This window comes from Eptatretus burgeri, chromosome 5 (assembly GCF_056783735.1).
Source record: "Eptatretus burgeri isolate ZD-2024b chromosome 5, Ebu_testis_v1, whole genome shotgun sequence".
NCBI classification, from domain to species: Eukaryota; Metazoa; Chordata; class Myxini; order Myxiniformes; family Myxinidae; genus Eptatretus; species Eptatretus burgeri.
Window position 1 is genome coordinate 3,241,280 of NC_140965.1, and position 72,089 is coordinate 3,313,368.

At 43.1% G+C, this 72,089-nt stretch overlaps 1 protein-coding gene and 1 pseudogene across 3 annotated transcripts in view; both read left to right on the forward strand.

Annotated features, from left to right (window-relative positions):
- Positions 1–7,678: 7,678 nt before the first annotated feature.
- LOC147025714 (zinc finger and BTB domain-containing protein 21-like) lies at positions 7,679–50,027 on the forward strand. Of its 2 annotated transcripts, none has more exons than XM_085880405.1 (3): positions 7,679–7,928; positions 45,048–45,544; positions 45,839–50,027. In XM_085880405.1, the coding sequence occupies exons 2-3, from the start codon at positions 45,053–45,055 to the stop codon at positions 48,554–48,556; spliced, it is 3,210 nt and encodes a 1,069-aa protein (XP_085736531.1). In that variant the 5' UTR covers positions 7,679–7,928; positions 45,048–45,052; the 3' UTR covers positions 48,557–50,027. The 2 variants fall into 2 exon arrangements, with proteins under 2 accessions (XP_085736531.1, XP_085736530.1); XM_085880404.1 differs by having other exon boundaries at positions 7,704–7,928; positions 45,028–45,544.
- A 19,151-nt stretch (positions 50,028–69,178) lies between these two features.
- LOC147025715 (uncharacterized) overlaps positions 69,179–72,089 on the forward strand; it is a 107,708-nt pseudogene continuing 104,797 nt past the window's right edge. The window contains exons 1-2 of the transcript XR_015057970.1: positions 69,179–69,386; positions 69,573–69,689. The product of XR_015057970.1 is annotated as an uncharacterized LOC147025715 (transcript). The remainder of the gene's footprint in view (positions 69,387–69,572; positions 69,690–72,089) is intronic.

A 72,089-nucleotide genomic window follows, 5' to 3' on the forward strand; every position in this document is an offset into this window, starting at 1 on the left:
TATTCACACCTCTCGACATTTGTCACATTTTGTTGTTACAACCTGAATTTATAATGGATTATTTTTTTTATTGTCACTGATCTAAACAAAATACCCTATAATGACAAAATAAAAATGTTTTTAGAAAGGTTTATGAATTTATTGAAAATTAGGAGGGCACTCGGTAGAGCGCATACCTCAGCCACGTAATGCCTGATCCACGAGAACATATCGGGCCCAATACATGTTTGAAATATCATGCTATACAGCACTATCGTTTTGGCCCTATCTCTCAATGGTGAAGAATCACTTTAAAGTTAAATAATTCTCGTATCCGGATTCGGATCTTCACCAAAATGGAATTAATTTGTCCTTGCCACACCCAAGTGTCCGAGTTTTATCCAAATCCGTCTACAACTTTTTGAGATATCGTGCTATCAGTTTAGCCCAATCTCTCAATGATGAAGAGGACGAGGAGGAGATTGGGACCATACTCTGTGCAGAGCGTTGGTGCTACTTAAGCAGTCTCCTTGGCTATTGGGCACAATCCTGGATGGGTCGCCACTCCGACACAGAATACCAGCATGCTAGAACTCATTTTGCCGACCTCGGAAGGATGACAGGCCGAGTAAACCCCACCTGGTGTTAATTCAACAGCTGAGCGGAATTTGAACTCAGGACCCTAGGATCCAAAGCCAGCCACCCTAATCATTAAGCCAACACCAGGCATATGGTCAATAATCGCTTTAAAAATTAAATAATCATCATATCTGGATTGGGATCTTCAGCAAAATTAAATCAATTCTTCCTTATCACACACCCAACATCTCCACCAAGTTTCATCTGAATCCGTTCACAACTTTTTGAGATATCCTGCACACAAACAAACAAACAAACCGAAAGGGGTGAAAACATAACCTCCTTCACTTTCAGTGGTGGAGGTAATGAAACACAGAAATCGATGCGAATACAAGGGTGTGTGTGTGTGTGTGTGTGTGTGTGTGTGTATGTGTGTGTGTGTGTGTGTGTGTGTGTGTGTGTGTGTGTGTGTGTGTGTGTGTGTGTGTGTGTGTATGTGTGTGTGTGTTCATGAAGCATAACATTATTTTGGTTAACTCCCCAACCTCCATCTCCCTCTCCCTCTCTCATCAAAATGATTCTTCATCGAATAACAGTGAAGATGGAAACAAAATAATGTATGAAATACATTTTCTACCGATCATCCTATAAATACCACCCAGAGCCAAACTCCAGTCCGGAGACAAACTCCCATCCAGACATAAATACCGCCCAGACACGTCTGGAGGCAAGTTGTCAGGAGACACCGCCGGACACATCTACACATCTACCTCTCTCTCTCTCCTTCTCTCCTTCTCTCCTTCTCTCTGTCTCTCTGTCTCTCTGTCTCTCTGTCTCTCTGTCTCTCTGTCTCTCTGTCTCTCTGTCTCTCTGTCTCTCTCTCTCTCTCTCTCTCTCTCTCTCTCTCTCTCTCTCTCTCTCTCTCTGTCTCTGTCTCTGTCTCTGTCTCTGTCTCTGTCTCTGTCTCTGTCTCTGTCTCTCTCTGTCTCTCTCTGTCCTTCCTGTCCCATCCTTGATCTAACCCCTCCCCATACAGTGCAGTACCTTCCTCCCACATCTCCTCTCTCACTCTCCCTCCCCTCTCTGTCTGTGGACATATCAGGATGGTGGTTATGTCTAGACGGTGTTTATCTCTGGGCATGGTTTGTCTCTGGACGTGTCCGAGCGGTATTTGTGTCCGGCCAGCTTGGCTCTGGACGCGTCTGGGCGGTGATCGTCTCTGGACGCATCTGGGCAATGTTTGTCTCCGAAAACGTCGGGGTGGAGTTTGTGTCCAGACATGTTGGGGCGGTGTTTGTGTCCAGGCAGTGTTTGCGTCCGGGCGGTGTTTGTCTCCGGACGCATCTGGGTGGTGTTTGTCTCCGGACGTGTCCGGGCGGTGTCTCTTGACAGCTTGCCTCCAGACGTGTCCAGGCACTATTTACGTCTTGATGGGAGTTTGTCTCCGGACTGGAGTTTGGCTCTGGGTGGTACTTATACTATGATCGGTAGAAAATGTATTTCATACATTATTTTGTTTCCATCTTCACTGTTATTCGATGCAGAATCATTTTGATGAGACTATGAATCGTAATTAACACTCCACCGCACGTCTGCCTTCCCTTGCTCTCACCTCTCACTGTCTTCCCTTCCCCCACCCTCCTCTCTCCCCCACCCTCCTCTCTCCTTTCCCCTCTACCTCTTCACTTTCCCCACTTTCTCCCCCCCCACCCTCTCTCTCCTTCTCACCCCCCCTCTTTTTCTTCCTCCCCCATTTAGTATTACCATCAGCGAAGCAACGGCTGGTATTTGCTGGTGTCTAATATAAGAAGTACTCAGCCACTGAGTCAATACTTTGTGGAAGCACCTTTGGCAGCAATTACAGGTTTCAGTCTTCTTGTGTATGTCTGTATCAGCTTTGTGCATGTGCATTTGGGGATTTTCACCCATTTCAGATTTCCTCAAGTTGAATGGGGAGTGTTGGTAAACAGCAATCTTCAAGTCTTTCCACACATTCTCAATGGGATTCAAGTCTGGGCTTTGGCTGGGCCACTCAAGGACTTTCACATTCTTGTTATGAAGCCATTCCAGTGTTGCTATGGCTGTATTATTGGGGTCATTGTCCTGTTGGAATGTAAATCTTCATCGTAGTCTCAGGTTTTTTTCACTCTCAAGCAAGTTTTCCTCAAGGATTTGCCTGTATTTGGTTCCATTCATTGTTCTCTCTAACTTTACAAGTCTCCCATTCCCTCCCACTGAAAATCATGCCCTTAGCATGATGTTGCTACGACCATGCTTACCGGTAGGGATGATGTTTGATGGGTGATGAACCGTGCTCGTTTTTCGCCAAACATAACGTTTTGCATTCAGGCCAAAGAGTTCAGTTTTCATCTCATCAGACCACAGAATCTTTTATCTCATGCTCAGTCTTTCACGTGCCTTGTTACAAATTCCAAGCGTGCTGTCATGTGCCTTTTTCTCAGGAGTGGCTTCTGTCTGGCCACTCTCCCATAAAGCCAAGACTTGTGAAGTGCTGCAGAGATTGTTGTCCTTCCAGCAGGTGCCCCCCATCTCAGTCAAGAAACTCTGTAGTTCTGCCAGAGTGGTCATGAGGTTCTTGGTCACCTCGCTGACCAAGGTTCTTCTTGCCGGGTTGCTCTAGGAAGAGTCAGACGGCCAAGAGTCTGTATCCATGCACCCCACCCCCCCCCTCCCAGGACTCTACCAAACCAACTTTTTTTTGCTTCCTTTTCTGGTCCGATTACACATTTGAGATGTTAACAAAAAAAATTCCCGGCACTCTTGTGATATTCAAGATGGCATCCAAAATGGCCACCAAAATGGGTAAAATCATAGAATATCGTATATAACATCTAAAAAATGTGGCAAATTGGAAAAATAATCTTTGGGACTTGGTTCCTGATTATTAGTTACTAGTTTCTGATTATTGGCTGTGTACTGATTTTTGCATTTTGGGTGGTATTGGGCCTCTGCTGCAAACAAATCAAATCCTCGGATTCGCCTTAAGAGCCACTCGTGATTGTTCTCTTCTGCTATTTGCAGTACTTTCTGCCATCCATCACGCTCAAATGAAGAGGTGCCTTCCTTTGTGTCGATGCCTGCCTTTTTCACATGGATTCGGCCTTCAGTATTGCAGAAAATACAATCAGGTTCAAAAATGATCTTTTCTGATGCTTTCTTGCGCTTTACCCTTCCTTCCTGGCTGGTAGATGGTCCAGGAACTTCAGGATCGTTAGATGGTTTACTAGCTGTTAACCTATGTATGTTCATGGTAAATCTTTGGTAACATCCTCGGTGATAGCCCTCGTTCTCCTGGATCTCATCAGGAATGCCCTGACAGATATCTGTCATTCGATATGAAGAACCTGGTGGTTCAGCTTAGCGACGATCCCGTATATTTTTGAGAAGTGCCAATCTATCATTTGGATTCATCAAGTCTGAAAAATATGTGAACGATCCATGATTTATTCCAGACATATGAATGACACAATGTTCCCGTTTGCGTTTTCTTTCCATTTCAATAATTTTCTTTTGACAATTACATTAAACTATTTCTTGCTTGTCTGACATCTTGAATTGTGATCTTGATCTTGACTAGCTCCGGTCTTGCTAAGCTAACTAATCTAACCTGGATAGAGAAAAAAATACACCTAAAAAGATTAGTACACAATTTATTGAGTGTATTTAAATATTCAAAGTGCATCGGGGTGTGTAGAGGAGTGTGTTTGTGTGGGTGTGTGTGTGGGGGTGTGTGTTTTCTGGCTTTCAAATTGTCCGCCATCTTCAATTCCAAGTACGATAACAATAACAAACATCCTTGATAAGAATTACAAGATGAATATTCGATGGTTCTGTCTCTCCATTATTATTACATTAATGATTATTTGAAGCTGACATTTGATATTTACAATGATTTTACCATTTTTAAAACTATTTTGAACTCCATCTTGGATTTTATGGATAGCAACAAAACATAAATCACCACATCGGCCTATTAGTTTATAACAATCAGGAATGTATATTACACTGAATCCAAACATTAATTTACTGTATATTATTCTGAGTTTCAGGCTGTTATATACAATATTCTATGATTTTGCCTATTGTGGCAGCCATTTTGGATGACATCTTGGAATCTAAACATTGCAACAAAATCCAATCACGAGGTATTAGTTACAAAAGATGAGAAACACATTATTCCAATGAATAATTTACAATTTTGTCATTGTTTTTGGCTGTTATTGTGCTGCATCACGTGGTTGGGTTTCATACAGTATATGATGACTCGCCCGCTAGGGGTGGTAGTAGTGTACATCCGGGCATGCAATAAAGTGGAGTTACTGCCACGCTCTCACTCTCCGTGTTTCGCTGCACCTCGGACATTACAGTTATATATAATTTTCTATGATTTTGCATATTTTAGCAGCCATTTTGGACGCCATCTTGGATTTTTTAAAGTGGCAACAAAACCCATTCATCAGAAACTAGTAACTAATGATCAGGAACCAAGTCCCAATGATTGTTTTTCCAATTTGCCACATTTTTGAGATGTTATATACCGTATTGTATGATTTTACCCATTTTGGACGCTATGTTGAATATCGCCAGAGTGCCTGGAAATTTTTTTGTTGACATCTCAAATGTGTCATAGCACCATAAAAGGAAGTTTAGTAAAAAGTTGGTTTTTGTAGAGTCCTGGGGGAGGGAGGGGGGGTGCACAGATACCCTCCGTAGATACTTGACCACATGGGGTATTTTGTGGAGATCAGTGACTAAAAATTAAAATTTAATCCATTTTAAATTCAGGCTGTAACACAACAAAATGTGAGAAAGTTGCGAGGTCTGCATACTTCCTGAAGACCCTGATTTGTTGTGGCGCCAGAGAAACAAACAAGCAATATATAAGATACAGCCTTCACAGATCCCACTCCTCACCCCCAACGTGATTAATAGTAAATATAATATATCTATAATTCCAGCAGTGTGTGTGTGTGTGTGTGTGTGTGTGTGTGTGTGTGTGTGTGTGTGTGTGTGTGTGTGTGTGTGTGTGTGTGTGTGTGTGTGTGTGTGTGTGTGTGTGTGTGTGTGTGTGTGTGTATGTGACCACTGTTTCTGGACAACCACTGGTCCGATCTAATTGAAACTTGCCAGGTGTATTGCTGGGGACCTGAGTATGTGCCTTTTAAAGGTTTGATATTAATCGGACAAGTGGTTCCCAAGTTATGGCCATTTATTTACCAAACCAATGACAGGACACAGTGCTATGACATCACAAATGACGTCACAATCTTTTTTTCACGTACGGGCCCGCACAAGTCATATCAAAGTTGATTATAAACTTACCCTGTGTATTCACAAACCAAGTCTGAGTTTTTAGTCGCTGTCAACAAGCACCCGAACCACGGACGGTGGGTGTCTCCTCCCCGGGAAGTCTGCCTGGTATGCCTCACTCCCAGGTGAAGAACAGTGAGCACAAGCTTTGCGTATCTCCACGTCGCCAACACAAGCTTTGTCGAAGACTTGGCAGCCATCACATTGTTAGTAATGACACACAGCATCGTGATCCCAATTGGAGAAGTCCATTAACAAAGAAATCAAAGTTGGAATTCAACGTGAAATCAAATTGGTCTTCTTCTTATTCTTCTTGCCAGGTAGCTATAATTTTGTTGGGTCACGACAATGCCACTGATGCTGTGCCCCAATTACCAGCACACTGGTACTCATTTCGCCAGCCTCGGAAAGATGACAAGCTGAGTCAACCCCACCTGGTGTTAATTCAACATTAAAACGGGGCTCGAACTCAGGGCCCTCGGATCCCATGCCAGCCACCCGAACCACGAAGACAATTCCAGGCTGATTGACATAATTAAAAGGGTTTAAATGGAACGACTTTAACAAAGAGGGGGGAAACCCTCTTTCAGGACAAGCAATGGAGTCGGGGTTAATGGGGGTTTACAGTACCCATCATGCATTGCGGCTCTTAAGATATTGCGTATTTCACCAGGTTTGAGAAAATAGGACCGCCTGTCCTGAAGCTCACCTGGATCGGGAGCAACAGTCACTCAAACCACCACAGACCCCCTTAGACCCTGAATTCTTTAATGTCGTGAACAAACTTTGGTACGTCACGGGTGATGAAGGTTGTGGTCAAGTTTCATTGAAATTCTGTGTGTAATTCGGAGAAGAGGAAATACGTATGTTGGGGGTTAACCACCAAAATCACGAGGTATTAGTGATGGTGTTTGTATGTGTATTTTGTACACCAGGTATTTGTAACCCCCCCACCGACGACCCCCGTAAGCCCCCTTAATGAGCGCAGATTTTGATGCGGTCGATACACTTTCGTGAGGCACCAGATGTGAAGGTTGTAGCCAAGGCTCATCCAAATCGTGTGTTTGGTTCAACTTTCAAACGGTAATGACTGAAATGTTTACGGACTCACTGACTGACTCACCCACGGACACTGCTCGATCGCATAAGCTCACCTGACTAAAGTCCAGGTGAGCTAAAAAAAAAATGACTTCTTGTTGCCTCCAAGCCGTCTATCCTGGGTCCGAATCCCTCCCCGGCTACGAACTGTCTTCCTGGTGTTTCACCGGGTCATCCATCCATCAATGTGTGTGCGTCGTCCTTCGGACGGACGTTCAACGGTCGTTACCTGGACGACCTTGAACCTCCACTTGGCCGAATTCCAAATTCCTGCCTTGACTACCACGGGGAAGGCAAAGGCAAACCACCAAGTGCAATCCTTGCTTCTGACAACGATTCCAAAGGAAACTGCACGCACGGTCACGTGTTTGTTCTCTCCATCCGTGCCTTTTCAAACGACGCACGCACGGTCACGTGTTTGTCACGTGCTTGTTTTCTCTCCATCCGTGCCTTTTCAAACGACGCACGCACGTTTCGTTGAGCGACCGCGCGGGGCGCAGGCTCGCCGTGAGTTCGGACGATCCCCCCTTTACGTCACACGTCGCCGAAGTGAGCCGTCCGCTGATGACGTAATCACGCCTCCCAATCTGCTTGGCTGATGACGTAATCACGCCTCCCAATCTGCTTGGCTGATGACGTAATCACGCCTCCCAATCTGCTTGGGTGATGACGTAATCACGCCTCCCAATCTGCTTGGGTGATGACGTAATCACGCCTCCCAATCTGCTTGGGTGATGACGTCCGCCCAATGCGCGTACGTCATCACCCCGGCAGTGAACCAATCGGCACGCGGTGATTTCATACACCCAAACGATGACGTCAGGTACATGGATGACGTCAAAAACAACATGGTCGTGTTCGATCGCCAACGGCCGCGTGCACCCCGGTAGAAGAGCGACCGAGGAGCCGTTGGAATCTGCGACCGAGGAATCCGCTCGAACGTGAGTTTGAGAGACCGAAGTTTTAGGCGCCGGTTGCTATGCGGCAGGAGGCGCGTTGGGAACTGAGAGACTTATTTAATTAACCTCCTTGATTTGCGTCGGTCGCTGTGTGAGCGCTTCTCGTCTTGCGACGTCGAACGTTTCTCTCAGATTATGAGGAAACGTGTCAAGTTCGGTTTGTGCTGAGGCGCCTTTTACATTTCCACGAACTTGTACGGGACGCGACGCGGCATCGACGTCACGTAGTTCCGTTTGAGTGTCGCTTGCAAATGACGTCACGTCCATTCGATGTGGGGTGGTGGTGGTGGAGGTGGTGGTGGTGGAGGTGGTGGAGGTGGAGGACGATCGTTTTACGGGCACACGTCCTGAAGTAGTTTGTTCAAACACACCAACAAATGTCACGCTTCGTGTTCGTCCGCGATTGAATGGCTGCACATGGACCGCGTTGTTCGTGACCGCGGACGATGACGGCGACACGACGACCGTAATGGTTAAATGATAAAAACTACAACGAAGCGGACGATTGGTAACTGGTACCCGTGAGGAGAACGGGAAGCGAGCACCCTGGGCCGCGTTACCATGGAGACACCTCATGGGCCGATATTCCACCCGGTCCAGTCGCCGCGCGACGAGGCGCCTCCTCATGGGCCGGTCGCACGTGCCTCGTGACCCGTCGTGACCCGTCGGACGTCGGTTTGAAATTTCCACCTCGTCGTTTTCTCGATCCAGCGACACGGACCCGTCCATTGTCTCATGACTTATGGTATAAAACAGTTGTGGTGTTTGTTTCACTCGTGGGTTTTTATTTTCTTCTCAAACAAAAACCAATCTCGTCGAAATGGGTTTTCCCAACCTGAGGGGGACGTGGACACCATTATGTCGAAGGCCGAGCACGTGGACACCATTGTGTCGAAGGCCGAGCACCTGGACACCATTGTGTCGAAGGCCGAGCACGTGGTTCACTGTGTGAGTGAACGTGATACGGCATTCGTGACTCGCAGTGACATCGGGAAGAGTTCAAACACGTCACAAACACCACGACACGAGCGCAATGAGTGAACTTTCACACCGTGACGGCACGCGGGTTGGTGGACGACAATAAAGTTAAAAAATTACTTCATGATCAGTCACCACCCTCCGTGGTCAACCTGCAACTGTAATTACTGTACAAGGAGAAAATGACTTCATTTTCTTCGTCCCCGACTGGTATCACCAGAGGGGACTGAAGGTTTGCTTCCGTCAGTCCTTCCGTCCGTCCGTCCGTCCAACCTGTGGGTTTTCAGCCTTTGTCCCAAACCGTTTAACATCTTCAACTGAAAGTTGGTACAAGACTTGATAATGATAACTCACACAAGTTCGAGTTTTCTCGACGTTTTGTCAATTTTTCACAGAGTTTTGCACGAAGGAATCATCACATGTACACACACAAACACCATCACATATACACATACAAAACCATCACAAAAACACATACAAACACCATTACATAAACACATACAAACACCATCACATATACACATACAAACACCATCACATAAACACATACAAACACCATCACATATACACACACAAACACCATCACATAAACACATACAAACACCATCACATATACACAAACAAACACCATCACATATACACATACAAACACCATCACATGAACACATGCAAACACCATCACATAAACACATACAAACAACATCACAAATGCACATACAAACACCATCACATATTCACATAAAACACCTTCACATTTCTACTTGCAAACACCATCACATATACATAAAAAACACCATCACAAATACACATACAAACACCATCACAGAAACCCATACAAACACCATCACATAAACACATACAAACACCATCACAGAAACCCATACAAACACCATCACAGAAACCCATACAAACACCATCACATAAACACATACAAACACCATCACATAAACACACACAAACACCATCACATAAACACATACAAACACCATCACATAAACACATACAAACACCATCACATATACACATCCAAACACCATCACATGAACACATGCAAACACCATCACATGAACACATACAAACACCATCACATAAACACATACAAACACCATCACATAAACACATTCAAACACCATCACATAAACACATCCAAACACCATCACATAAACACATACAAACACCATCACATATACACATACAAACACCATCACATATACACATACAAACACCATCACATAAACACATACAAACACCATCACATGACACATACAAACACCATCACATATGCACACACAAACACCTTCACATATACACACCATCACATATACACATACAAACACCATCACATATAAACATACAAACACCATCACATATACACAAACAAACACCATCACATATACACATACAAACACCATCACATATACACATACAAAACCATCACAAAAACACATACAAACACCATTACATAAACACATACAATCACCATCACATATACACATACAAACACCATCACATAAACACATACAAACACCATCACATATACACACACAAACACCATCACATAAACACATACAAACACCATCACATATACACAAACAAACACCATCACATATACACATACAAACACCATCACATGAACACATGCAAACACCATCACATAAACACATACAAACAACATCACAAATGCACATACAAACACCATCACATATTCACATAAAACACCTTCACATTTCTACTTGCAAACACCATCACATATACATAAAAAACACCATCACAAATACACATACAAACACCATCACAGAAACCCATACAAACACCATCACATAAACACATACAAACACCATCACAGAAACCCATACAAACACCATCACAGAAACCCATACAAACACCATCACATAAACACATACAAACACCATCACATAAACACATACAAACACCATCACATAAACACATACAAACACCATCACATAAACACATACAAACACCATCACATATACACATACAAACACCATCACATGAACACATGCAAACACCATCACATGAACACATACAAACACCATCACATAAACACATACAAACACCATCACATAAACACATTCAAACACCATCACATAAACACATCCAAACACCATCACATAAACACATACAAACACCATCACATATACACATACAAACACCATCACATATACACATACAAACACCATCACATAAACACATACAAACACCATCACATGACACATACAAACACCATCACATATGCACACACAAACACCTTCACATATACACACCATCACATATACACATACAAACACCATCACATATAAACATACAAACACCATCACATATACACAAACAAACACCATCACATATACACATACAAACACCATCACATATACACATACAAACACCATCACATGACGCATACAAACACCATCACATATGCACACACAAACACCTTCACATATGCACATACAAACACCATCACATATACACACCATCACATATACACATACAAACACCATCACATATACACATACAAACACCATCACATATTCACATAAAACACCTTCACATTTCTACTTGCAAACACCATCACATATACACATACAAACACCATCACATACACACATCCAAACACCATCACATAAACACATACAAACAACATCACAAATACACATACAAACACCATCACATATTCACATAAAACACCTTCACATTTCTACTTGCAAACACCATCACATATACATAAAAAACACCATCACAAATACACACACAAACACCATCACAGAAACCCATACAAACACCATCACATAAACACATACAAACACCATCACATAAACACATACAAACACCATCACATAAACACATACAAACACTATCACATAAACACATACAAACACCATCACATATACACATACAAACACCATCACATATACACATACAAACACCATCACATGAACACATGCAAACACCATCACATGAACACATACAAACACCATCACACAAACACATTCAAACACCATCACATAAACACATTCAAACACCATCACATAAACACATCCAAACACCATCACATAAACACATACAAACACCATCACATATACACATACAAACACCATCACATATACACATACAAACACCATCACATATACACATACAAACACCATCACATATACACATACAAACACCATCACATATACACATACAAACACCATCACATAAACACATACAAACACCATCACATGACACATACAAACACCATCACATATGCACACACAAACACCTTCACATATACACACCATCACATATACACATACAAACACCATCACATATAAACATACAAACACCATCACATATACACAAACAAACACCATCACATATACACATACAAACACCATCACATATACACATACAAACACCATCACATAAACACATACAAACAGCATCACATATACACATACAAACACCATCACATATACACATACAAACACCATCACATATACACATACAAACACCATCACATATACACATACAAACACCATCACATATACACATACAAACACCATTACATATACACATACAAACACCATCACATATACACATACAAACACCATCACATATACACATACAAACACCATCACATATACACATACAAACACCATCACATATACACAAACAAACACCATCACATAAACATATACAAACAGCATCACATAGACACATACAAACACCATCACATATACACATACAAACACCATCACATATACACATCCAAACACCATCACAGAAACACGTACAAACACCTTCACATCTGCACATACAAACACCATCACATTCACACAAACAAACACCATTACATATACACATACAAACACCATCACATATACACGTACAAACACCATCACATAAACACATACAAACACCATCACATATGCATACACAAACACCTTCACATATGCACATACAAACACCATCACATATACACACCATCACATATACACATACAAACACCATCACATATACACACACAAACACCATCACATATAAACATACAAACACCATCACATATACACAAACAAACACCATCACATATTCACATAAAACACCTTCACATTTCTACTTGCAAACACCATCACATATACACAAAAAACACCATCACATATACACATACAAACATCATCACAAATACACGTACAAACACCATCACATAAACACGTACAAACACCATCACATATACACATCCAAACACCATCACAGAAACACTTACATACACCTTGACATCTGCACATACAAACACCATCACATTCACACAAACAAACACCATTACATATACACAAACAAACACCATCACATATACACATACAAACCACCATCACATATTCACATAAAACACCTTCACATTTCTACTTGCAAACACCATCACATATACACACAAAAACACCATCACATATACACATACAAACATCATCACATAAACACATACAAACACCAGCACATAAACACATACAAACACCATCACATATACACAAACAAACACCATCACATATACACAAAAAACACCATCACATTTGCACATACAAACACGATCACATATACACATACAAACACCATCACATATACACATACAAACACCATCACATATACACAAACAAACACCATCACATATACACATACAAACACCATCACAGAAAGACATACAAACACCATCACATATACACATACAAACACCATCACATATACACATACAAACACCATCACATTTGCACATACAAACACGATCACATATACACATACAAACACCATCACAAATACACATACAAACACCATCACATAAACACATACAAAACCATCACATATACACATACAAACACCATCACATATACACATACAAACACCATCACAAATACACATACAAACACCATCACATAAACACACACAAAACAATCACACATACACATACAAACACCATCACATATACACATACAAACACCATCACATATACACAAACAAACACCATCACATATACACATACAAACACCATCACATATACACATACAAACACCATCACATATACACTTACAAACACCATCACATATACACATACAAACACCATCACTGATACACATAAAAACACCATCACATACACACATACAAACACCATCACATGACTCATACAAACACCATCACATATGCACACACAAACACCTTCACATATGCACATACAAACACCATCACATCTACACATACAAACTCATACAAACACCATCACATATGCAGACACAAACACCATCACATTTACACATACAAACACCATCATCATAAACACCATCACATAAACATCACATCTACACATACAAACTCATACAAACACCATCACATATGCACACACAAACACCATCACATCTACACATACAAACACCATCACATATACACATACAAACATCATCACAAATACACGTACAAACACCATCACATAAACACGTACAAACACCATCACATATACACATCCAAACACCATCACAGAAACACGTACAAACACCTTCACATCTGCACATACAAACATCATCACATTCACACAAACAAACACCATTACATATACACAAACAAACACCATCACATATACACATACAAACCACCATCACATATTCACATAAAACACCTTCACATTTCTACTTGCAAACACCATCACATATACACAAAAAACACCATCACATATACACATACAAACATCATCACATATACACAAAAAACACCATCACATATACACATACAAACACCATCACATATACACAAAAAACACCATCACATATACACATACAAACATCATCACATAAACACATACAAACACCAGCACATAAACACATACAAACACCATCACATTTGCACATACAAACACGATCACATATACACATACAAACACCATCACATATACACATACAAACACCATCACATATACACAAACAAACACCATCACATATACACATACAAACACCATCACAGAAAGACATACAAACACCATCACACATACACATACAAACACCATCACATATACACATACAAACACCATCACATTTGCACATACAAACACGATCACATATACACATACAATCACCATCACAAATACACATACGATCGCCATCACATAAACACTTGCAATACCGTCACATATACGCATACAAACAGCATCACATATACACATACAAACAGCATCACAATTACACTTACAAACACCATCACATAAACACACACAAAACAATCACACATACACATACAAACACCATCACATATACACATACAAACACCATCACATATACACAAACAAACACCATCACATATACACATACAAACACCATCACATATACACATACAAACACCATCACATATACACTTACAAACACCATCACATATACACATACAAACACCATCACAGATACACATAAAAACACCATCACATACACACATACAAACACCATCACATGACTCATACAAACACCATCACATATGCACACACAAACACCTTCACATATGCACATACAAACACCATCACATCTACACATACAAACTCATACAAACACCATCACATATGCACACACAAACACCATCACATATACACATACAAACACCATCATCATAAACACCATCACATAAACATCACATCTACACATACAAACTCATACAAACACCATCACATATGCACACACAAACACCATCACATCTACACATACAAACACCATCACATCTACACATACAAACACCATCACATATACACATACAAACACCATCACATAAACACACACAAACACCATCACATGACACACACAAACACCATCACATGACACACACAAGCGCCATCGCATATGCACACACAAACACCTTCACATATGCACATACAAACACCATCACATATAAACATACAAACACCATCACATATACACAAACAAACACCATCACATATACACATACAAACACCATCACATATAAACATACAAACACCATCACATATAAACATACAAACACCATCTTGTATACACAAACAAACACCATCACATATACACATGCAAACACCATCACATATACACATACAAACACCATCACATATTCACGTAAAAACACCTTCACATTTCAACTTGCAAACACCATCACATATACACATACAAACACCATCACATAAACACATACAAACACCATCACATCCACACAAAAAACACCACATATCCACATAAAAACACCTTCACATATACACATGCAAACACCATCACATGGCACATACAACCACCATCACATGGACACATACAAACACCATCACATATACACATATAAACACCACCACACATACACATACAAACACCATCACATAAACACATCCAAACACCATCACATAAACACATACAAACACCATCACATAAACACATCCAAACACCATCACATGACACATACAAACACCATCACATATGCACACACAAACACCTTCACATATGCACATACAAACACCATCACATTTCCACAAACAAACACCATCACAAAAACACATACAAACACCATCACAAATAAACATACATACAACATCACAAATACAAATACAAACACCATCACATATACACATACAAACACCATCACATAAACACAAACAAACACCATCACATATACACATACAAACACCATCACATATACACATACAAACACCATCACATATACACATACAAACACCATCACATATACACATACAAACACCATCACATATACACATACAAACACCATCACATATACACGTCCAAACACCATCACATATACACGTGCAAACACCATCACATATACACGTGCAAACACCATCACAAACACATACAAACACCATCACATAAACACATACAAACACCATCACATTTGAACATACAAACACCATCACATATACACATACAAACACCATCACATATACACTTACAAACACCATCACATATACACATACAAACACCATCACATATACACATACAAACACCATCACATATACACTTACAAACACCATCACATAAACACATACAAACACCATCACAAATACACATACAAACACCATGACATAAACACATACAAACATCATCACATAAACACATACAAACACCATCACATAAACACATACAAACACTATCACATAAACACATACAAACACCATCACATAAACACATACAAACACCATCACATAAACACATACAAACACCATCACATAAACACTTACAAACACCATCACATATACACATACAAACACCATCACATATACACATGCAAACACCATCACATAGACACATACAAACACTATCACATAAACACATACAAACACCATCACATAGACACATACAAACACCATCACATAAACACATACAAACACCATCACATAAACACATACAAACACCATGATATAAACACATACAAACACCATCACATAAACACACAAACACCATCACATAAACACATACAAACACCATCACATATACACTTACAAACACCATCACATATACACTTCAAAACACCATCACATATGCACAAACAAACACCATCACATAAACACATACAAACACCATCACATAAACACATAGAAACACCATCACATAAACACATACAAACACCATCACATAAACGCATACATACACCATCACATAAACGCATACAAACACCATCACATAAACACATACAAACACCATCACATAAACGCATACAAACACCATCACATAAGCGCAGACAAACACCAACACATAAACCCATTCAAACACCATCACATTTCCACAACCAAACACCATCACAAAAACACATACAAACACCATCACAAATACACATACTAACGACATCACAAATACACATACAAACACCATCACATATACACATACAAACACCATCACATAAACACAAACAAACACCATCACATATACACATACAAACACCATCACATATACACATACAAACACCATCACATATACACATACAAACACCATCACATATACACATACAAACACCATCACATATACACATACAAACACCATCACATATACGCATCCAAGCACCATGACATATACACGCGCAAACACCATCACATATACACATCCAAACACCATCACATATACACTTACAAACACCATCACATATACACAAACAAACACCATCACATATACACATACAAACACCATCACATATACACTTACAAACACCATCACATAAACACATACAAACACCATCACAAATACACATACAAACACCATGACATAAACACATACAAACACCATCACATATACACTTACAAACACCATCACATAAACACATACAAACACCATCACATAAACACATACAAACACCATCACATAAACACACAAACACCATCACATAAACACATACAAACACCATCACATAAACACATACAAACACCATCACATATACACTTACAAACACCATCACATATACACTTCAAAACACCATCACAGATGCACAAACAAACACCATCACATAAACACATACAAACACCATCACATAAACACATACAAACACCATCACATAAACACATACAAACACCATCACATAAACGCATACAAACACCATCACATAAACGCATACAAACACCATCACATAAACACATACAAACACCATCACATAAACGCATACAAACACCATCACATAAACACATACAAACACCATCACATTTCCACAAACAAACACCATCGCAAAAACACATACAACCACCATGACAAATACACATACAAACACTATCAGATATACAGAACCAAACACCATCACATATCCACATCCAAACACCATCACAGAAACACATACAAACACCATCACATAAACGCATACAAACAGCATCACATAGAGACATACAAACACCACCACATATACACATACAAACACCATCACATATACACATACAAACACCATCACATATACACATACAAACACCATCACATAAACACATCCAAACACCATCACAAATACACATACAAACACCATCACATATACACATACAAACACCATCACATATACACATACAAACACCATCACAAATACACATACAAACACCATCACATAAACACATACAAACACCATCACATAAACACATACAAACAGCATCACATAGAGACATACAAACACCATCACATATACACATACAAACACCATCACATATACACATACAAACACCATCACATATACACATACAAACACCATCACATCTGCACATACAAACACCATCACATTCACACAAACAAACACCATTACATATACACATACAAACACCATCACATATACACATACAAACACCATCACATGACACATACAAACACCATCACATATGCATACACAAACACCTTCACATATGCACAAACAAACACCATCACATATACACACCATCACACATACACATACAAACACCATCACATATACACATACAAACACCATCACATATAAACATACAAACACCATCACATATACACAAACAAACACCATCACATATACACTTACAAACAGTGTCACATTTCTACTTGCAAACACCATCACATATACACAAAAAACACCATCACATATACACATACAAACATCAACAAAAATACACGTTCAAACAACATCTCATAAACACGTACAAACACCATCACATAAACACGTACAAACACCATCACATATACACATACAAACACCATCACATATACACATCCAAACACCATCACAGAAACACGTACAAACACCTTCACATCTGCACATACAAACACCATCACATTCACACAAACAAACACCATTACAAATACACAAACAAACACCATCACATATACACATACAAACACCATCACATATTCACATAAAACACATTCACATTTCTACTTGCAAACACCATCACATATACACAAAAAACACCATCACATATACACATACAAACATCATCACATATACACATACAAACACCATCACAGATACACATAAAAACACCATCACATACACACATACAAACACCATCACATGACTCATACAAACACCATCACATATGCACATACAAACACCATCACATCTTCACATACAAACTCATACAAACACCATCACATATGCACACACAAACACCATCACATATACACATACAAACACCATCATCATAAACACCATCACATAAGCATCACATCTACACATACAAACTCATACAAACACCATCACATGACACACACAAACACCATCACATATGCACACACAAACAGCTTCACATCTGCACATACAAACACCATCACATATAAACATACAAACACCATCACATATAGACAAACAAACAGCATGACATATACACATACAAACACCATCACATATAAACATACAAACACCATCACATATAAACATACAAACACCATCACATAAACACATGCAAACACCATCACATATACACATGCAAACACCATCACATATACACATACAAACACCATCACATATTCACGTAAAAACACCTTCACATTTCTACTTGCAAACACCATCACATATACACATACAAACACCATCACATATACACATACAAACACCAGCACATCTACACAAAAAACACCACATATCCACATAAAAACACCTTCACATATACACATGCAAACACCATCACATGACACATACAAACACCATCACATATACACATACAAACACCACCACACATACACATACAAACACCATCACATAAACACATCCAAGCACCATCACATAAACACATCCAAACACCATCACATAAACACATCCAAACACCATCACATAAACACATCCAAACACCATCACGTAAACACATACAAACACCATCACATAAACACATACAAACACCATCACATATGCACACACAAACACCTTCACATATGCACATACAAACACCATCACATGACACATACAAACACCATCACATATGCACATACAAACACCATCACATATACACATACAAACACCATCACAGATACACATACAAACTGCATCACATAATCACATACAAACACCATCACATAAACACATACAAACAGCATCATATTTTCACAAACAAACACCATCACAAAAACACATACAAACACCATCACAAATACACATACAAACACCATCACAAATACACATACAAACACCATCACATATACACATACAAACACCATCACATAAACACAAACAAACACCATCACATATACACATACAAACACCATCACATATACACATACAAACACCATCACATATACACATACAAACACCATCACATATACACATACAAACACCATCACATATACACATCCAAACACCATCACATATACACATACAAACACCATCACATATACACTTACAAACACCATCACATATACACATACAAACACCATCACATATACACATACAAACACCATCACATATACACTTACAATCACCATCACATAAACACATACAAACTACATCACAAATGCACATACATACACCATGACATAAACACATACAAACATCATCACATAAACACATACAAACACCATCACATAAACACATACAAACACTATCACATAAACACATACAAACACCATCACATAAACACATACAAACACCATCACATAAACACATACAAACACCATCACATAAACACTTACAAACACCATCACATATACACATACAAACACCATCACATATACACATACAAACACCATCACATAGACACATACAAACACCATCACATAGACACATACAAACACCATCACATAGACACATACAAACACCATCACATAAACACATACAAACACCATCACATAAACACATACAAACACCATGATATAAACACATACAAACACCATCACATAAACACACAAACACCATCACATAAACACATACAAACACCATCACATATACACTTACAAACACCATCACATATACACTTCAAAACACCATCACATATGCACAAACAAACACCATCACATAAACACATACAAACACCATCACATAAACACATACAAACACCATCACATAAACGCATACAAACACCATCACATAAACGCATACAAACACCATCACATAAACACATACAAACACCATCACATAAACGCATACAAACACCATCACATAAACACATACAAACACCATCACATAAACACATACAAACATCATCACATTTCCACAAACAAACACCATGACAAAAACACATACAAACACCATCACAAATACACATACAAACACCATCACAAATACACATACAAACACCATCACATATACACATACAAACACCATCACATAAACACAAACAAACACCATCACATATACACATACAAACACCATCACATATACACATACAAACACCATCACATATACACATACAAACACCATCACATATACACATACAAACACCATCACATATACACATCCAAACACCATCACATATACACGTGCAAACACCATCACATATACACATCCAAACACCATCACATATACACTTACAAACACCATCACATATACACAAACAAACACCATCACATATACACATACAAACACCATCACATATACACTTACAAACACCATCAGATAAACAGATACAAACACCATCACAAATACACATACAAACACCATGACATAAACACATACAAACACCATCACATATACACTTACAAACACCATCACATAAACACATACAAACACCATCACATAAACACATACAAACACCATCACATAAACACACAAACACCATCACATAAACACATACAAACACCATCACATATACACTTACAAACACCATCACATATACACTTCAAAACACCATCACATATGCACAAACAAACACCATCACATAAACACATACAAACACCATCACATAAACACATACAAACACCATCACATAAACGCATACAAACACCATCACATAAACGCATACAAACACCATCACATAAACGCATACAAACACCATCACATAAACACATACAAACACCATCACATAAACGCAAACAAACACCATCACATAAACACATACAAACACCATCACATTTCCACAAACAAACACCATCACAAAAACACATACAAACACCATCACAAATACACATACAAACACCATCACATATACACATCCAAACACCATCACATATACACATCCAAACACCATCACAGAAACACATACAAACACCATCACAGAAACACATACAAACACCATCACATAAACACATACAAACAGCATCACATAGAGACATACAAACACCACCACATATACACATACAAACACCATCACATATACACATACAAACACCATCACATATACACATACAAACACCATCACATAAACACATCCAAACACCATCACAAATACACATACAAACACCATCACATATACACATACAAACACCATCACATATACACATACAAACACCATCACAAATACACATACAAACACCATCACATAAACACATACAAACACCATCACATAAACACATACAAACAGCATCACATAGAGACATACAAACACCATCACATATACACATACAAACACCATCACATATACACATACAAACACCATCACATATACACATACAAACACCATCACATCTGCACATACAAACACCATCACATTCACACAAACAAACACCATTACATATACACATACAAACACCATCACATATACACATACAAACACCATCACATGACACATACAAACACCATCACATATGCATACACAAACACCTTCACATATGCACAAACAAACACCATCACATATACACACCATCACACATACACATACAAACACCATCACATATACACATACAAACACCATCACATATAAACATACAAACACCATCACATATACACAAACAAACACCATCACATATACACATACAAACACCTTCACATTTCTACTTGCAAACACCATCACATATACACAAAAAACACCATCACATATTCACATACAAACATCATCACAAATACACGTACAAACAACATCACATAAACACGTACAAACACCATCACATAAACACGTACAAACACCATCACATATACACATACAAACACCATCACATATACACATCCAAACACCATCACAGAAACACGTACAAACACCTTCACATCTGCACATACAAACACCATCACATTCACACAAACAAACACCATTACAAATACACAAACAAACACCGTCACAGATGCGCATACAGACCCCACCACATAATCACATAAAACACATTCACATTTCTACTTGCAAACACCATCACATATACACAAAAAACACCATCACATATACACATACAAACATCATCACATATACACATACAAACACCATCACAGATACACATAAAAACACCATCACATACACACATACAAACACCATCACATGACTCATACAAACACCATCACATATGCACATACAAACACCATCACATCTTCACATACAAACTCATACAAACACCATCACATATGCACACACAAACACCATCACATATACACATACAAACACCATCATCATAAACACCATCACATAAGCATCACATCTACACATACAAACTCATACAAACACCATCACATGACACACACAAACACCATCACATATGCACACACAAACACCTTCACATCTGCACATACAAACACCATCACATATAAACATACAAACACCATCACATATACACAAACAAACACCATCACATATACACATACAAACACGATCACATATAAACATACAAACACCATCACATAAACACATGCAAACACCATCACATATACACATGCAAACACCATCACATATACACATACAAACACCATCACATATTCACGTAAAAACACCTTCACATTTCTACTTGCAAACACCATCACATATACACATACAAACACCATCACATATACACATACAAACACCATCACATCTACACAAAAAACACCACATATCCACATAAAAACACCTTCACATAAACACATGCAAACACCATCACATGACACATACAAACACCATCACATATACACATACAAACACCACCACACATACACATACAAACACCATCACATAAACACATCCAAGCACCATCACATAAACACATCCAAACACCATCACATAAACACATCCAAACACCATCACATAAACACATCCAAACACCATCACGTAAACACATACAAACACCATCACATAAACACATACAAACACCATCACATATGCACACACAAACACCTTCACATATGCACATACAAACACCATCACATGACACATACAAACACCATCACATATGCACATACAAACACCATCACATATACACATACAAACACCATCACATATACACATACAAACACCATCACATATTCACATACAAACACCATCACATAAACACATACAAACACCATCATATTTCCACAAACAAACACCATCACAAAAACACATACAAACACCATCACAAATACACATACAAACACCATCACAAATACACATACAAACACCATCACATATACACATACAAACACCATCACATAAACACAAACAAACACCATCACATATACACATACAAACACCATCACATATACACATACAAACACCATCACATATACACATACAAACACCATCACATATACACATACCAACACCATCACATATACACATCCAAACACCATCACATATACACATACAAACACCATCACATATACACTTACAAACACCATCACATATACACATACAAACACCATCACATATACACATACAAACACCATCACATATACACTTACAAACACCATCACATAAACACATACAAACACCATCACAAATACACATACAAACACCATGACATAACCACATACAAACATCATCACATAAACACATACAAACACCATCACATAAACACATACAAACACTATCACATAAACACATACAAACACCATCACATAAACACATACAAACACCATCACATAAACACATACAAACACCATCACATAAACACTTACAAACACCATCACATATACACATACAAACACCATCACATATACACATACAAACACCATCACATAGACACATACAAACACCATCACATAGACACATACAAACACCATCACATAGACACATACAAACACCATCACATAAACACATACAAACACCATCACATAAACACATACAAACACCATGATATAAACACATACAAACACCATCACATAAACACACAAACACCATCACATAAACACATACAAACACCATCACATATACACTTACAAACACCATCACATATACACTTCAAAACACCATCACATATGCACAAACAAACACCATCACATAAACACATACAAACACCATCACATAAACACATACAAACACCATCACATAAACACATACAAACACCATCACATAAACACATACAAACACCATCACATAAACGCATACAAACACCATCACATAAACGCATACAAACACCATCACATAAACACATACAAACACCATCACATAACCGCACACAAACACCATCACATAAACACATACAAACACCATCACATAAACACATACAAACACCATCACATTTCCACAAACAAACACCATCACAAAAACACATACAAACACCATCACAAATACACATACAAACACCATCACAAATACACATACAAACACCATCACATATACACATACAAACACCATCACATATACACATACAAACACCATCACATATACACATCCAAACACCATCACATATACACGTGCAAACACCATCACATATACACATCCAAACACCATCACATATACACTTACAAACACCATCACATATACACAAACAAACACCATCACATATACACATACAAACACCATCACATATACACTTACAAACACCATCACATAAACACATTCAAACACCATCACAAATACACATACAAACACCATGACATAAACACATACAAACACCATCACATATACACTTACAAACACCATCACATAAACACATACAAACACCATCACATAAACACACAAACACCATCACATAAACACATACAAACACCATCACATATACACTTACAAACACCATCACATATACACTTCAAAACACCATCACATATGCACAAACAAACACCATCACATAAACACATACAAACACCATCACATAAACACATACAAACACCATCACATAAACGCATACAAACACCATCACATAAACGCATACAAACACCATCACATAAACACATACAAACACCATCACATAAACGCATACAAACACCATCACATAAACACATACAAACACCATCACATAAACACATACAAACACCATCACATTTCCACAAACAAACACCATCACAAAAACACATACAAACACCATCACAAATACACATACAAACACCATCACATATACACATCCAAACACCATCACATATACACATCCAAACACCATCACAGAAACACATACAAACACCATCACATAAACACATACAAACAGCATCACATAGAGACATACAAACACCACCACATATACACATACAAACACCATCACATATACACATACAAACACCATCACATATACACATACAAACACCATCACATAAACACATCCAAACACCATCACAAAAACACATACAAACACCATCACAAATACACTTACAAACACCATCACATATACACATACAAACACCATCACATAAACACATACAAACACCATCACATAAACGCATACAAACACCATCACATAAACATACAAACACCATCACATAAACACATACAAACACCATCACATTTCCACAAACAAACACCATCACAAAAACACATACAAACACCATCACAAATACACATACAAACACCATCACAAATACACATACAAACACCATCACATATACACATACAAACACCATCACATAAACACAAACAAACACCATCACATATACACATACAAACACCATCCCATATACACATACATACATCATCACATATACACATACAAACACCATCACATATACACATACAAACACCATCACATATACACATACAAACACCATCACATATACACATCCAAACACCATCACATATACACGTGCAAACACCATCACATATACACATACAAACACCATCACATATACACTTACAAACACCATCACATATACACATACAAACACCATCACATATACACATACAAACACCATCACATATACACTTACAAACACCATCACATAAACACATACAAACACCATCACAAATACACATACAAACACCATGACATAAACACATACAAACATCATCACATAAACACATACAAGCACCATCACATAAACACATACAAACACTATCACATAAACACATACAAACACCATCACATAAACACATACAAACACCATCACATAAACACATACAAACACCATCACATAAACACATACAAACACCATCACAAATACACATACAAACACCATGACATAAACACATACAAACATCATCACATAAACACATACAAGCACCATCACATAAACACGTACAAACACTATCACATAAACACATACAAACACCATCACATAAACACATACAAACACCATCACATAAACACATACAAACACCATCACATAAACACTTACAAACACCATCACATATACACATACAAACAGCATCACATATACACATACAAACACCATCACATAGACACATACAAACACTATCACATAAACACATACAAACACCATCACATAGACACATACAAACACCATCACATAAACACATACAAACACCATCACATAAACACATACAAACACCATGATATAAACACATACAAACACCATCACATAAACACATACAAACACCATCACATATACACATACAAACACCATCACATATACACATACAAACACCATCACATATACACAGACAAACACCATCACATATACACATCCAAACACCATCACATATACACGTGCAAACACCATCACATATACACATGCAAACACCATCACATATACACATACAAACACCATCACATATACACTTACAAATACACATACAAACACCATGACATAAACACATACAAACACCATCACATATACACTTACAAACACCATCACATAAACACATACAAACACCATCACATAAACACATACAAACACCATCACATAAACACATACAAACACCATCACATAAAGACACAAACACCATCACATAAACACATACAAACACCATCACAAATACACATACAAACACCATGACATAAACACATACAAACATCATCACATAAACACATACAAACACCATCACATAAACACATACAAACATCATCACATAAACACATACAAACACCATCACATAAACACATACAAACACCATCACATAAACACATACAAACACCATCACATAAACACATACAAACACCATCACATAAACACATACAAACACCATCACATAAACACATACAAACACCATCACATATACACATACAAACACCATCACATATACACTTACAAACACCATCACATAAACACATACAAACACCATCACAAATACACATACAAACACCATGACATAAACACATACAAACATCATCACATAAACACATACAAACACCATCACATAAACACATACAAACACTATCACATAAACACATACAAACACCATCACATAAACACATACAAACACCATCACATAAACACATACAAACACCATCACATAAACACTTACAAACACCGTCACATATACACATACAAACACCATCACATATACACATACAAACACCAACACATAGACACATACAAACACGATCACATAAACACATACAAACACCATCACATAGACACATACAAACACCATCACATAAACACATACAAACACCATCACATAAACACATACAAACACCATCACATAAACACATACAAACACCATCACATATACACATACAAACACCATCACATATACACATACAAACACCATCACATATACACATCCAAACACCATCACATATACACGTGCAAACACCATCACATTCACACAAACAAACACCATTACATATACACATACAAACACCATCACATATACACATACAAACACCATCACATGACACATACAAACACCATCACATATGCATACACAAACACCTTCACATATGCACAAACAAACACCATCACATATACACACCATCACACATACACATACAAACACCATCACATATACACATACAAACACCATCACATATAAACATACAAACACCATCACATATACACAAACAAACACCATCACATATACACATACAAACACCTTCACATTTCTACTTGCAAACACCATCACATATACACAAAAAACACCATCACATATACACATACAAACATCATCACAAATACACGTACAAACAACATCACATAAACACGTACAAACACCATCACATAAACACGTACAAACACCATCACATATACACATACAAACACCATCACATATACACATCCAAACACCATCACAGAAACACGTACAAACACCTTCACATCTGCACATACAAACACCATCACATTCACACAAACAAACACCATTACATATACACAAACAAACACCATCACATATACACATACAAACACCATCACATATTCACATAAAACACATTCACATTTCTACTTGCAAACACCATCACATATACACAAAAAACACCATCACATATACACATACAAACATCATCACATATACACATACAAACACCATCACAGATACACATAAAAACACCATCACATACACACATACAAACACCATCACATGACTCATACAAACACCATCACATATGCACATACAAACACCATCACATCTTCACATACAAACTCATACAAACACCATCACATATGCACACACAAACACCATCACATATACACATACAAACACCATCATCATAAACACCATCACATAAGCATCACATCTACACATACAAACTCATACAAACACCATCACATATGCACACACAAACACCATCACATATACACATACAAACACCATCACATAAACACACACAAACACCATCACATGACACACACAAACACCATCACATATGCACACACAAACACCTTCACATATGCACATACAAACACCATCATATATAAACATACAAACACCATCACATATACACAAACAAACACCATCACATATACACATACAAACACCATCACATATAAACATACAAACACCATCACATATAAACATACAAACACCATCACATAAACACATGCAAACACCATCACATATACACATGCAAACACCATCACATATACACATACAAACACCATCACATATTCACGTAAAAACACCTTCACATTTCTACTTGCAAACACCATCACATATACACATACAAACACCATCACATATACACATACAAACACCATCACATAAACACATACAAACACCATCACATCTGCACAAAAACACCACATATCCACATAAAAACACCTTCACATATACACATGCAAACACCATCACATGACACATACAAACACCATCACATATACACATACAAACACCACCACACATACACATACAACCACCATCACATAAACACATCCAAGCACCATCACATAAACACATCCAAACACCATCACATAAACACATCCAAACACCATCACATAAACACATCCAAACACCATCACGTAAACACATACAAACACCATCACATAAACACATCCAAACACCATCACATGACACATACAAACACCATCACATATGCACACACAAACACCTTCACATATGCACATACAAACACCATCACATGACACATACAAACACCATCACATATGCACATACAAACACCATCACATATACACATACAAACACCATCACATATACACATACAAACACCATCACATATTCACATACAAACACCATCACATAAACACATACAAACACCATCACATTTCCACAAACAAACACCATCACATTTCCACATACAAACACCATCACAAATACACATACAAACACCATCACAAATACACATACAAACACCATCACATATACACATACAAACACCATCACATAAACACAAACAAACACCATCACATATACACATACAAACACCATCACATATATACATACAAACACCATCACATATACACATACAAACACCATCACATATACACATACAAACACCATCACATATACACATACAAACACCATCACATATACACATACAAACACCATCACATATACACATACAAACACCATCAAATATAAACTTACAAACAGCATCACATATACACATACAAACACCATCACATATAGACATACAAACACCAGCACATATACTCTTACAAACACCATCACATAAACACATACAAACACCATCACAATTACACATTCAATCCCCCTGACATAAACACATTCAGAGATCATCCCCTACACACATACAAACACCATCCCATAAACACATACAAACTCTATCACATAAACACATACAAACACCATCACATAAACACATACAAACACCATCACATAAACACATACAAACACCATCACATAAACACTTACAAACACCATCACATATACACATACAAACACCATCACATATACACATACAAACACCATCACATAGACACATACAAACACTATCACATAAACACATACAAACACCATCACATAGACACATACAAACACCATCACATAAACACATACAAACACCATCACATAAACACATACAAACACCATGATATAAACACATACAAACACCATCACATAAACACACAAACACCATCACATAAACACATACAAACACCATCACATATACACTTACAAACACCATCACATATACACTTCAAAACACCATCACATATGCACAAACAAACACCATCACATAAACACATACAAACACCATCACATAAACGCATACAAACACCATCACATAAGCGCATACAAGCACCATCACATAAACGCATACAAACACCATCACATAAACACATACAAACACCATCACATAAACGCATACAAACACCATCACATAAACACATACAAACACCATCACATAAACACATACAAACACCATCACATTTCCACAAACAAACACCATCACAAAAACACATACAAACACCATCACAAATACACATACAAACACCATCACAAATACACATTCAAACACCATCACATATACACGTACAAACGCCATCACATAGACTCAATCAAACGCCATCACATATACACATACAAACACCATCACATATACACATACAAACACCATCACATATACACATACAAACACCATCACATATACACATACAAACACCATCACATATACACATCCAAACACCATCACATATACACGTGCAAACACCATCACATATACACATCCAAACACCATCACATATACACTTACAAACACCATCACATATACACATACAAACACCATCACATATACACATACAAACACCATCACATATACACTTACAAACACCATCACATAAACACATACAAACACCATCACAAATACACATACAAACACCATGACATAAACACATACAAACACCATCACATATACACTTACAAACACCATCACATAAACACATACAAACACCATCACATAAACACATACAAACACCATCACATAAACACACAAACACCATCACATAAACGCATACAAACAGCATCGCATATACACTTACAAACACCATCACATATACACTTCAAAACACCATGACATATGCACAAACAAACACCATCACATAAACACATACAAACACCATCACATAAACACATACAAACACCATCACATAAACACATACAAACACCATCACATAAACGCATACAAACACCATCACATAAACACATACAAACACCATCACATAAACGCATACAAACACCATCACATAAACACATACAAACACCATCACATAAACACATACAAACACCATCACATTTCCACAAACAAACACCATCACAAAAACACATACAAACACCATCACAAAAACACATACAAACACCATCACAAATACACATACAAACACCATCACAAATACACATACAAACACCATCACATAAACACAAACAAACACCATCACATATACACATACAAACACCATCACATATACACATACAAACACCATCACATATACACATACAAACACCATCACATATACACATACAAACACCATCACATATACACATCCAAACACCATCACATATACACGTGCAAACACCATCACATATACACATACAAACACCATCACATATACACTTACAAACACCATCACATATACACATACAAACACCATCACATATACACATACAAACACCATCACATATACACTTACAAACACCATCACATAAACACATACAAACACCATCACAAATACACATACAAACACCATGACATAAACACATACAAACATGATCACATAAACACATACAAGCACCATCACATAAACACATACAAACACTATCACATCAACACATACAAACACCATCACATAAACACATACAAACACCATCACATAAACACATACAAACACCATCACATAAACACATACAAACACCATCACAAATACAAATACAAACACCATGACATAAACACATACAAACATCATCACATAAACACATACAAGCACCATCACATAAACACATACAAACACTATCACATAAACACATACAAACACCATCACATAAACACATACAAACACCATGATATAAACACATACAAACACCATCACATAAACACATACCCACACCATCACATATACACATACAACCACCATCACATATACACATACAAACACCATCACATATACACATACAAACACCATCACATATACACATCCAAACACCATCACATATACACGTGCAAACACCATCACATATACACATGCAAACACCATCACATATACACATACAAACACCATCACATATACACTTACAAACACCATCACATAAACACATACAAACACCATCACAAATACACATACAAACACCATGACATAAACACATACAAACACCATCACATATACACTTACAAACACCATCACATAAACACATACAAACACCATCACATAAACACATACAAACACCATCACATAAACACATACAAACACCATCACATAAACACACAAACACCATCACATAAACACATACAAACACCATCACATAAACACATACAAACACCATCACATATACACATACAAACACCATCACATAAACGCATACAAACACCATCACATCTACACTTACAAACACCATCACATATACACATACAAACACCATCACATGCACATGTACATTGTTTTTGAGGGTCTACACCCCCTTTTTCTCATTGTGTGCCTTATTTTCTGTCGTCTTGCATTCTCCACAAGCCACGGTATCTCCCTTCTTTTCTCTTGTTTGTAATTTTCGTCAATATCTGTAATTATCTCTTGTTTTCTGAAGTTTTCCACATGGTCCACATCATATAAAGGGTTTTTTTCTATGCCGCTGGCATTTTTCCCAAGAATCTTCTTCAAATTACTCTTCAAATCCTCTTCAAATTACTCCATCTTCAACTCACTATCGAAAACATGGACCAACTTCTATCGACTCATCCAAACTCTCTCTTCCTCATATGTGGTGACGTCAATTGTCATCACGACAGTTGGCTAGGTGTGGGTCCCTCTCTCACCTGTCATGGCACCTCAGCAAAATCTTTCTGCGGCTCATTGGGACTGACTCAATCGGTCAACTTCCCGACCCGGATCTCAACCAATGCTACTCCATTTCTTCTGGATCTGATTTTGACAAATTTCCCTAAAAATATCTGCTGTTCTTCCTCTGCTCCAATCGGTTCTTCTGACCACGTCCTTGTCAAAGTGGACATCTCTCTGGCTGTTATTAGAGAACCACCCCAGCTCCGTCGAGTCTGGCATTTCACTCAGGCCGACTGGCAGGGTCTCCAAGCAGCCATCAACATCTAGACTGGTCTCCCATCACTACTTTCTCCAACATCAACTTGTCCTGGGAATTCTTTCAAAGAAACTTGCTCTCCCTCATGCACAGATTTATCCTCTCGTCTTCAGTTGTCCTCCCCTTCCTCCCGCCCTTGGTTCACTGAAGATTGTGACGAGGCAATTGTCCTGAAACAACTTGCCTTTGCCTCATGGAAAGCAAACCCAACTGAAGGGAATCTCAGTTCCTTCCACAATGCTCACAAAAAGTGTGTGCTGGGTGTGCGCTGCCGCTCGCTTCGTCGCCACAGGGTGAATCCCCCTTTCCTGTGGCTAATATTTTAAACCACCCATTAGGCACTGTGGCTAATCCAGGTTTCGAATGATTAGCCACAGGAAAAAGGAAATAGCCACATATTTTCTTCAAAAGTTTTTTTTTTAGCAATATGAAATCATAAGTTACTTTTAAGGTGGATGTGTGAATTTGATGGGTGAGGTTGGTTGGATGAGTGAGTTGGATTGTTCAGATTGGTTGGATGAGTGAGTTTGACGTGTGAGATTGGTTGAATGAACGACCATCAGGGGAGGTGGTGATTGTGAGGGATGGTGGTGGTGGTGGTGGTGATGGTGTGTGTGTGTGTGTGTGTGTGTGTGTGTGTGTGTGTGTGTGTGTGTGTGTGTGTGGGGGGGGAGGGGGGGTATGGTCATTGTGCCTTTAGTAGGTGGTAGTGGGGGAATGGGGGTGGTTGTGAACCAGGATTGCACCAACCTCATGCCAGTCAAACTCACTCATCCAACCAATCTCACCCAACAACTTCACTCATCCAACCAATCTCACACATCAAACTCACTCATCCAACCAATCTCACACATCAAACTCACACTTCCAACCAATGTCACACACCAAACTCACTCATACAACCAATCTCACCCATCAACTTCACTCATCCAACCAGCTAAAGTCACCCATCAAACTCACTCATCCAAACAAATTCTCCCATCGTATGCAAATTACGTCAGACTGTCATGTGACCAGCTAAGTTGTCCAAGATGGCAGCTTCCTGCAGGGAGGAAATCACCAGCAGCTGATCGATTTATCGGTAATTTTTGATGAATATGCCCATTGAGGATGCTCCCCAGTGTATTATTCACCAGGACAATGCAGCGAACGAAGAAGTCAAACGTTTTACGTCTGTAAGATGGGATAAATGGAGAGAAAGTGTCAAGAAATGGCTCGTCTTAGACGGTCACGAACGTCGTTTAGCTGAGAGTGCACGAGTGTATATTGAGTATGAAGAAATCCCTAGTCATCTGGGCTATCACGACACTTGCTACCGTCGCTTCATCGATGCAAAAAGAATACGTGGGGCTGAGAAACGTTGTTCACAAACCATGCATGATGACTCTGCGATTTTTGATGATTGCATGTATGAACCATCGCCAAAAAAACTGCGCATGCATGTCCTACGAGCAAATTACCAGGCGGCAATCCATCAACGATCTATTTGCCAGTGGATAAACGCCCCTTCTCCTGTTGGACATGGCTGGCAAATGGTTGATGGTAAACTCGGCATCACATGGATGCGACTGAATCCAGGTCCAGATATTCTCTTACAAGTAAGCCATTGTTCTTGTAATGTTTCGAAGTGTGCAGGGTTGAGGTGCTCTTGTCGAAAAAACAATGTACCAGGTACAGATATGTGTAAATGTACCAACTGTGAAAATGCCAACACCGAAAACACTGATGATACTGATGTTTCTGATGATGACGAAGAAGAGGTTTCTTGGATAAACCCTGATGCAAATTGACCTTTGTCATCCAAGTGATGCCGAGATAGGAAAATAGATACTATCATGTCTGGTCAGCTCAGAGAATTCCTAGCCTCCCACCTTGTGATGACGGATAATTATTGATGACGGATAATTATGTATATATCTGGTTTGATCTTGCAAATAAAGTTCTATTTACTTCCGATTAACAATGCAACGGAACTGCAGTGCACACCCTTTGGCTGGCAACTTACCTGCAACTCCCACGAAAAAGCCAAAATTAAGTTACCCCGCTTTCCCTATTGTAGTAGTCATGGCCGTCTAGGGGCTGATGCGATGACGGGTAAGGAGGCTGGGTCCCCACCCCGTGAGGAACACTAGAGCCAAACTACATGGGTGTAAAATATATAAATATAATTGAATCAACTCTCCGCGACACACGATACTGCCCCGTTACATCGACTCAACCCTGCGGGGCTGGCCCAAGGCCACCCTGACGATGGCGAGGTGAGGGTTGCTCTTCCCAGACGAAGACGCCACATGACGAGCGATGCGGCAAAGTCAATCCTCGCGCTGACTGGGTGCGCCTCAAGTATCGATCAGCACCGGTTCGACTGCCCAGTTGTCTGCTCCACCGCCCGTATGTATGTAATGTCCTGCCATGGCTGACCGGCTATATATAAAGCTGTCCGAGGCAGGGTTAATGGCGCTCATTCGATGGGTCGATGCGCTGGCGTTGCACAATGGTTAGTCCTCCCACGCCGGCACTTCGGGTACAATAGGCCCATGATCGAAGTTAGTCCTCCCGCGCCGGCACTCTCGGCTAAACGACGTTCGTGACCGTCCAAGACGAGCCATTTGTTGACACTTTCTCTCCATTTATCCCATCTTACAGACGTAAAACGTTTGACTTCTTCGTTCGCTACATTGTCTTGGTGAATAATACAGTGGGGAGCGTCCTCACTGGCCATATTCATCAAAAATTACCCATAAATCGCCGATCAGCTGCTGGTGATTTCCTCCCTGCAGGAAGCTGCCATCTTGGACAACTTATCTGGTCACATGACAGTCTGACGAAGTTTGCATACGATGCCAGCCGATCTATTGGCTGTCGAGGCGTCACATGGCCTACACATGATCAGAGTGGAGAGACTTTCAAATGAGAGAGCGCGGGGAATGCATCGACTTTCATGATGAAAAGACACAGTAACTGCAGCTATTTGAGTGGAGAACTTTTGCATACGTATGTATTTGGATATATACTATCATATTATCAAGGTTTTGTCTACCCCCCCCCCCCCCGATGAATGGAACAAAACTTGATTTTCAGGCACTTCCTGAGCCATGGCTGATGACCTATGAATAAAAAGGTGTAAACACAGAAATCTGCAACTGCAGACCAATCAGCCTTCTCCCAATCATCAGCAAGGTAATGGAATTCATCATCGCTTCAGACATTAAATCCATCCTCTTCTCCAATGGCTTGATTTCCGATCATCAATTTGGTTTCAGACCAGGTCACTCTACCCTGGATATGCTACTTCTGCTCTCCCAACAATGGATGGAGGTCTTCGATGCCGGACATGAAATCAGAGCCATATCGCGTGCTTTTGACACGGTCTGGCACCCGGCCCCGGCCCTGCTCACCGAACTCTCTTCCTATGGTATCCAAGGCCATCTCCACTCATGGCTCACAGACTTCCTCTCCTGTCGCAGTCAACGTGTGGCCCTAAATGGAGTTCTTTCATCCCCTCTTCCTGTCCAGGCTGGAGTTCCTCAAGGTAGCGTTCTGGGCCCTGTTCTTTTTCTGGTTTTCATCAAAGATCTCTCCGACTCTCTGGAAAATCCTCTATATCTCTTTGCTGATGACTTTACCCTCTGCCGTACCATCTGTCATCCCTCAGACCGGCATGCAGCAGCTTCTTCGCTCTCTGCAGATCTTCGTAAAATCACAAACTGGTCCAATACGTGGAACATGTCTTTCAATCCTGACAAATCTAACACTCTCACTATATTTCTCCGAAAGGACCGTTTGGAACCCCCACCCCCCAATCAACTTTCTCAACAATCCTCTGGAAGAAGTCCTTTCTTTCAAGCTTCAGGGTCTCACTATCTGCCATGATCTTTCCTGGGAAATCCACATTTCCAACATGGCCTCCAAAGCCAGTCGCCGACTGGGAATCCTCCGTCATGCAAAGTCCTTCCTCGGCCATCCTGAGCTCCTGACCACATACAAAGCTTTCATCCACAGCCTGATGGAGTACTGCTCTCCCCTGTGGGCTGGTGCTCTTGCCTCCCACCTTTCTCGACTTCACGCTGTGGAAACCAAGTCATTTCGGATCATTGGCATCTCCCGTGATGAGGCTGAGTCTTGGGGTCTCTCACTCTCTCTCCGCAGGCTGGTCGGTGGTCTTTCTGACTTCTACCGTCTCCTCTCGGGTCTCGCCCCGCTGCTGTGTCTGTGATTTGTCCCCACCATATTTCCGCAAGGCGCTCAAGGTCCGCCAACAACTCCCTTCTGGTAAAACTACCAAAATCACGAATCACTGCTCACCTTCACTCTTTCATTCCTCTTTTCCCCCGCCTTTGGAATAAACTCCTTCACTCTGTTCAATCCCATTTTTCCCTCCAGGTCTTCAAAACAGCTGTTCACCACCACCTCTTATCGTCCCCCATCCAAATCCTCGATCTTTTCTACCCCCATTAATCCACCCCAACCCACCTCCTTCAAATTACCTGCTTTCCTTCCTGAAAGTCCCTGTAATGTCCATCTTGTTTCCCCCGTGTTCCCCGTCCCATCCCTCTCCCTTCCACAGATCTCCTAATGTCTCTGTTCCCCACTGTTTTGTCCTTCCCACTCCCTCCCCACTTCTCATGCCCCCCTTGCTGTGCATTGTGTGTTAGCTCTCATACGAGCCTTGACATGTAATACAAAAATTAATTCAGGTTGATGAGATGAAAATTGACAATTTTGTATATTCGTCCGATGTTGACCTTTTTGGCCTATGTTGACCTCAAAAATACTTGTTCGTTGACATCAGTGAGCTGACATGGAAATCCTGTTCAAATTTCAAATCAATCGGATGAAATTTGACAATTTTAGAAATGCAGGCCAATGTTGACCAGTGACCTATGCTGACCTCAAAAGTCGTTGGTTGTTGAATTCAGTGACTTGATTTGCAAATCCTCTTCAGATTTCTCGTCAATCAGATGAAAATTTTAAAATGTTGGCATATGTTGACCTTTGACCTATGTTGACCTCAAAAGAGTGATTGCTGTATCACATAGTCGTGTAAAATGTGGTAAAGTTTCAATCTCTGCTGAACGGTGGTTGATGTATGCTCTTGACAAAATGCAGACACATCCATCGTATGATGTACAATATACGTATGTACGCTACCCTTAACCCTGCACTTTGCTTCACGAGTGCAGGGTAATGAGTACGTACAATTGTAGACGACGTATTTGATGCACCAATAAATTGATCGACTAATGCATATCCATAAATGGTCGATAGTGCTGCCCTCCGGTGGAAACCAAGCAGAATTGCATGATGTTTATAACATTTGTGGATGATGTGTGGATAGTTGAATTTGAGCAAAAACCAGCAAAAAAGTAAAAACACGACGACACTGATGTGGAATTTGTTTTAAAAGCCAAATGAGATGTACTGGCCGATGTACAGGGTGTTTCAACAAGCTAAAATGAGCTAAGATCCTTGTCCTCTTAATGATGACGTCATAAAAACGAATATGACGTCATTGTGATGTATCAGGTTTGCGATAAATTATCTGTGCTAATGCCCGGCTTGATTCCCGCAAACAAAATTCAAACAGCTTGCCTAGTTTCGGAGATAATGGTATGGGCGATTTCCATTAGCGGCGATATTATGACGTCAACTTTTTTTCTAGGAAGAATTTCCAAAATCGGAGATGGTTACTGCCCGCGCGTGGGCTTTCTGCATATACATGGCAAGTTTCACGAAGATCCGATGAAAACTCTGGGTTGTGAAACAAAAAATGTCAAAAAATAGGAATCACGTCATAGTGATGTATCATATGTGCGGTAATTCATCTCTGCTAATGCCCTGTTCGATTCCCGCAAACAGAATTCAAAAAGCTTGCCTAGTTTCGGAGATAATTTTTTAGGCAATTTCCATTAGCAGAGATATTTTGACGTCATAACTTTTTTTCTCGGAGGAATTTTCAAAATTGGAGATGGTTACTGTCTGCGCAGGGTATTTTTACATACATACGCCAAATTTCAGGAAGTTTCGATGAAAACTGTAGGCTGTGAAACAAAAAAGTCCACAAGAAGAAGATGAAGAACAACAACATGAGTAAGACTTAGAGATCTTCCACGAGGATCTAAAAAGAGTGATGCAACTTTAAATGTTGGTTTACAAAGAAACAGAAACCTCAGGAACATGAACCAAACATTTGTTGAAAGCTTATGACGTGGTGTCTTCTCTCACTGATTGACATTGCAGTAAGTCACTACTAGAGTTCATGAGAGCCCAAGGTCTGAAATTGGCATTTACGCAAAATCCTAACAATTGATGTTCTCGATATGTGCCCCTTGGGTGGTCTACCTCAGTTCACCCGAATGGTACTCCCTAACCAATGGCAGCCCTCCAGAACCCATGGTCCAGAGGGTTCAAGTCTGGGCTATGGGGTGCCCAGTCATGAGCGGTTCCCACGGCAACGAGGCGGTTTCTGAAGAGCTGCCGCAGGAAAGTGATGGTATCACCAGCTGTATGTGGGGGTGCACCATCCTGCATAAACCAGGTCATGCTCAGCTGGTTTGGGGTGACCTTTTGGGCTAGGTCATTGTGCAACTTCTGGAGCGCGGCAGGGTAGCACACACTGTTGTTCATCACTGTCCTGTTGTCATTCTCAAACCAGTAAGGCCCTAGCGTTCTCCATCTGGCATTGAAGGCACAGAAGCGTGTGACCTTAGGTCCTCTCAGATACCTCTCAGTGCTCTCCTCAGGTGGTTCTGTCCCCCAGAAAATGTTGTTGTGGTTGTTGATGGACCGTTCAAGTGGAAATGGGCTTCATCACTGAACCAGATCAGGTTGATCCAGTTTGGGTGCTGCTCCATCCTGTCACTGAGCCAATTGCACAAATCAAGTCTCCTTCTCATATCATCTTGACTCGGTTTATGCCAAATCGAGATGATGTTTGGGAAAAGCTTCAGTTCCTGAGTGAGGATACACCAGACTAATGTTGGTTTGATGCCAAGATTCCGGGAGCACCAGCGGTGGGACTTCTTGGGACTATCCACTGCAGAATCCCACACAGCGTCAATGTTGGCTTGGCTCCTGGTTACTGATGCTGGCCTGCCGCTGTTATCCTTGCTCTGGTTGTGCACTGTACCCTTGTACTCAAAATGTTTCACAATACGTTGAATGGCACAATTTGTGGATCCATCACGTGTTCTGAGATCGTATTCCCAGCAGCACCTCCGGCGGGTGGCTTCATATGATTTAGCCTCACATCACAGAACCACCACTTTTGTCTTCTGCTTCACTGTCAATAGCATAGTTGAGCTACAGAGCTAGAAATCCCAGGGAACAAACACCACGATACCACCACCAAACCCTGAAAAGGGAAACTGGAGAGGTCAAAAAACAAATAAATGGCAGGAAGTCAAAAATTTTTTTGTTTGTTTTTTTTAAATACCTTGTCGAGGCTCATATGAGAGCTAACACACAACACACAGCAGGGGGGGCATGAGACAAGAGGGGTGGGAGTGGGAAGGACATAAACAGTGGGGAACAGAGACATGAGGAGATCTGTGGAAGGGAGAGGGATGGGGTGGAAACACGGGGAATACAAGATGGACATTACAGGGACTTTCAGGAAGGAAAGCAGGGAATTTGAAGGAGGTGGGCTTGGGGTGGATTAACGGGGGTAGAAAAGATTGAAGTTTTAGATGGGGGAAAATAAGAGGTGGTGGTGAACAGCTGTTTTGAAGGCCTGGAGGGAAGAATGGAATTGAAGAGAGTGTGGAAGTTTATTTCAAAGGTGGGGAAAAAAGAGGAATGAAAGAGTAAAGGTGAGCAGTGATTCGTGATTTTGGTAGTTTTACCAGAAGGGAGTTGTTGGCGGACCTTGAGTGCCCTGGGGAAATATGGAGGGGACAAATCGCAGGCAGACCAGGGCGGGGGGTGAGACTGGAGAGGAGACGATGTAAGACAGAAAGACCACCGACCTACCTGTGGTGAGAGAGTGAGGTTCAAAGACTCAGCCTCATTGTGGGAGATACCAATGATCCTAAATGTCTTGGTTTCCACAGCGTGAAGCTGAGAAAGGTGAGAGGCAGGAGCACCAGCCCAGAGAGGAGAGCAGTACTCCATCAGGCTGCAGACGAAAGCTTTGTAAGTGGTCAGGAGCTCAGGTGGGCCGAGGTAGGACTTTGCACGACGGAGGATTCCCAGTCGGCGACTGGCTTTTGAAGCCAGGTTGGAAATGTGGCTTTCTCAGGAAAGATCATGGCATATAGTGAGAACCAGAAGCTTGAATGAAAGGACTTCTTCCAGAGGATTGTTGTGAAAGTAGATTGGGGAGGGGCGGGGGGGTTCCAGACAGTCCTTACGGAGAGACATAGTGAGAATGTGAGATTTGTCAGGGTTGAAAGACATGTTCCATGTGTTAGACCAGTTTGTGATTTTACCCAGATCTGCAGAGATCGAAGATGCTGCTGCTTGCCAGTCTGAGGGATGACAGATGGTACAGCAGAGGGTGGAGTAACCAGCAAAGAGATAAAGAGGATTTTCCAGAGAGTCAGAGAGATCATTGATGAAAACCAGAAAAAGAACAGGGCCCAGAACACTGTCTTGAATAATTCCAGCCTGGACAGGAAGAGGGGATGAGAGAACTCCGTTTAGGGCCATACATTGGCTGCGACAGGAGAGGAAATCTGTCTGCCATGAGTGGAGATGGCCTTGGATACCTTGGATACTGCATCAGACTTTTTGAAACACCCTGTATGCTCCAAGTTTCAGCTCGTTTCAATACATAGCCTTCGAGATATGAGCGCCAACACATTTTGGGCAGACGGACGAACAGACAGACTGACAGACACCAACGTTAATTCCGAGGGTTTTCGTTAAAAACTCAAGAATGCGGATATGGACGTTGCTGAAATTTGGAACATATTACCTCGATGTACAAAGGATTTCATTTTGAAATTTGCAGGCCATTTCGCACAGTAGAAGCCGAGAAACAAATTTTCCGTCACTGCGTTTACGTTGCATACAGAGAAACCATCCCATTCAAAGGGAGGCGTGCTTGTGCCTCCCTTGATAAAATGCTTGCAAAACGTTGTGTTTGGATTTTTTTTTAACTAACCAGGAAGAGGTTAGAACTACATGGTCAGCAAAGTTTAGATTTTGTGTGCAGTATGGTGTATGAAAGAAAAGGTCAGCTTATTTTACTGTAATAGTTTCAATGATGCTAGTTTAGTCGGCCCAACATCCTTTTCATCGTTTCTCAGTTTCTTAATGCACTTGTATTTCCTTGTTTTATTTTCGACATTTTGAAAATTCAATTCAGTAGACACAGGCAGAATGTTTATAAAATGACAATGACAGTTTGTTGACCTTCACAACAGGCTGTATGATGGATGTCACACAACCCGTGGCTACCCAGCACTTGCTGCACTTCGTGGACCCTGGACACCCTTTGGCATTCCTCAGCTTTCTGAATGCTGACCGTCATGCTGCCCAGCACTGTGATGTGATCCTTATCGCAGGCGATGCGAAATTCCGTGCACACCGCTGCGTGCTCGCTGCTGGAAGCTCTCATTTCCGACGGATACTTAGCCCCCAGCCTGAAACCTCAGGAACAGCGAGTCGACCAGCAGTTGTGCATCTGGATGCAGCACCAGGACCACTTGAGCATGTGCTTGGGTTCCTATACACAGCAAGCCTTGCGGTCTCTCCCTCTGATCTTGCTACAGTTCAAAGCCTAGGCCGCAAGCTGGGAGTGAATTTCCTGTCAGAGTTAGAAAGTCATGCACCTGCGGGACTATTTCCAGGGCCTACTAATACTAGTGTGGAGGGCGAACGGCAGGATGCGGACGGCTTTGCACAGGAATCAAAGCCACAGGTAATTCTTCACTCATGTTTGACAATGAGCACGAAATACAAAATGGAAAATTGAGATGTACTTATTTATTGATGATCTGTGGTGTATATAAGTTTGAACCTGTTGAAAGCAGGGAATATATTTTGCTGATGAAATTTGCTTTGGTATACAGGTGCAAGAACACCTGATTGTTGAATTAGGTCCCACATTCCTTAGGTGGTCAAAATGATACAGGTTAACTTCTGATAAGCTTGTTTTTTGTTCTTTGTGTTTCCTCATCAAAATTCCCACTGCTGCTTGTCCTCTTTCACACAGGAAACATCACAGGAGTCGTTGACGTTGAGTGACAAAAGTTTGATGCCTGGCAGTGGACAAATCAACATGAAGAGGCAGAACTTGGGTGGTCGACCGGTCTCACAACCTCGCCGTTCTGCCCGTGGCACATCACTTGAACGCACGATTGCCCGACTACAGCAGACTGTTCAACCCCTTGTTTGCAGCGCTCGGCAAAAGCGGGATGAGAAAAAGCCGAATAGCATATTGAGACGTTTGGATAGCAAAGGATTGAGAACCCGGAACCGACGGAAGCCTGCCTGGTTGGATGATACTGTTTGGTCCTCATCTTCACACCGATCATCAAATTTTGAAATGATGCAAATGCCGACATCTTCAGACATGTGGAGTAACGAAGAGTCTGCTGTCATCCAACAAACCTTGCAGGAACCATCAAGCGGTGAACCACAGTTTATGTCTCATGCTCACAAAGACTCTGAGATGACCTTGCTTGATCAGCTGAACCTCAAGACTGAGCCAACTTCGGAACCATCTGATTTGACTTCTGAGTACTGGCGAAGATACGGAAAGGTCGATGGTGAATATTTCAGTAGCTCCAGTTCACGCTCACCCTGTGATTCAAAGTCCCTCTCTCTGGTACCCACCAACCTATCAACCAAGAGTTATCCAATTTCAGGACTGGAAGTTCCATATCTAAACTCAGAACGGATTAATGCTGCGATGAAGCAGGAAGTAGCGGACAGTTGTAGCGACGAGGATACGCCAAGTAGCCATCCAGCAAGTGGTCTGCTCCAGAATGACAGTGATGTGCAACAAGCCAATACCAACTCACCGGCTGAGTTTGATTACACAAATGATCAAATTGCTGAGCAAGAAGCCCCCGTTGCCACAGGTTCCACTTCACTCTCTTGTATTGGAATGGTGGTTCACAGGACCAATATGCTTCGGACTCGTCGACAGTCTCTGAGTTGTTACCGACCAGGTGTTGACCCAGACTCGCCACCCATGAGGAAACTCGTGCCCCAGGACTTTGGACCTGAGGAGCTTCCCATTTTGCCCCTGGAAGCCCTTCCAGTCGATGATTCTGAGACACGAAAGCCCCTGTGTTGCTCTGAATGCAATCGTTTGTTCTACTCTATGGCTGCCCTCTGTCGACATGCTCGTGATTATCATGACCCTGCCAGACCATACCCATGCCCTGTTTGTCACAGACGTTTTCTGTCCAAGTTTAAGGTATGGACACACTGTCAGGCACAGCATTCTCTCTTCGATTCTGCTGGTCTTTTCTGTGACCCTGAGGAATCATATGATACAACACAAGTAAACTCTGAACGATGTTTTGCACAGGCAACTAGCACGGACGGTGTACTAGATGACAGCCTGAGGAAAAGTGATGCCGATAAAGAAGATGCCTTTGTGGCGAAGAGTGACAATATCCAAACAATGTGTACAAATGACAAAGATCATAAATATATGAGGGGCTTGTGTTTATCCCCAGTAGCTTCTATTTTGAGTGTACCCAGGAGAGGGAGGTGTAGAAGACCAGCTTCTACCAGAGGTCGTGCTGCGACAAGGCAATCAAAACGAGGTCGTGGTAGGCCTCGGAAATTTCAGAAAGATAAAGAAATTCCTGAGGAATCGTTGGTTTCCACAGGTGAAGGCAGGAAAACAATGGCAGAATCTGATTCTGATCCTAACCTCGATATGTTAGGATACTTTGGTTCTTCTGCAAAGCGTCCAAGAAGAGGCAGACGTGGTGCAAGGCGTGCATCAATGTCTCGACGTCATTTTGCAGTTCGGGCAAAAACCAGATCAGTTCATGGATCGGTTCGTAGGCCGAACGCTGACGACTACAATACGCAGCCCAACCCTGCACCCACGGCTCGTGTTAGCTCTCACTGGCTATCAGATGCTGATGATTCGGGGGACTCTGGGGACCATTTGCTTATCGCCGAAGATGTCCCTGAAGATGCAGTCGACAGTCCGACGGATAATGATATGAAGGAATGCAGACAGGGGGGCGCAAGCCCACCACACCTTAGATCACCTGGACTTAAAAGGAAAGTCAGTTCAGATGCAATTGACCCAAATTATGTGGAACCATACTCAGAAGATATAGCATCAATCACAGAACCTGCCATAACGAGTGGTGAGCTGAACTCCGGCATGGAAACGGAACCTTTGTGCAATAACAAGTCAAAGGAACAGCAGATGTGTAGAGTGTGCTTACGGGTTTTTCGCACGGCTTTTAGCCTCTGGCGACACAAGAACGAGGGGCAGTGTTGTGTTGAAATACTCGATGCAAGTCCCAAGGAACGCGATAGTTCATTGGCACAAAATTCTGATACATCAAAATCTCAGAAATTGACACTAGTTTTGCTAAAGCCTGAAGTTCACGCAGTTAAAAAAAGGACTAAGCAGGCAAGTGAGGACGTAGAAGACAAGCCTTCGTTCGAGGCAAAAGCTGAAAGCTCAGCGAGTAGCAGCGATGGAGCAATGGGTGATGCTGGAATTGAACCTGGGCCTACATTTGGGAGCTCCCACGTTTGTCCCAAGTGTGAGGTGACTTTCAAAACCTCCTACGAGCTCGATCGACACCGAGAGCTCTTTTGTCCGTTTAAACCATTTCGCTGTCCGGACTGTTTTAAGGCCTACCGAACCAATTTTCGCCTGTGGAGCCACTGGCAGTCACACCACGCACTTCCAGCTCCTTATGTTCTAAAAAAGCTGTCAAGTTAACTTGCCTAGTGAAGAGAGGTTCCAGGATCTTTTTTGGCACAGAGGCGCACAGAATGCTGAGATAAGCCCAATTAATTGTTTGGTTGCCATAACCTCAATGACTGAAAACAGATGTCAAACCCGAAGTTGTCATTGTCGAGATGTTCATTAGGCTCCGCTGTGATAACGAATCGAATCAGCATTATACTGACTTCTGTATATTGTGACTTATCTGCAGTAAACTATTAAAATTTAACATACCTGATGCCAAAAAAAATGAGCAATGGATGCAACAATGTTGAATTATGCTTTGCCACCTATCCCCACCATCCTCAACGCATATATGTGTGCATACGCACACACTCGTATGGATGCGCGCACACACACACCACACGCTCTAACGGAGGTGGATACTTTAAGACCTGGGAGGACTCCGTTCCACCTTCTGAAACCCATGTATGGAGATAACAACCAACCAACAACACACACACACACACGCACACGCACACACCTTGTTGATGTGTTGCTTTGTTTGCAATGTTTGTCGTTTTAATCATGATGATATGGTTGGTTCACAGTTACATTTCAAGTGGTGTAAGTAAAGTAGTTTACTTTTTTTTAATTCTTCTGCAAAGTATATCCATATAGTATTAGTTGTACGTTTCTGATGTTTAGTACTGCACCAAACCTAAACGAACGATTTGCCTTGAAGCTAAATGTTGATATTAATGTGGAAACAAAGCTGTAATAATCCCAAAAATATGAAATCGTAACTCACACCAGAAAATTCAACGTCAACTCACTGATTGGCCTCGGATACATCCGGCTATGTTATTGGCAACCAAGCACTTAGTTTGTAACTTAGCCCGGAATGTAACGTGCGGATTCCTGTTTGCAGCAGGTTTGCTCGGAGAGCCAGGGAATGAAGAACCCTTGTATTTTAGATGTCGGTTTAATTTCGATTCTGTGGGGCTTCTAAGAGCAGCTACCTCGAAATATCATTTTAACTCTGATTTCAACACTTCGCCCTCCCATATGAACCACCGAAGTCTAAATTTTAACCTGTGCTATGATAACCGTAGCTCGGACGTACACCCATGGAACCGACCATCCAACTACAGTGCCTTTCAGTGGGCTGGTCAGCTGCGGCCTATTCAGGCCTATCTAGGTCTTCACAGGCCATGAGCAAGCTACCTCCACTCTGCCTTGTCATCCCTCGCTAGTTGAACGATGACTCATGGTTATTGTTAGCACTGAGTGATTCCCATTGCTGTAATTTTCAAACGTACTGTGTTTCACTGTAACTCGGTGTTCTAGTCTGTTGCCATTGTTGAAAACACACACACAGATAATTATCTAACCCTAGGGTTTGTGCTAGGAAGTGGGTTCCATCCCCGACGCAGTGCTCAGGACGAGATGTTTTGAGTTCTGGAAATTTTCTTTTGTTTCATTCGTAAATAAAAATCAGTAAATCACTGCAATACAGGTTCTATATGATTGTTTTTGTCTTTGGCGTTGTTGTTTTTACACCCCTTCCCCACCTCTGTTCATGAGGACCTGAGGTTATGTTGCTCATCTTGACGAGATTTCTCTTTGTAATATTGTTAATCTGATAATCTCATTCCTGATGCACTCACTCTGCAATGTTAGTTTAATTACCCTCGCCAAAGTTGAGGCTATTGCATTTGGGGCCGTTTGTTTGTTTGTTTGTCTGTCTGTTTGTCTTTGTGTTTGTTTTTGTTTGTGTGTTTGTTTATTTGTTTGTTTTTGTGTGTTTGTTTGTTTTTGTCCGTTCGTTTGTCTGTTTTTACCTCCGCCACCGAAGGTGAAGGAGGTTATGTTTTCGCCCCTTTCTGTTTGTGTGCAGGATATCTCAAAAAGTTGTTGACGGATCCGGATTAAATTCTGTGGACAGGTTCAGTGTGTGACAAGGATGAAGAGATTCGATTTTGGTGAAGATCCGGATCCGGATCTGATGACGAGAATTTTTTAAGTGATTCTTCACCATTGAGAGATCAAGCTAAACTGAAACATAGCAAGATATCTCAAAAAGTTGTTGACGGATTTGGATGAAACTTGGTGGGCATGTTGGGTATGTGACCACGACGAATTGATTCAATTTTGATGAAGATGCGGATCTGGATTCGAGAATTATTTTCATTTTTAAAGTGATTCTTCATCATTGAGAGATGGGGCCAAACAGGATATAGTACTGTATAGCATGATATTTCAAACATGTAGTGGGCCCGGTATGTTCTCAGGGATCAGGAATTATGTGGCGGAGGTACGCGCTCTACCGAGTGCCCTTCTAGTTGTTTGTTTGATTGTTTCTGTCTGTCTGTTTGTCCGCACAGAACTTTAATGTTTTTCTCCACAACCGCTTGTCGGATGGAGACGAAATTTTCACCATAGGAGCGACTACTCAAGTAGAATGTTTTATGGATAATAATGATGTCATTGGTCACGTGGTGTGGCAGCCATGCTGGAAAAACTTTGGACCTCTGTATGTCGGAAACTGCACCAAGGAAAAAATTGAAACTCAACACACGGCAAGTACTCCTCATGGGGAATGTGATGTTTTTATGACGCCAGAGTTATGACATCATAATTGTGTATGTAGAATGCTACGTCGGATCAGTATGGAAAATTTTGAGGGTCAGCTAGGGATAAAATGGTCCATAGAGAAAATAAATTGATGACGTCATCGGTCACGTGATTCGGTGGCCATATATTTAGATTTTTTTTTTAAACCTTCAAAAATCTTCTTCTCTGAAGTGGCTGAACAGATCGAGGCAAAACTTTACATGTATGACCGCCTATCCTGGAGGAACAAAATGTGAACATATTATATCTTGTCGCATGGTTTAGCAGCCATATTGGATTTACCTTAAAACATACAAAAATCTTCTTCTCCGGAATGGCTGGAAAGATCGAGGGGAAGCCTCACACAAATGTTCCCCAAGCCTTGGGGATACCAGGGTATTCACGAATAATTGGTGTCACATGGTGTGGCAGCCATAATGGATTGAGCAGAAATCTTTAAAAATGTTTTCTCTTGAACCACTTCATCAATCGATGTGAAACTTCACAATTATGATGTAGTTGTGATAGGGAATAAGTGTTTTAAATTTCAACCTGATCGGACACATGGTTTGGCAGCCAGAATTGTTTGATTTTTTTGATCTGGGTTCTCTGGTTTTTTTAATGTTTTTTTGAATAAGGCTCACTTGGCTGTGCCTGGATGGGTTTGATGGTAAAGGAGTAGCAGTAGTGGAGCAGATAACAGCAATTTTTGAGAGGAATCGTGCAAATGATGATACAAGCATCAAATTTGGCACATTTGTTCTCCAGGGGATTCTAATCAAATCTGCCTGATTGACCATTTGAAAATCCAAATTTTGAAAAATTTGAAAAAAAAAATACTTCAAAAAAGTCAAGATCACGAATCAATGTTGGATGCTGGCTGAGATTGGTGAATGTTTCACAAACATCATCAAAGACGTTCCAAGTCTGCCATGCAGTTTTCTTCCCTTTACCGCGGAAGGATGGAAGGAATCCATCACGCCTTGGCCAAAGGCAATCCACATGTTCTCACTGCACCCGAACCGGAGTTAGTAGTCGGTAGTTGGAACTCTACTGCAGTCGGTAGAGTGACCCGGTTCGAGCAAGACGTGCCGAGGGCGTGGTTTCACCGGTAGTCGAAATCGCATAGTTAATTAGGTATATTGGTTATTGACAAATAGACCCTACGCTACGTGGTTGAGATATTGGCGTCCATGGTCGGTTAAGCGACCCGCCGCATCACGGAATTATCCGGAACGACGGCCTACAATTCCGGGGAGTTTGGTGGGAGACGACGCAAGCTTTCCCCACTTAGTGGTCGTTCTCGTCACCAACCCCCGGCCCACAGCTATATGTATATGTATATATATATATATATATATATATATATATATATATATATATATATATATATATATATATATATATATATATACATTTCTATGTATATATATTGTTGTGGTTCTTGGAACCGCATACATGCAACAGATAGATGTCCCGAGTCAGGTACGTGTAGTTAGGTCCCTTCCTTTTGTCTAGTGGGAAGACAAGGGAGTGTGTTGCGATGGGCTATCAGTTAGGTTATTAAATCATTTTTCCCTTTTATTTTATTTCCTCCTTTCATTTTCTGAGGTAAATTTGCCTCGCTTACTACCCTCGTCTCGCTTACCACAGCATGACGATCCACGGTGCCTTGCCTCGCTCGCTACCCTCATCCCGCATACCACAGCATACCACCGTCTACCCGGAGTCTCGTTTTCTGAGGCAAAATCCCGACACGCACGTTCGGCTGGACAAACGCTTTAAGCTGCACCACCATCCATCTGCCCAAGGCCAGACATGCGCGACATGTCACATACGTTTTGCACCCAGGTGGGTGGGCTATACCGGCGTCTGGCCTAAACCCAGCCAATTATGGCGGACCACATGAAGGGTCGGAGCCAGTCGGAATGCCTGGCTCGGACGATGACGTCGGTTTCGGCATGGCTCCTCCCCGAGCTCCGGGTTCTATAAAGATGGAGGGTCCTCCGTGAATTGAGGGAATTTGGAATTGAAGGAATAGAGAATAGGAGGAATTGAGGAGAATTGAAGGTATTGTGGAATTGAAGGAGGAGTGAAGTGTCTGTTCCTGCTACTTGTCTCCGACCACACGACGTCGACCAAGCGTCCTGCCTATTGCTCCACCCTCACCCTCTGGATTCCGCCCTTCTCCACTCAAGCTCCTCCTACAGACACGATCTCGACACGTGTGGCCATGGCCCGAACTACGCAACCATTGTCGGGTACCGCACCACGGAGCATCCCTTCCCCCGAAACGCTCAGGTACCGAAAAACTATAACCTCAACCCCCTTCCTCCCTGGCTGCAAAAGTCCTTTTCCTTTCATTGGGTTTTCTTTATCTGAGTGTGTTGGCGCCTGTCTGTCAAGTAAGCCTGTGGAAGATCTTTTATTGTTGTTGCTGTGAATATCTCGCATCAAGTCAGCACTGTCTGCTTTGGTAAGTTGCTTGTATAAATGTCGCACTCCCCACACCCCTCTCCTCTTTCCCTGCGTTACATACCCAATAAACCTTTGTTGTGCCACATGCTTTTCCTCGCTCGCTTGTAAATAAATAATCATCATTTGAAATGTTCCCAGCTCACCTTTGCTTTTCTCTCATTGGTCCAGCATGGTTCGAATCCAGGTTTCGCCGGGTCTTTATTCCCAATGGTCCGTTCCTTCTAGCCGGTACGTCCTTGGCAGTGTCGCTCGGCTGCATCCGATCTGGAAAGGTGATCGGATCTGAGAGAGTGATCTGTTTCAGACAAAGCCTACCGAGGGCGTGGTTAATTAGGTAACCCGATTCCATAGGCGGGAGGACCTTAGGTCACGCGGTTGAGTTATTGGCGTCCATGGTCAGTTAAGCAACCCGCTGTGTCATGGAATCATCCGTGAGCGACGGCCTACAATTCCGGGGAGTCTGGTGGGAATCGACTTAGCTTCCCCCACCCAGTGGTCTTCTCACCCGACCTTGCCGGTCCACAACAATATCGATATATATATATATGTATATATATATATATATATATATATATATATATATATATATATATATATATATATATATATATATATATATATATCTTCTTCTTCTTCTTCTTTCGGCTGCTCCCGTTTGGGGTCGCCACAGCGGATCATCCGTCTGATCCGCATAGTGATTTGGCACATGTTTTACGCCGGATGCCCTTCCTGACGCAACCCTGGTCGCCTCTTATGACACAGGGATATGGTACACCTATTTTAACCGGGGTATATATATATATATATATATATATATATATATATATATATATATATATATATATATATATATATATATATATATATATATATATATATATATATATATATATTTCTATGCATATATTGTTACGGCTGTGGAAATTCGCAGAACACCATAAAGGTTCCTTAGATCAGTTATCCCGGTAAGTGAGTGTTCAGATAGGTTTCCCCACCGTTGTGTCGAGGGATTTCTTCGTGTTCACCCGGCTGCGACCCTTTGAGATAGTGTTTTTCTTTCTCTATCGTTATTTTGGACCGACAGAGCACGCTACCACCCCTTCCATGTCGAAAACCGTCCGAGAACGTCAAACAAAGGCGCCAAGGAAAGAACTGCGATGATGCGCGGGTTTTACTGCCTTTTTTCTCCGAGGCTGGTGTGACGAGAAGGGCGAGGCAGCTCGCTCGCGATTGGTGGATACGAGGATTGAGGCGGTCTGAGTTGAGAAACGCCCCTTTTCGAGAAGCTTCTCGAAGGAAGGTGGAGCCGAGAACGGGGCGGAGCCCCACGCTATAAAGGACGGACCGCACGCGAGGCTCACTCTCTCTCCGTGGTTCATGCATCTCTCCTGCCCTGTCTCCCCAGTGGTCCAGTTCTTCTTCTTCTTCCTGCGCTCGTGATCCTGTGAGCTGCCTGTTGGTGGGAGACGCAGACGGAAGGCGCAGCAGTGCCGGCTGTGTGGTGGACCTGCGCGTCCGGACGAGGAGCGCCGGAGAGAGCTTGCCGGCCACATGGGAGGCCCGGAACCAGGCGCGACCACGCTGACGGTCGTGGGAGCGGGACGTCTGACTCGCCGACCACCGAGGGGGGCAGTTAACCTGCCACGGTCTCACAGGACCCATTTGGTCCTCCAGGTCCCGTGTTATAAAGGTTCGCGGACCCTGTCTGCCACCCTCGTCTTTGGGGGTGGCCATTTCTTTCTTTTGAACGAATGTTGGTGGCGCCGTGTCCTGTGAAGTAGACCTGCCTAGGTATCTGTGCATGTACATTATTGCTCGTAGTCGGTGGTATTGCTTTTGTTTCTTGCTTGTACATTGCATGACTGTCTTGCTTGTGATGTGTGTGTGTAAATCATAAATGTCCTTGCTTGTGAAATGTATCCCGTTTGTTGCGTCCTCTATTCCCCATTGAAAATGCCATCTTGTATCGCAGAATAATTAGTTGGCTTTTAAACACCTGGTAAGGAGAATCGGATCCGTCGAGGTCGGCGATAATACCCACTTGGGTTATCCCTGTAGAACGGAACGAACCGCTTAAGTGGTTTGTGTCCCAAGCCGACCTGCGGAGAGGTACGGCCCCTCGGTAGGTTACCTGCATGAGTACTTAGGTATTTCGATATTCGGCGATTGACCCTATTTCGCGTGGGTAGAATGTGGACTGGGCTGTGGTGAGGTTAAACCCCCACCCGTGACTGGTTTTTGGCGATAGTTCCAGGAGGGTCACGACTGAATTGTCCGTCCGGTGGGCAACGCGGTTGCTATTGGTGGAAAGCAGCCGATCGCATGTCGGCGGGCGCGAATTCGTAACAGTGTGTGTGTGTGTGTGTGTGTGCGTGCGTGCGTGCGTGCGTGCGTGCGTGCGTGCGTGCGTGCGTGCGTGCGTAGATATATGTATATGTGTGTATATGTATATATATATTTGAAATAAGCCTGGTGTTGGCGCAGTGGTTAGGGCAGCGGCTTGGGATCCAAAAGGTCCTGAGTTCAAGTCCCGTTGGGCCACTGAATTAATACACCAGGGTGTTGACTCGGCCGGTCATCCTTCCGATGTCGGCGAAATGAGTACCAGTGTACTGGGCCGGTGTATACCCCAGTTAAAATAGGTGTACCATATCCCTGTGATGTAAGAGGCGACCAGGGTTGCGTCAGGAAGATCATCCGGCGTAAAACATGTGCCAAATCACTATGCGGATCATACGGATGATCCGCTGTGGCGACCCCGAACGGTGAGCAGCCGAAAGAAGAAGAAGAAGATATATATAGATACCAAGTCGAATCACACCAGGGTGTTGACTCGGCCGGTCATCCTTCCGAGGTCGGCGAAATGAGTACCAGTGTACTGGGCCCGGTGTATGCATATATATATATATATATATATATATATATATATATATATATATATATATATATATATATATATATATATATATATATATATATATTGTTGCGGATTCGCGCCCGCCGGCGTGCGAACGGCCACGTAACTCGAATCGCGCACGTCGCCCACCGGACGGACAATCCAGTCGTGACCCTCTCGGACTAACGCCGGGAACTAGTCACGGGTGGACCTTTCGGTCTCACCACGATCGTGCCAATCGGCCCCCGCGTGGGATAGGGTTGCTCGCCAAATTAGACCTACCTAAGTACCCACATGGAGGGTAGACCGGGCGATCGCACCTCGCCGCAGGTCGACTTCGGACACGGGCCACATTAAGCGACCCGTTCCGTACTATCGGGATAACCGAGCGGTGTTATTCGTCGGCCTCGACGGTTCGATTAATTATCGGGCGTTTTAGCCCACGACCAACCCTTTACGTGAAGCAAGATGGAGATTCAATGAAAGAAAAGACGAAGCGAAGCGGGAAAACAGTTCAACATAACTCACATTTATTTCGCGATGAACGGGAAGCACACATATACAATTACACCAAAAGCACATGTAAAAGGAGAAGAAACACAATATTACACAAAAAGCAAATATAAAAGAGAAACACAATGCAGAGCTATCCGACTACCGAGCACACGGCAACACTTATACAATTTTACTTCACAGACGGCGCCGACAACACGTATACCCAAAGCAAAAGAAAAGAACCACCCTCCAGGATGAGGCGGGCCTGGGGCCGAGACCGTGTCGGGCCTACCGTCTGATGATGAGACGCAAAGTGGCGGTGGCGCCTCAACTCCGCGGGCCTCGCGGACAGTGTCTGGTAGGGGGTGGGAAGGGGGCCCCCTTGTCGCACTATCTCAGCGCGGGGGGCGTGGTTAATTAGGTAACCCGATTCCATTGGCGGGAGGACCTTAGGTCACGCGGTTGAGTTATTGGCGTCCATGGTCAGTTAAGCAACCCGCTGTGTCATGGAATCATCCGTGAGCGACGGCCTACAATTCCGGGGAGTCTGGTGGGAATCGACTTAGCTTCCCCCACCCAGTGGTCTTCTCACCCGACCTTGCCGGTCCACAACAATATCGATATATATATATATATGTATATGTATATATATATATATATATATATATATATATATATATATATATATATGTATATATATATATATATATATATATATATATATATATATATATATATATATATATATATATCTTCTTCTTCTTCTTCTTTCGGCTGCTCCCGTTTGGGGTCGCCACAGCGGATCATCCGTCTGATCCGCATAGTGATTTGGCACATGTTTTACGCCGGATGCCCTTCCTGACGCAACCCTGGTCGCCTCTTATGACACAGGGATATGGTACACCTATTTTAACCGGGGTATATATATATATATATATATATATATATATATATATATATATATATATATATATATATATATATATATATATATTTCTATGCATATATTGTTACGGCTGTGGAAATTCGCAGAACACCATAAAGGTTCCTTAGATCAGTTATCCCGGTAAGTGAGTGTTCAGATAGGTTTCCCCACCGTTGTGTCGAGGGATTTCTTCGTGTTCACCCGGCTGCGACCCTTTGAGATAGTGTTTTTCTTTCTCTATCGTTATTTTGGACCGACAGAGCACGCTACCACCCCTTCCATGTCGAAAACCGTCCGAGAACGTCAAACAAAGGCGCCAAGGAAAGAACTGCGATGATGCGCGGGTTTTACTGCCTTTTTTCTCCGAGGCTGGTGTGACGAGAAGGGCGAGGCAGCTCGCTCGCGATTGGTGGATACGAGGATTGAGGCGGTCTGAGTTGAGAAACGCCCCTTTTCGAGAAGCTTCTCGAAGGAAGGTGGAGCCGAGAACGGGGCGGAGCCCCACGCTATAAAGGACGGACCGCACGCGAGGCTCACTCTCTCTCCGTGGTTCATGCATCTCTCCTGCCCTGTCTCCCCAGTGGTCCAGTTCTTCTTCTTCTTCCTGCGCTCGTGGTCCTGTGAGCTGCCTGTTGGTGGGAGACGCAGACGGAAGGCGCAGCAGTGCCGGCTGTGTGGTGGACCTGCGCGTCCGGACGAGGAGCGCCGGAGAGAGCTTGCCGGCCACATGGGAGGCCCGGAACCAGGCGCGACCACGCTGACGGTCGTGGGAGCGGGACGTCTGACTCGCCGACCACCGAGGGGGCAGTTAACCTGCCACGGTCTCACAGGACCCATTTGGTCCTCCAGGTCCCGTGTTATAAAGGTTCGCGGACCCTGTCTGCCACCCTCGTCTTTGGGGGTGGCCATTTCTTTCTTTTGAACGAATGTTGGTGGCGCCGTGTCCTGTGAAGTAGACCTGCCTAGGTATCTGTGCATGTACATTATTGCTCGTAGTCGGTGGTATTGCTTTTGTTTCTTGCTTGTACATTGCATGACTGTCTTGCTTGTGATGTGTGTGTGTAAATCATAAATGTCCTTGCTTGTGAAATGTATCCCGTTTGTTGCGTCCTCTATTCCCCATTGAAAATGCCATCTTGTATCGCAGAATAATTAGTTGGCTTTTAAACACCTGGTAAGGAGAATCGGATCCGTCGAGGTCGGCGATAATACCCACTTGGGTTATCCCTGTAGAACGGAACGAACCGCTTAAGTGGTTTGTGTCCCAAGCCGACCTGCGGAGAGGTACGGCCCCTCGGTAGGTTACCTGCATGAGTACTTAGGTATTTCGATATTCGGCGATTGACCCTATTTCGCGTGGGTAGAATGTGGACTGGGCTGTGGTGAGGTTAAACCCCCACCCGTGACTGGTTTTTGGCGATAGTTCCAGGAGGGTCACGACTGAATTGTCCGTCCGGTGGGCAACGCGGTTGCTATTGGTGGAAAGCAGCCGATCGCATGTCGGCGGGCGCGAATTCGTAACAGTGTGTGTGTGCGTGCGTGCGTGCGTGCGTGCGTGCGTGCGTGCGTGCGTGCGTGCGTGCGTGCGTGCGTGCGTGCGTGCGTGCGTAGATATATGTATATGTGTGTATATGTACATATATATTTGAAATAAGCCTGGTGTTGGCGCAGTGGTTAGGGCAGCGGCTTGGGATCCAAAAGGTCCTGAGTTCAAGTCCCGTTGGGCCACTGAATTAATACACCAGGGTGTTGACTCGGCCGGTCATCCTTCCGATGTCGGCGAAATGAGTACCAGTGTACTGGGCCGGTGTATACCCCAGTTAAAATAGGTGTACCATATCCCTGTGATGTAAGAGGCGACCAGGGTTGCGTCAGGAAGATCATCCGGCGTAAAACATGTGCCAAATCACTATGCGGATCATACGGATGATCCGCTGTGGCGACCCCGAACGGTGAGCAGCCGAAAGAAGAAGAAGAAGATATATATAGATACCAAGTCGAATCACACCAGGGTGTTGACTCGGCCGGTCATCCTTCCGAGGTCGGCGAAATGAGTACCAGTGTACTGGGCCCGGTGTATGCATATATATATATATATATATATATATATATATATATATATATATATATATATATATATATATATATATATATATATATATATATATATATATATATATATATATATATATATATTGTTGCGGATTCGCGCCCGCCGGCGTGCGAACGGCCACGTAACTCGAATCGCGCACGTCGCCCACCGGACGGACAATCCAGTCGTGACCCTCTCGGACTAACGCCGGGAACTAGTCACGGGTGGACCTTTCGGTCTCACCACGATCGTGCCAATCGGCCCCCGCGTGGGATAGGGTTGCTCGCCAAATTAGACCTACCTAAGTACCCACATGGAGGGTAGACCGGGCGATCGCACCTCGCCGCAGGTCGACTTCGGACACGGGCCACATTAAGCGACCCGTTCCGTACTATCGGGATAACCGAGCGGTGTTATTCGTCGGCCTCGACGGTTCGATTAATTATCGGGCGTTTTAGCCCACGACCAACCCTTTACGTGAAGCAAGATGGAGATTCAATGAAAGAAAAGACGAAGCGAAGCGGGAAAACAGTTCAACATAACTCACATTTATTTCGCGATGAACGGGAAGCACACATATACAATTACACCAAAAGCACATGTAAAAGGAGAAGAAACACAATATTACACAAAAAGCAAATATAAAAGAGAAACACAATGCAGAGCTATCCGACTACCGAGCACACGGCAACACTTATACAATTTTACTTCACAGACGGCGCCGACAACACGTATACCCAAAGCAAAAGAAAAGAACCACCCTCCAGGATGAGGCGGGCCTGGGGCCGAGACCGTGTCGGGCCTACCGTCTGATGATGAGACGCAAAGTGGCGGTGGCGCCTCAACTCCGCGGGCCTCGCGGACAGTGTCTGGTAGGGGGTGGGAAGGGGGCCCCCTTGTCGCACTATCTCAGCGCGGGGGGAAACAGGAGAGGGTTGTTGATGCTCGGGGGAAAGGAGGATATCACCCTGTCTCGGGTCCCGCGACGAGCGTCTCCTCCTCGACCTCGGTCGCGTGGCTGGCCTCTCCCTCTGCAGCTCCCGGCACCGACGCGAGCACCCCCTCGTCCGCCTTCGCCGCCGCCACCTCTCCACAGCTCCGTCTAATCGCCCTCTCCGTCTCCTCTCTTGGCTCGTCCCAACTCTTCACTCTTGACTTCTCCCCTCCCAACTCTGACTCTTCTTCCCAGCTCCACCGACAACTCGTTCCAACGCACCACTCTCAACTTTCTCTTTACTGACGAACGCAGCCGTTTATATAAGCCCCGTGGCTTCGCTCCTTCACCTTTGACCCTCTGCCTCCGACCCTTCACCTCTCTAACTGGCTCCCCATTGGACCGAGGAAAAGTGGGCGTGAATGCTTTTTGATCCATGAATTTGCATATAGCGTCCTCACTCCAACGCCCTGGAGGCGGGGCCAAATCGCCCCACGCTCTCCGATAGGATGGAACAGAAGTGGGCGTGAGTCGTTTTTGATCCGTTTTTCTTCGGAAAGTCTGTGATGTCTCTGAACACGCTGCTCGGTGCGCGCCCCGCACGAGTCCAGCATCGGCGCCCACAAGTGGCGTGGGAATGACGGTGATGCGATGGTGGCGAGTTGTGACGGTAAAGGTCGTGGCTGTTGTTGTGAAGCGGTGTTGTGGTTGGTGGTTGTTGTTGTGAAGCGGCGTTGTGGTTGGTGGTTGTTGTTGTGAAGCGGCGTTGTGGTTGGTGGTTGTTGTTGTGAAGCGGCGTTGTGGGTGGTGGTGGTAGTAATGGCGGCTGGTCCAAAATAAAGATAGTAAAAGAAAAACGGCTATCCTGAAGAGTCGCAGCCCGACTGAATGACATTTATTCCCTCGAAACAACGGGTTTGGGCCTAACTACACATATACTTACAGAGATATCTCACCTGAGGGACCTGAATGGTGGTTTGTGAATTTCGTCAACCACAACACTACCCCCTCCCCTTTTTACAGACTCGTCCCGAGTCGTCAAATTTTCGTGTGCCATCATGTGTAGTTTTCCCCTAGTACATTTTACCTACGGACCCTGAGTGCGACATTCATGGTATTCGTGTCCCCAAAATAAATAACCTGAGGGCTGAGTAACTACCTAAACAAACTCACTCACACGGACGACTTAAATAAAATTGCCGGCGCTAAGACATACATGCCGGGGGCGCACTCATATTTACAGTACATCTTAACCTTAACAAATTTTACACTAAACCATGGCCCAGGATCACTGAACTCTGCAAAAAGAAAGCAGTTAGCAGGGAGCCAGGCTGCTCGCATGCAGTCTCTGACTCAACAATGCAGGTGACAGGGAACGTGGCCGGCTGCTCACACGCAGTCCAAGGCCTTCCCTTTTGAACTGAACGCAGTGAACCACAACGGTGCATGGGCTGCACAAACGCAGTCTCCGTGCCAGCTCAAGTGGCACACGCAATGAACACAACGAATGGATGGATGGACACAAACCCGGTGCACGGGCCGCCACTGCAGGCCCGTGTTGTCGCTGCCAACAGGGCAGTTCTTGCAGCTTGCAAACTGTTGCCTTGATCCTGGCGCACATGGCAATGAACAGGGGGGGGGGAAAGCAAAAATTGAACGGGGCTGGTGAACGTGGGCAGTGGGCATGGCAAAGGCAGCAGGCAAACACAGCCCGCAGAAGAAGGCCGCTGCAGGCAAACACAGCCGGCAGATGAACTGGCCGGCACAGGCCTTGAAGAAAAACAGCCAGCCGGCAGATGAAGTGGGCCGGCACAGGCCTTACAGCACAGCACCTGCAGATGAAGTTGGCCAGCCTTTGCCGTTCCGTGGAGGTTGGTGGAGGGAGTGCGGTGGTGCTGGCCACTTGGAAGGCGGGCTCGGACCTACCTACCTGTCTCCCTCCCACCTATCGCCTTTGCCTGTCACTGTCTATACCCACTCCCTTAATTTGTCAAACCCCAATTTAGCCCCAACTTATTTATTTATTTATTTTTTTATTTTTTTTTTACTTCCCCACTATAAATCGTCCCCTAACCCCCTTTATCGTCCTTGTTCGGCTAACCTATCCTGTCACCTAGCCTACTCCCAACCCCTACGTTCCCTTCCCGGAGGGGAACAAGGGAGAGCTAGCGTCCTGTGTCGAGGCCCAACGAAGCCTCAGAATGGCCTCCCCAGAGTTCAGCGATCTATAACCAAAGTGGGTCCAGCGGCCCACAACGAGAGCGAGGGGATGGATGGTGCGGAGGGGTACACTTCCTAATCTACCCTAACCATTTACTGTTAAACTACCCCGGGGCTTTCAACAAGCGCCTCTCGCTTAAACTATTGGTTCTAACAACCCAGATTCCCGTCGCCTGTGTTGGTGTCCTCACAATTTCGGGCCTCGCCCCCCAATTTTCTCTCCGTGCCCTCACACGGTCTCATGGCTGGGACACGTGGCTCCCTTTTGCAGGCACGACCCTCTGCCGAATCTCCCGCTATGGCACCCCCGGGCACTACACTGCCTCCGAGCCTACCAGCTCCCTAACACCGGGGAGTGCCCCCCATGGAACCTCCCCTGAAACGCACACGTGGCAGGCTGGCTTCCCAGGCCCCTTTCCGAGGGTCACCTGTGCCCACAACACTGCCCACGCGGCTAATGGCGCCCCGGGCCCCCGCACCAAGCAGGCGCACCCGTGCCCACTACGCTATCCCGGCCCCCCATGGGCCCTTGGCCTACCACGGCCGACTAGCCTGGTGCCCGGGGTACCCACCCAGCGATACTCACCTTTCGCAGCCACGCTCCCAGCCCGTCAACAGGGCTCCTGCACCCCTCCAAATGGGTTTCGAGCCTACATTCACACCAACAACAAAACGACCTCCATTTTTCAATTTAACTAACCCCCTAACTCACTCTACACTGACCCCGGGGGTCCCTTGGGCGGGAGTCACTCCTCCCCCCAATCACTCATCGCACCATGCAGTCCCCATTCGCTCCATACACACAGACCCGCTGGCCTCACTCACTCACCAAGCACATGCTTCCACTTCACTCACCAACTCTTCAACACGCTCACCGCTGAACTCTGCCATCCTTCTAACTACCTCCCCTGACTAACTCGTGCTCCCACGTCGTCCCTTAAACTACAGCACGTTCCTTTTAACACGACGTAGCTAAGCTACGTCCCCACTACACATTCACTGTCTGTCACTGTCTTCTAACGAAAAAAAATCATTTTATTTCCCAACCTAAATCTGGCTACAATCCCTCTAACTAATCCATTCCACGGACTCCATGAGGACTTACCCCTGCCCCATGAAGTCGGTCTAACTAAGCTAACCCTTCCCCCTGACTAGTTTCCATCCTGTGCTCTAGGGCCAAGGGGGTCTTCCACCCCTTGCCCAGGAATCCTGTGCACCCGATAGTGAGGCTTACTGTTTTTTTTTTTTTTTTTTTTCATGCGCAGCACCAGCGCGGCAACTCGCGCACTTTGCACCTGCCCGTGACGTCATGCAGCTGCACGTGTTCCTCGTCCCTCCTTGGACGGTACCATCCGGCAGGGATACCCCTCCTGCCGGATTCCAACCCCACGTGCAGCCATGACGTCACCGTGCGCATAAAAAAACACAAGCCCCACGTCTCGAGGGGTTCCCCACGCGAACACATGTGCTTTGCCCGTTGGAGCCCAACACACACGATCGCGTGGAGAACCCGTCCGGTCCAAATCCATAATCCTGCCTAAACTTTGTCCGTCCGCGGGATCGGCAAATCCACCGCGTGCGTTTCCGGACCGGGACTTCACTCTCGCAAGCGAGCACGTGGGGGGCTCGTGCGTTGCACAGCACGGACCTCGTGCTCACTGCTGGGTGAACCCGGCACGGTCCCCGAAACAACGACAGCCGCTACCCGGCTTCCTTACCTCTCATGTCGCCGTCGTCGCCATTCAACACACGCACACCTGCGTGTTACGACGCTCACACTCCATTCCATTACATTCACACCGGGAGACGCGGCTGCGTGCTCCCGCATGCCAACCGACATCTCCCTCACATACCGCTCTCTCACACACACGGTCTCCCTTGCATAAACCATACCACTCACACGTGGTGCTCCATTCACTCGCGGCCTTCCACTCACTCGTGCCTCACTCATACACCGTGCCTCACTCACACACGCGGGGGCACTCAACCGCGGTGCTTCATCCACACACCGTCCCTCACTCACACACGCGGGGGCACTCAACCGCGGTGCCTCATCCACACTGGCCGTTTCATCCACACACACGGCCTCTTCCACCCGCGGTGCCTCATCCACACTGGCCGTTTCATCCACCCACACGGCCTCTTCCACACACGGTGCCTCATCCACACTGGCCGTTTCATCCACCCACACGGCCTCTTCCACACACGGTGCCTCATCCACACACGGCGTGCTGGGAAGCACGTACTCTGGCACCATCGCCACCACACCACTCACACACGGGGTCGCTTCCACACACGAGGACGCACTCACGCCTTGCACCACACACACAGGGACAACCACACTGGGGATTCGTGTCCCCACAAGGGTCTCCGGGGCCTCTATACCCCCCAAGCTCTCCGTGCACCTGTCCACAGCACTCCTCCCCTCGAACTCGCAAAGCACGACCGAACTCACCTGGTCGTGACTCGCCTCAAGGGGGCATACTCCCTCCCCTCGTTCCTGGAGGAGGCCATCCAGGTGCTCGCACTGGGTCCCTACACGCTCCGCGAGCTCACCCCCATTGTCCACTACCTCCGTGTGTGTGTGTGCGTCACTTACCCCGTCTTCATCGTGCAGTCTTCCCTCTATCGTTCCCATCTCCCGTGTCTCTGCCAACTCTTCACCCTTTACCTCCCTTGTCTCTCCTATTTTTATTTCCTTTGTCGTCACCTCGTGTCTCGTCTCGCACGTTTTGGTCTCCCCATTTAATTTTTTCCTTTCGGTCATCGTCACGACCCTCGCCCAACACGTCCCCCGAATTATTTTTTTACCCGCCTCCACCGCGGGCCCGACAGCCGTTGCACCCCCTCCCAGCTCGTTCGCTCCCACACGTGGAGTCGCCATTTTTATCTCCCTGGTCACGGCCTTCATGCCCGCCTGCAGGCATCGGCCCATGTTCTGCGTCTCACCCCGCAGCTTTTTCATTTCTTCCTTCATTTGCTTGTTCATTCCTTTCATTTCGTTTTTCATTTCATTTGTATTTGTATCCATCTTTTTGTTCATGCCTTTCATTTCGTTTTTCATTTCATTTGTGTATGCATCCATTTTCGTTTTCATTTTATTCATTTGCTTGTTCATTCCTTTCATTTCGTTTTTCATATCCGCATTTATCTTCGCTGTCATTTCCGCATTCATTTGTGCCAGCATGGTGAATAGCTGGGCCATGTCGGGTGCGCTTGGGTGAGCCGTTTCGGCAGGGGTTGGGGAAGGGTTTTGGTGGAGAGGGGGAGGGGAGGTGTCATACACCGCGGCCGCTGCCGCACCCATTTCGGGCTCTGGGTTCAGTTGGGCGAGTTCGTTTTCCTGTACAACCAACATTTCCTGCACGGGGATTTCATCCTGAGCCATGGATTCTACACATTCTACATCCATTTCTAATACCCCCGGCTCCCGCTCGCCTTGAGACGCCATCTTGCTTCTCTTAAAGGGTTAATTTAGCTCGCTCGTAATTTGGAGGGAATCGGGGGTCGCTTCTCTCACCCCTGGACCGATTCCCGTGAATTTAGCTGGAGACAGGAGAGCCCGTTTTCCCGTTCTCCGTTACCAGTGCCGCGAGGAGGGTGATGAGTTTATATCCCACTCCTGACACCAGTGTTGCGGATTCGCGCCCGCCGGCGTGCGAACGGCCACGTAACTCGAATCGCGGCACGTCGCCCACCGGACGGACAATCCAGTCGTGACCCTCTCGGACTAACGCCGGGAACTAGTCACGGGTGGACCTTTCGGTCTCACCACGATCGTGCCAATCGGCCTACGCGTGGGATAGGGTTGCTCGCCAAATTCGACCCACCTAAGTACCCACACGGAGGGTAGACCGGGCGATCGCACCTCGCCGCAGGTCGACTTCGGACACAGGCCACTTTAAGCGACCCGTTCCGTACTATCGGGATAACCGAGCGGTGTTATTCGTCGGCCTCGACGGTTCGATTAATTATCGGGCGTTTTAGCCCACGACCAACCCTTTACGTGAAGCAAGATGGAGATTCAATGAAAGAAAAGACGAAGCGAAGCGGGAAAACAGTTCAACATAACTCACATTTATTTCACGATGAACGGGAAGCACACATATACAATTACACCAAAAGCACATGTAAAAGGATAAGAAACACAATATTACACAAAAAGCAAATATAAAAGAGAAACACAATGCAGAGCTATCCGACTACCGAGCACACGGCAACACTTATACAATTTTACTTCACAGACGCGCCGACAACACGTATACCCAAAGCAAAAGAAAAGAACCACCCTCCAGGATGAGGCGGGCCTGGGGCCGAGACCGTGTCGGGCCTACCGTCTGATGATGAGACGCAAAGTGGCGGTGGCGCCTCAACTCCGCGGGCCTCGCGGACAGTGTCTGGTAGGGGGTGGGAAGGGGGCCCCCTTGTCGCACTATCTCAGCGCGGGGGGGAAACAGGAGGGGGTTGTTGATGCTCGGGGGAAAGGAGGATATCTCCCTGTCTCGGGTCCCGCGACGAGCGTCTCCACCACGACCTCGGCTCCCCATTGGACCGAGGAAAAGTGGGCGTGAATGCTTTTTGATCCATGAATTTGCATCTAGCGTCCTCACTCCAACGCCCTGGAGGCGGGGCCAAATCGCCCCACGCTCTCCGATAGGACGGAACAGAAGTGGGCGTGAGTCGTTTTTGATCCGTTTTTCTTCGGAAAGTCTGTGATGTCTCTGAACACGCTGCTCGGTGCGCGCCCCGCACGAGTCCAGCATCGGCGCCCACAAGTGGCGTGGGAATGACGGTGATGCGATGGTGGCGAGTTGTGACGGTAAAGGTCGTGGCTGTTGTTGTGAAGCGGTGTTGTGGTTGGTGGTTGTTGTTGTGAAGCGGCGTTGTGGTTGGTGGTTGTTGTGAAGCGGCGTTGTGGTTGGTGGTTGTTGTTGTGAAGCGGCGTTGTGGTTGGTGGTGGTAGTAATGGCGGCTGGTCCAAAATAAAGATAGTAAAAGAAAAACGGCTATCCTGAAGAGTCGCAGCCCGACTGAATGACATTTATTCCCTCGAAACAACGGGTTTGGGCCTAACTACACATATACTTACAGAGATATCTCACCTAAGGGACCTGAATGGTGGTTTGTGAATTTCGTCAACCACAACAATATATATATATATATATATATATATATATATATATATATATATATATATATATATATGTATATATATATATATGTATATATATATTTATATATATATATATATATATATATATATATATATGTATATACATTATACATACGTAAGACTCCAATCATTTAATGGCATTTTAATTTGATGTAGTCAAATCCTTTCTGTATCTTGCTTGTTCCTGATGGTCTTAACCTTCATCTAAACCCAACACCACAACCCACTCTCGCTTAACTATTTGAAATGAAGTTTGAACTTTCAAATGTCACATTCCCCGTTATCATCACATCTGTTCTCATAATTCTGTTTTTTCCTTCATTAATCATAGCCTGGTGTTGGCTTTGTGGTTAGGGTGGTGGCTTTCGATCCCAGGGTCCTGAGTTCAAGCCCCGTTGGCTGCTGAATTAACACCAGGGGGTTGACTCAGCCTGTCATCCTTCCGAGGTCGGCGAAATGAGTACCAGTGTACTGGTCCCGGTGTATGCCCCGGTTAGAATAGGTGTACCATATCCCTGTGTGTCGTAAGAGGGGACCAGGGTTGGCGTCAGGAAGGGCATCCGGCCATAAAACATTGCCTCAAGAAAAAGCCAAACCCCTGCACAGCAGGGAAAAATGGCTGTAAAAACGGTCATATATTTTCTTCATTAATCATGCTCAGTTTAAATATTTAAGTTTAATTGTTCAGTTGAATTTGAAAGAATGTGATACCATTTTGTGAGACATGTCCACAACGTCGCAGATGATAATTGCAAAAGACTTTCTGTACGAAATAGAGGCTTTAGTTAAACTTTGACCCTTGGGTAGATAATACATCCATTAACCAGAAAATACCAAAAGCCACCAACCAGATAATCAGAGAGAGGAAAGGGGGAAGAATGGAGGAAGGGACAGACAGATAAAGAAGTAAATAATGAAGCAACAGAAAGCAATTTCTGTCATGCCGTGGCCAGCATTGCTCTTGTGTCCTCTTCTACTCCGTCTTCCTTTTGTCCTTTCGTTGCTGTTGTTCCTGATTTTTCCAGCTCGTGTGCAGCTCCAGGTTGAACCACAAGGTGAAACAAATTAACCTTCTTCTCGTGAGGTTTTCAAAATCTCGATACCTCTTCCTTCTTCCTCGACTGTTGCTCCGTTTTACATGTTCACGTGCATCCTCCAACTCGTTCACCTCATTTTTTTTCTCTTCTTTTCCTTCTATAACTATTACGTGCCATTTTCTATTTTCGCCACGATCCCTCCAGAATCATGTGTAAACAGATGTGATTCTGTATTCGATCCGAACTTGCCCTGCCAATGTGATGCTTATTGCTCCGTCTATGGGACCTGCTGCCAAGATTATGAGAAACATTGTTTCCCAGGTATCTCCTGATCATCTAACCAACTCATTCAATTGCATTCACTTAAATATGTTTTTGAGAATCATTTTATATTTAAGGCTCTTGAGAGATGTACAAGACGGCATGCAATAGCACTTAGCTCTTCAGGAGACTTAATCATTATACATTATGTTACTATATATATATATATATATATATATATATATATATATATATATATATATATATATATATATATATATATATATATATATATATATATATACATATTGTTATGGTTATGGGGGAAGATTGAGGAATTTAATGGGAAAGTTAGGGATGAATAGAGTTGTTCGGTCCGTGGATGTTGTCGGAGACATGTCGATGTAATTAAGTAGGGAGAGCTTAAGTGTTACGTGTCACCACACGGGGGTGGGGGGGGGGTACGGTGTTAATTAGATAAGGATTTAGGATAAGTTCCCCAGTATGTGATTGCCCCCCTGTGACTTTTCCCTGTTTTTTGTATTACAAAACCAGCAATGGACCATTACAACCAAGGTGCATGACCAAGTAGGAAGAAGCCCCGCCTCCAAAGGTGACAGCAGGTGAAGTCATGCCCCCCCCCTCCCAGGCTGATGGTTGATAGGCGAGATGTCAGAAGTGAGGCAGGTGAGCCGAACAGGTGAGAAGCCCCGCCTTCCCGGGCTTTGTACGAGCAAGCCACGCCCCGGAGGTGGGATGGTGGTTCGGGACGTGAGGGAGAGATCAGGAGGAACGGACGAGTGTGGAGTGAGGGATGCACGCAGTCAAGAAAGAACGTAGCCTGGAGATGACTTGTAAGAAGAGGGCTTTATGGCTGGCTTTCCTTCGATGCATGAAGAAGATTGCACGATTCTCGTATTCGTGTTGAGGCGATTTGGCTTGCGTACTCGAGTAGGATTTGGCTCGAATCGGACGTTGGCCATCAACTCTTGGCTGGTCGTGAGGGACGGACCTCAGAAGCTCGTGTATGTCGCTGAAGGGGATGGCGCCATTCTGCAAAGAGCGTATTGGCAGGCTTGATAGACGAAGAAGCTGCATGATGGTCAGTGAGCCTTGGTGTTGAATACCGCTCACGAATTGCCTGACGAACGTTCCCGCTGTGAGAGAGCGGCTTGGTGCCATTTTGTGCACGTCTACATTTGCAAATAGAAGCGCCTCGATTCCACGTTCCATCAAGAGCATCTCTGGACCAAGCTAAGTGCCAAAATAAAGGAGGGATTTTCTTTTACTTTGTTTACCCCTTGTCTGTGTTGAAGTATGTCTGTAGAGGCACCTCGACTTTACACTTTAGGGTTAACTTGCCTCGCGTATTATTATATTCTGATTACACTGAACAACAAATTTCAAAAAATTTTTTTTACTGGAGATGTGTAAAGTGATTAAGACTAATTTGGGTACGCTGATTTCAAAAATCATAACCGTTTTGCTGTATCACGTCAGGATTTTCAGGAACAGAAATATTCCCATTGCCTAGAAGTCAGGATTTCAATGAAATTTACATATGTCTTTAACATGTCTATTTCGTACAATTGTTGTTAACTTGTGTTATATTTCTTTCTTTCAGATAAAGATGAGTAGGCGTTCCTGTACCCATCATCCTGACAACTTCTGTTATGTCTGTGGTCGGTATACCAAAAAAGATCAACAGCGAAGTATATCTACAGCAGTGAAAATGAAGGCCGCCTACTTTCACTACTTCGGGTGTAAGGTGGGGGACCAAGAACAGAGCTGGGCACCACACATCTGCTGCACAAGCTGTCACACAACCTTGACTCAGTGGTTGGTGGGCAAGCGCGCGAGCATGCCATTTGCGGTGCCCATGATATGGCGTGAGCCGCAGAATCATCATGATGATTGTTATTTCTGCTGCACAAGCATCGCCGGCTTCAACAAGAAGACTAAAGGTCACATCAAGTACGCTGACTGCGTCTCTGCTCGTAAACCTGTGCCTCATGATGACGAGAACCCCGTTCCAACACCTCCAGCTGATCAGAACATAGCTGTAAGCAGTGGTCAAGAGGATGGTGATGATGAACCTTTTGAACCCGACACTCAAGAATCACACCTTCTGAACCAGGGAGACTTAAATGATCTTGTAAGAGATCTCTCGCTGTCAAAGGCGAAGGCAGAGCTGCTTGGATCAAGGCTGCAGCAGTGGAATCTACTTGAACCTAACACCAAGATATCCTTGTTCAGAGCACGTCACAGAGACATGGCTGAGTTCTTTGAGATGGAAGACACGATGACATTCTGCAGTGACATCAACGGTCTGTTGAAAGAACTTGGGTGTGATCACGATCCTGCAGACTGGCGCCTCTTCATCGACTCGGGGAAGAACAGCTTGAAGGCTGTTTTGCTCCACAATGGCAACGAGAAACCATCAGTCCCACTGGCTCACGC

Bases quoted from the DNA above. Each gene is read 5' to 3' on its own strand.
- LOC147025714 (XM_085880404.1), top strand. From the start codon at position 7,801: ATGACGTCAGGTACATGGATGACGTCAAAAACAACATGGTCGTGTTCG. The intron at 7,929-45,027 runs GTGAGTTTGAGA...TGACAATGACAG, and splicing joins ACCGAGGAATCCGCTCGAAC to TTTGTTGACCTTCACAACAG. The intron at 45,545-45,838 runs GTAATTCTTCAC...TCTTTCACACAG, and splicing joins CACAGGAATCAAAGCCACAG to GAAACATCACAGGAGTCGTT.